The following is a 72,089-nucleotide window of genomic DNA, read 5'->3' as shown; positions in this document are numbered from 1 at the left end:
CCACACACACACACACACACACAGCCAGACAGTCAGTCGTCAGACAGGGACGGACAGGGAACAAGTGAGACATGGAGGACACTGTTGCTGAGGAGAGAACTTTGATATAGCTCCCTCAGGATCAGGCGCACAGAGAACAGGGTGCAGAGCCCTAGGCCCTAGGTGGGTACTGCACGTCCCGCCAGCAGAATCCGCCGGGCAGAGGATTGCAAGTCTTCTGGCCCACACCAAGTGCTAGGCGGCACAACAGCATATAGAGCCAGAAGTCATGACACAATAGCGGCACCAGTAACGGACTCGCGCTGCCTGCGATACAGGACAGGAATAGAGTCAAATCCAAAGACTGGGGTCCCAACGTAGCTTAAAGCCGCCGGGACGCACACAAGACAGAGCAGGGAGGAAGGACTCACAGAGAAACTCACCAATTCTGACCTCCGAACTATCTGGGATTGGCTGGAGCCCATGACAGCGGGGACAGGCAGCCCAAAGGCAGCGACATATCAGTGATTGCAACCCCTGTGTTGCTCCCTTTCTTCACCGCCTCCAACCCTGCACTCTTAATTGAGTCGACTACTACTTCCAACATCCTCCCTGGGGCCTGAGCTCTGCCTGTGGAGAGCTATACCATCTGAGCTGCATTATCATCCACCCCAGAGAAGACCTCCCGCAGTGGCGGCTGAGATTTGGCCGCACACCACAGGTGGCGGCACGAATAACTACAACCCCGATCATCATCCTTCCCCCCATTTATTGACACCGCCGGGGTCACAGAACTGGGTCGGGCCGCTGGGACAACCCGAATCGAGACCAGCCAGGTGATGAGTAACCCTTGAGACCCCGTGGGCGCATCATCCTCTATCCTAGCCCCTTTCTGTAATAATGTCCCCTATCTTGGGCCCTTGATTTAATAATGGGTCCATTTATTTAATAATCTCTCATATCCTGGGGTCCTTCATTTAATAATGTCCTCAAACTAGGCCTTTTGTTTAATAATGCGCATCGCCCTGATCTCTTTTGTAGAATAATGGGTCAATTTATTTAATAATCTCCCTCATCTTGGGCACATTCAAGTAATTATATCCCTCATCTTGGGTCCCTTTAATAATGTCCCCCATCCTTGGGCCTTTATTTATTAATGTTCTCCATCATGGGACTAGTTATTTAATAATGTCTCCACCTTGGTCCCCTTTATTTAATGATACAGTGGAACTTTGAATTAAGAGTAACTTGGTTTGAAAGCGTTTTGCAAAACAAACAAAGCTTTTTAAAAATGTGTAACTTGGTGTAAGAGGAATGATTTGCAATGAGAGCAAATACTCACCACGCACACTTCCAGTTCTGTCCTCTCACCATGCTCTGAACCGCTATGGAGGTAACTTTCTGTACATATGTACTGTATATGTAACGCCCCTGAATACATCAGGGTGCTAAAGGGAACTGCATCCTGTCCCCCAGGGTGCAGGGCCTACCCCCCAAGGTTCTAGGTTCCCAACAACGGTGTCACTAACATCTGCACTACAAATCCCAACCACACCTCACACCATGACCTGTACAAACACACCAGTGGGTTGGTCAAGTTGGAGCAAGGCCGCCCACCTAGGGGTTAGGCAAACTGGTGGGAGGGGAGACAGAGTCGATTGTTAGCCCTCAAAGAGTGAGAAGCTGGGGAGTTGTAGCTTCCAGGGTGGTGACGGGTTGGGTCGCAGACGGTGGTCCAGGACTACAGGAGTCGGGGACCGGTAGCAGGAACATTGGACGGGGGTGTGACAGACGTAGTCTAGGAGGACTGTCGGCACCAGAAAGCCCAATTACCTTACCGGCACAGAGCATGACGGGGTACAGGACCCTAGATCAGGAGTAGATTCAACGTCCTGGCAATTAACCTGCAGAGGAAGGAGACCTTCAGGGACCTTCTCAGGAGCTCAGAGATTGAAGGCGTCAGCACAACACGGGGGATAGGGTTCTCTAAAGTACACAACCCACTAAAATCCCAAGTGCCAGCCATCAAGAGCACAGCTACACTACACATAGTGAGCGGGGCCCCGAAAGTTTCAAGCCAAGGGGCCACAACGGTCAATCAATTTGTGCATGGAGGCAGGGCTCCGAACTTACCAAGAGACACCGGTGGGAGTGAGACCTCGACGGGCTTCCTCGCAGAGACTGTGGTACCTAGAGACTTTGGTTTACCATCTGTGTGAGTGTCTGTGTGGCGCCCCTGACCTGGTCAGGCACCACTGAGTACTGCACCCATGCTGGGGACAGTACAATACAGGTAATCCAGAAGGCTGACCGGGGTGTGGAACACAGGCGCATAGTGATCAGGTCTCACACATGTACCCATGAGAGGACCCCTGGGGATCCCAGGAGGGGGAAAAGCCTTGACCTTCACTGGAATAGTGGAGGGGGCCAAAAGCCTCCATCTCCTCTCAAGGGGTGTGGTAAGAGAATCTGGTTGCTAGGTGGCGTAGGCAAGAACAGGGGAGGAGGGGCAGTGAGTCAGTTAGAGCAGAACTCCATAGGGCTCAGTGAGGAGCAGACCTGTGGGGCTGTTGCTGTCTAACAGCGCCCGCGCAGTGGCTACTGACGGGGGAGAACGGTCAACTAGGAGTGCTACCCGAAACCCATCTCAGCTAGAGAGAAGAGCACGGAGTGGGAAGTAAGGAGACTGCTGGAGAGTACCAGGCCCAAACGGGCGGCAGATCCCGAAGCGGAGATAGATCCAGCTTTCTTTTGCTAAACCTGCCGGTGTGGGGCTCTTAAAGCCCACGCCACAACACCACAAAAAGCCGCAGCCACGTAGCCACAGTTAGGGCCCATAGCTCACAGGAGGCAAGAAGCTGGAGTGATCTGGTCCAGGCAACAAGCACACGGCAAACGAAGGGGAGTGAGGCTTCAGCAACTTCCCTGGGTGACCCCCATAGGGACTAAAAGTCGGGGTCACCCCAAACCAAAAAGGGCTAAGGAAGGCGAGTTAGTAGTCACCCTCACAAGTCAGCCTGAAGGACACCTGGTTCCCGCCTGGTTCATCCCAGCTACGCCCGGGTTACTCACCCTGCCACCTGAAGTGAGTAAAAACCCTGAAAGACATTCTGCCTGTGTGGAGTTATTCTGCGCCTTGTGGTACTACGCACCTACACCGGGCCCTGGGGCTTGCCTCACTCTCAGGAGGCTATTCCAACTAACTGCACATACCATCAGCCCCAGGCGACCCTCAACCTGCAGTGGCGGTCCCTACTGGCCGCAATACTGAGAGTGGCGTCACGACAAGAAGAAGATCTCCTACCTGTGACCAGATCCAGCTGAGTGGAGTCCCTGAAGGTAATGCACCGACACAACACCTGTGGGGCTTCACATCTGGCGTCACGAACAGGATAAGGACTAGACCTGTCCAGACAGGTGACCATGTGCCTGGGCGGTCCGCTTGGAAAATTGGAAGCGCCGCCATATTGCCACCATGAAAAGCGCGCTGAAAAACAACAGCAGCCCGCGCTGGGAGAAGTTACCGCCCACGAAGAGGTGTGGCTACCCAGAGATCCCCTGCAGAGTTCTGACCTTGCCAGCTATGAGAGTGGAAGCGTCCAGAGACGTCGGGACAGAAAGGGAGCCAGAAGCCTGCTGCTGGGAGAGGAGCTGCTGAAAGAGGCAGAGCAGAAACTGAACAGCTTGCTATCAGAGGCAACGGCGAGTCCACAGCTGGAGAGTCGTGCAGAAGAGGGCGCAGAAGAAATGGCGTCTGACCGCAGAAATCCAGAACCGGGCTCCGCTGCCTGGTGGTATCGGGAGCTGGCCCAGTTCTGCGACCGACTGGAGACCCGGGTTGTGGAGCAGATCCGGGAAGAACGAATGGAAATGCTGGAGATGACCGCGGCGGTTCGGGCCTATGAAAGGAGAGCCGCGCGCCGAGTGCCAGACAGGACGGCGATGACGCAGACCCCGATGCTGCCACCGGTGGGTGAGTCGAGTGATGCCCCGGCCAGCGCAAGTGCCCCGACCCCTGCTGCCACGCCCGCGGTCCCCGAAGAGGCGTCCGGTGCGGCGACGCTGAAGCAGGCCGCAGCCACGCCAGGTGCGGCCTTCCAAGCCCCAGCGGCCGCAGCGATGCCCTGCTCGGCCCACCAAGACCCGGTCCCTGCAGCAACGCCCAGTCCGGCCCGCAAAGAACCGGCTGCCACCGCGACCCTCATCCGCGTCGCAGGCGTAACGCTGACCCAGGCCGCCGCCCTGCTAGGCCCGGCCCGCCGAGACCCCACCGCCGCAGCAACGCTCGTCCGCGCCGCAAGTGAGGTGCTGAACCAGGCCGCAGCCACGCCAGGCGCGGCCCGCCAAGCCCAGACTGCTGCAGCGACGTCCAGCCCAGCCTGCACAGAGCCCCCTGCAACAGCGACACTGATCCAGGCCGCCGCCATGCCGGGTGCGGCCCGCCAAGACCAGGCCGCCGCCATCCAGGGCGCGGCCCGCCAAGACCAGGCCGCCGCCATCCAGGGCGCGGCCCGCCAAGACCAGGCCGCCGCCATGCCAGGCGCGGCCCGCCAAGAAGAGATTACCTCATCATTTACCCCGGCCTGCAAGGCCAGAGCAGACACCGCTCCCCAGTCCAAAGAGGTCCCTGCTAGGAAGACCCTGATAGGAGAGGACCCCGAATACTGGAAGCTGAAGGCTGACCTAGAGGCCCAGTTCCCACAAGAGATGGTGGATCGGTATCTGCTCCCTCCGCATACCCCCAAGGAGATTCAGGCAACCCCTGCAGCCGCGCCAGAGAGTCCACCGCCCAGACCAGCTGAGGACCACTCATCTCCAGCGCTACCACAACCAGAGTGCAGCGAAGAACTAAGGGGGAGAGGAGGCCAGGAAGCTGAGGAGCTGACTCCGGAGCCACCGGCAGTGGAGCAATACTCAGAGCCGGAGATGTTACCCTATTCCCGTTGGGATGAGGAGGACTTGACACCGTCTGCTGACGAAGACCAGCCCAGAAACCTCACCTGGGGCCCTGCAGGCATTGAGGTAACAGCCCAGCAGAACCCAGCCCGCAAGACCAGGCGTCGCAACAGAACAACGCTGTCCCCTGCACCACAGTCTCCAGAGCAGAGAGAAGTCACAGCCAGAGACCTACAGGAGAAAAGGTTCCTGAGAAGAGCCAAAGCCCAGGTCAGAGGACCCCTTTGCAGAGGAGTAGTGGAGGATTTCAATTTGAGAAGTGGATATGGATTCATTGTAGCACCTGGTGTGAAGGAAGGGATATTTGTCAACCGAAGAGATGTGAGCGCTCATCTGCCTAGAGGACACCCTGGCAGAAACCTAAAGATGGGAAATACAGTACAATTCACTATGCATGAAGGCGAAAGAGGATTGTATGCGCTTGATGTAGCACCATGTCCCAAAGAAGAAAGAAAAGACAGAGATAAAGAAACAGATGCAGCAAAGGAAACAGATGAAGATCAAGAAAGAAAAGACAAGGAACCTACAGATGAAACTACCTCAGACGACGACAAAGAGCAAGAAAGCAACAGGAGCCGCAGCCCAACAGGCCCAAGCCCTGGTGAAATGGAGGAGTAAAGTAAAGAAAGAAGTTACCAGTTGAAGTTTTGAAAAGTTTTGTTTTGCAACGTTTACGTTTAAGCATGTGCCCACAAAAACTATTGTGAGAAAACCATAAACCTTAAGGCTATGAACTGGCTATAGCCACAAACTCTCGCAGTGTAAATAGTTACACCAAAAGGGCACCACCACCACCAGAGTCAGCCTGTTTAGGGGCTTGGCTCGTCTGCAACCAGGAGGAGCCCGTCCGTATATAGGGCCTTGGCTCACCTGCGACCAGAGAGCATGCCTGTTTATGGGGCCTGGCTCTCCACCACAAAGAGGGTACCTGGTCAGCACCAACTGTGGAGGCCGCCTCTACATCCTGCCAGAAGAGGCTGAAGGCGCGGATCCACCAGGCCAGGTATACCCTGAAGACCACCAGACCATGAAAGCCGCCTCTACATCCTGCCAGAAGTGGCTGAAGTCGCGGCCAACGTGAAAGGGTTTTGGGTGGGTTAACGGACTTGTGGGTGGAGGGTGGTGATGTATGGTACCTGGTGCTTTTAAAAATGTTTTACATGTTTTAATGTTTTATGCATTTTAAAATGTTGTCTTGCAGCCCGAGGACGTGCTGGTGATAACTAAGGGGGAATGTGGCGCCCCTGACCTGGTCAGGCACCACTGAGTACTGCACCCATGCTGGGGACAGTACAATACAGGTAATCCAGAAGGCTGACCGGGGTGTGGAACACAGGCGCATAGTGATCAGGTCTCACACATGTACCCATGAGAGGACCCCTGGGGATCCCAGGAGGGGGAAAAGCCTTGACCTTCACTGGAATAGTGGAGGGGGCCAAAAGCCTCCATCTCCTCTCAAGGGGTGTGGTAAGAGAATCTGGTTGCTAGGTGGCGTAGGCAAGAACAGGGGAGGAGGGGCAGTGAGTCAGTTAGAGCAGAACTCCATAGGGCTCAGTGAGGAGCAGACCTGTGGGGCTGTTGCTGTCTAACAGCGCCCGCGCAGTGGCTACTGACGGGGGAGAACGGTCAACTAGGAGTGCTACCCGAAACCCATCTCAGCTAGAGAGAAGAGCACGGAGTGGGAAGTAAGGAGACTGCTGGAGAGTACCAGGCCCAAACGGGCGGCAGATCCCGAAGCGGAGATAGATCCAGCTTTCTTTTGCTAAACCTGCCGGTGTGGGGCTCTTAAAGCCCACGCCACAACACCACAAAAAGCCGCAGCCACGTAGCCACAGTTAGGGCCCATAGCTCACAGGAGGCAAGAAGCTGGAGTGATCTGGTCCAGGCAACAAGCACACGGCAAACGAAGGGGAGTGAGGCTTCAGCAACTTCCCTGGGTGACCCCCATAGGGACTAAAAGTCGGGGTCACCCCAAACCAAAAAGGGCTAAGGAAGGCGAGTTAGTAGTCACCCTCACAAGTCAGCCTGAAGGACACCTGGTTCCCGCCTGGTTCATCCCAGCTACGCCCGGGTTACTCACCCTGCCACCTGAAGTGAGTAAAAACCCTGAAAGACATTCTGCCTGTGTGGAGTTATTCTGCGCCTTGTGGTACTACGCACCTACACCGGGCCCTGGGGCTTGCCTCACTCTCAGGAGGCTATTCCAACTAACTGCACATACCATCAGCCCCAGGCGACCCTCAACCTGCAGTGGCGGTCCCTACTGGCCGCAATACTGAGAGTGGCGTCACGACAAGAAGAAGATCTCCTACCTGTGACCAGATCCAGCTGAGTGGAGTCCCTGAAGGTAATGCACCGACACAACACCTGTGGGGCTTCACATCTGCTTATTCCACCTAATCTAGCAACAAGACTACCGCAGTGAGTAACTTGACCCTGCACCCTGCTCTCCCAAGGCCAAGCCACCTGCTCACCAAACCCCCCACTTTCCGGGGCTTTCCCTACCTGCGAAGGGACTGACACCTTGCTGCCCCACACCATCTGCCTCGGTACTCCCTTCGGCAGCGGTGGTACTCCCCTTACCACAACCCGCAGGTGGCGTCACAAACATTTATCTCATGTAAAATACCCCCTTACATTTGAGTGGCCGCAAGCCCCCGGGTCCGGAGACCCTCGAGCCACACTAACCCCGGATCCAAGCAGTTCGACTGCTGCAGGGGCGGCACATATACAGTATACCATTGTACAGTACAAAGGAAAAAATCCACCATCCAAGTCAGTATGGAGTAAAACTTCGTCTTAAGTTTTGCAATAAAGACAAAGTTTTACTCCATATTGACATGAATGCTGGATTTTTTCCTTTATGCTGAATTGGCATTGCCTACCTCCTTGCACCGTCTACCTCATATTCTCCACGTGGTGAGCTGGAATCTCCCTTTTTACCATTGTATAGTATATACTATAAAGCATGTCTATCAATTTGCATTTATGGATACAGTACTGCACTTTCTGCTAACCAGTGCAGCACATTGCTTGTATTGTAAACTGCCTGTACAGTATTCCTACCCCACATTTGGCTTAGTTCTGCCCATATTTTGGGGTGAATAGATTTGGGGGGTGTTTTTGTGTATTCTACAAGAATAAAGATTGTCATATTTCTACATCATTTTTCCTCTCTATAGTACCTCCCACACACCAACAAGTCTATTGTAAACTAACGTGCAGTTTAATTTGTTGGATATGTTTTTTACTGCACAGTATTTTGTTTTAGTGTACTGTAATCATTTTATATGAATCCAGTACATTCTTTATTACTGTAATAAGTTTGTATAAATACAGTAAATATTTTTGGGTTGTGGAATGGATTGTCTGTGTTTCAATTATTTCCTATGGGAAAATTAATTTTGATATAAGAGTAACTTGGTTTAAGAGTAGAGATGAGCGAACCGGTCGCGGTTCGGCTCGAGGTCGGTTCGCCGAACGGAGGTCCCGTTCGAGTTTGGTTCGTTGAACGTTCGACGAACCGAACTCGAACCGCATAGGAAACAATGGCAGGCAATCACAAACACATAAAAACACCTAGAAAACACCCTCAAAGGTGTCCAAAAGGTGATAAACAACTCACAACACAACACAAACACATGGGAAAGTGACAAGGACATATACTCATGCGAAAACAAAACAGCTGGACAAGGAAAAAGAGGAGGTGACACAGATATATGAGTATATGCAAGGAAACATCGATGCCATTACTGTGCAACTTGAGCCCTGCTCATTTTAGGCTTCCAATCTGGATAAATTGCCTGAGCTTGCCACGTACGCCTTGGGGATCTTGTCGTGTCCTGCAGCCAGCCTTCTCTCGGAACCTGTCTTCAGTGCTGCTGGGGGTCTGCTGGCAGATAAGCACACGTGTCTGTCCACTGACAATGTGGACATGGCTCTCAGAGGACTTTTCTTCCCCTGGGTCATCCAGGGGACGGGAAAGGCACGCGTATTTTTGAGAGTGCTTCATGCAAAGCATCTGTTTCATTTTGAAAAGGGGGATCAAGTGATGCCAGTCAAGTGGGGTGTGTGTGGCCCAATTAGTGGAAACGAGGGAGACTGTGGTTGGAGTCCCCTCACTTTTGAAAAAAGAACCAAGATGAACAAGTCATGGCTCTCAGAGGACTTTTCTTAGCCTGGGTCATCCAGGGGACGGGAAAGACACGCGTATTTTTGAGAGTGCTTCATGCAAAGCATCTGTTTCATTTTGAAAAGGGGGATCAAGTGATGCCAGTCAAGTGGGGTGTGTGTGGCCCAATTAGTGGAAACGAGGGAGACTGTGGTTGGAGTCCCCTCGCTGTGTTTTACATGATTTTCGAAGGGCATGACATGCCTAAGAGGTTGAGTTTCATCATCTGCAACTTGTTGGCAACAGAAAGGCTGCCTTTACACCCTTTTGAGACCGAGGATTTTCAAGACCTTATGCCCATTGCAGTGCCCCAAGAGCCGATGGCCAGTCGTCACTCCTTCTCCAAGAAAGGCGTGCCCGCGCTACCACAGCAGGTCGCACACAACCTCACCGATTCCTTGAGAAACTCTGTGTGTGACAGGGTGCATTTCACCACAGATACTTGGACCAGTAAGCATGGACAGGAGAGTTACATGTTGCTGACTGGGCACTGGGTAACTATGGTGAGAGATGGAGAAGGGTTTGCTGTACAAGTCTTGCCGTCCCCACGACTTGTGTGTCAATCCTTCCTCTGTATGTACAAGTTCCTCCACTGCTTCTGCCTCCTTAACCTCGTGTGGGTCCTCCACCTCGGCCCAAACCCTGTGTGATCAGGCCACACTTCCTTGTAACTGCGCCCAAGGAATCCCACACACCTCCTTACTATGCTGGCAGCAGAGCTCAAGGCCATCAGGCGGTCAAATGTTTACTTTGAAATGTAGGGGAAATGTGAGACACCGCTGAGGAATTGTGGACGGTTAGCTCTGGAGAGTGAGACCGAGTTTCAGCAATGGTTGTCTCCACTCAACCAGCAGCCAGGGAAGGTCGGGTGCGACAATGATGCAAACCAGTCTGCGACCCTTCTTCAGGGCAATGTGGCACACGTGCCTTGTATGGCTCACGTGTTGAACCTGGTTGTCCAGCAATTTTTAAAACACTATCCCGGCCTACATGGCCTTCTGCAGAGGGCACGGTGTAACGCCTGCCTGGATCGGCACACTCAGATGGGCTGTAAAGGATAGGCTAGAGGCAAGCCACTCACCAAGCTGGACACCCAGAACCCTGAAACCCTTTAACCCCTATACAGTGATTTGGAATTACACAGGGCCCAAGTTGATCAATACCTGTGGAAGGCTGCAGTTCCAGAGAATAGTAGTCATGCAGGGTCAAAAACATTAATTGAGGAAGAGGAACAGAATGGGATGGCCAGGACTTAATCAGAAAACAAGCAGAGGTGAAATGCGGATCGGCCAACGAGGTACATAAACAGCAAGCAGGAAAAGTAGTCAGGTAACAAGCACACAAACTCATAAAACTGAACTGGGGGTAACAGTAACAAGAGGTTCATAGCTTTGTCTGGCAGTGGTCTGCAGACAGGAGGGGCCTAAAAAAGGGTGTGGTGTCTTCCCATTGGTTGTAGCTGAATGATGGTACTTAATCTGTGAGATACCCACCACCTACATTCAGCCTGTGGTTCTGTATCTGTCAAGGTAACGCAACCCAGTGGGTGACCATAACCTGCATCCACCTGCGCCGCAGGCATCGACTCCTTTCCCATCATCAGCACTATGCACGAAAGGAACACGTTGTCACCTGGCGACCGGAGTACAAATTGATTGCATGGACTACGTTGGTGACTTAACAGCCGTGTGCGGCAATGATGCAAACCTGTCTGCGGCCCTTCGTCAGGGCAATGTGACACACGTGCCTTGTATGGCTCACGTGTTGAATCTGATTCTCCAGCAATTTTTAAAATACCATCCCGGACTACATGGCCTTGTGCAGCGGGCACGCTGCTATGTGCTCACTTTCATCCTTCGCACCCAGCAGCTCAACAACTTTCATCGCTCCTGAAGTCTTAGGGTCTGGCGGTTAAACGCCGGAAATGCGATGTTCCGACACGCAGGAATTGGAATCTGCACATGTTGCAGCGTCTGTGGCAGCACCGCAGAGCCCTGCTGAAATACGGTATGACGTATACCCTGGGCTAACTTGATCCAGAGGTGGTGCAGATCACGCTGCTGGAGTGGTGTCAGATGAAGGACCTATGCACCCTTCTACACAGTTTACAAATATCGACGAAGATCTTTAGCACTGGCGATGCCATTCTCAGCGTGACAATTCTGGTCATCTACAAGATGGAGCACACTGTATGCATTATTCGGAGTCAGGTGTTGGTCCAAGAGAAAGAGGAGGAAGTACAGGATGAGTCATATGCGGAAGGGATAACAAGATCTACAAGGTCCAGACGGTGAGCGGCACCTAGGCGGAAGTCAAGGGACGGTGGGGGAGAGGGATTAACAAGGGTGCATAGTATCAGCAAAAATTGTTGAGGAAGGTGCAGGAGCCCATGAAGAAATGGAGGACGAACTGGCGATGGGCATGGAAGACCCAGCAGATGAGTGAGAGCTTGCTCACATTTCGGTTGTGCGAGGTTGGGGGGAGAGGGCAGAGGAAGGAGGCATGATTCTCACCTCTCTGCCACCAACACACCAAGGACTTGGTCCTCCTGAATGCACAAGACACATGAGCGCCTTCTTGCTGCACTACCTACAACATGACCCTCGGATTGTACGAATTCGAAGTAATGCTAACTACTGGGTTGCCACACTGTTAGATCCCCAGTACAAGACAAAATTTGGCGAAATAATTCCAGCCATAGAAAGGGACGCACGTATACAGGAGTATCTGCAGAAGGTGGTACGCAATCTTAGATCTGCTTTTCCAGTAAACACCAGTGCTGCACAGAGTGAATCTCAACGCTTCGTCATGGATAGGAGGAAATGGGCTTTTACTTGTCCACATCTGAGGGACCGAGGGCTGGCTGCTGGGCTGAGATGGCATTGAGTACGGTGTCCCTGCAGAGTTGCACTTTTGGTCATATACCAAATGAGTTGAAAAAGGACAAATGCTGGTGGAAAGGGGAACAGGTGTGTTGGAAAGGGGAAAAAAGTTTTTGTCCGTGGGTTTGGTGGTTAAGCAAAAGTAACATTTGATGAAGAAACACCATCTGTTATGGTGGGACTGGCAGATTTGGATAAGGTGGTATATACTATGTTACCGGTATATAACGAAAATTAATAAGAAAAGAAAGAGAAAGGTATATATCCCCATCAGCAGTCAATGTCCACCGTGCTCCCAGATGGAAAAGGAGAGGTTGGCAACTGGAAGGTTCGGTGGAGGATACAGAGCTGTGTGGCTATGAAACTAATAGTTGCCTGAACCGAGTTAGACGCCACTCGGATCTGGAGACTGGGAGCCCTGTTAGCGTCACAGGGTCCACACGCCCACCCAGCCCAGGAACTCCCTGTTAACATCACAGAGGCCATTCAGTACGCTGACCGTGTGCATTGGGGCCACACCTGTGGACAGCAGGCGCATCAGCAGCAGCAGGCCTGTTAATGCCACTGGGCTGCACAAGCAGGACTGGTAGGACAGGAGCTGGTCTTAACCGTTCTGCGTTACCAACTGTGGTGGCGGCCTGCATCGACGCCCTATCCCTGCCTACCTCTGGCCTAAAGCCGCAATGGGTTCAACACATGGACGTGTGCTCTTTCGGAGCATAATAGAAGACTGCGCACCTCCTTGTTGGCTCCAGCCCGTTTTATAACCTGGGTCCGCCCCAAACCAGGGTGGACCACAATGCACCTCCTGGAGACAAAAGCAGAGTGACACATCATGAGTGGCATAACTAGCGTCCTATTTGGAACCGCAACTTCAATAATGACCTCATGGCTGCCACGACACAAACACCTCACCAGTCATCGTCTGACCATTAATAATGAGGTGACAAGTCATAGGGGCAGACCTCTGCAAGCCATTTGGGAGTGGCCTGGACACATCGTCAGGACACCTGATGCCCTGTGGTCTATATGGGCCCCCCCACATCAGGGGCAGGGCCAAAGAGTTCATTACCGGACCTAGTTTCTGATGCAGTAAGTGCCTGAGCATGGTCAGTTGCATGAAATAGAGTCTCTGAAAAAAGACTATCAGCTTTAGCATGGTGTCTCGGCACAAAACAGGACTTCGACCCGGCACGGAATGCAAGTACCTGTGCAAAGAGGCTTTTCACACTAAGTGTGGGAGCATGCGCTGTATCCCGAAATGAAGACTTAGCGTCAGGAATGGCACAGTCAGGCTGAGCATACTCACTAGGCGAAACACTGTAGTTAGGCTGCAGCTGGGGTAAATCGGCACACGCATGCGCACTAGCTGCCTCTCCACACTTACACGTGGAGGAGAAATTGCTCTTCGGGTGTGGACTTGGAGATGTTGTCTATGAACAGAAGGAAAAGCTAAAGGAAGCCTGACTTTCTATCCCTCCGAATTATCAAATGCAGCAATGAATTCCCTGAGTTTGCTATAACATTAGCGTAGCAAAATGTGCATGAGGGTGTCCTGCACAGGTGCTAGAAATAGCTTGGCACCAGTGGGACAATAATGGAATAAAACATCCAGTTCTATGATGCCACTAAATGGCAGTATTTTTTGCCATCATTATAGCTTATTAAAAACAGAGCAGGAGGGTGTCCTGCACAGGTGCTGCACATAGATTTGCATCAGTGGGGCACTAATGGAGAACAACAGCCACTTCTTGTATGCCACTAAGTTTACTCAATTTTTGGTATTATAATGTCTTAGTAAGTAACAATGAGTTTGAGTGTGCAATGCAGGCAGACGTGCTGCAAATATCTTTGCACTTGTGGGACGATACAGAAGTCCAATAGCCACTTTTATGATGCCACTAAGTTCACTCAGTGTTTGCTAGTATAATGGCTTAGTAACAATGAGTTTGAGTGTGCAAAGGGCAGGAGGGTACAGTGGCAGGGTTGTGGGTCTCTGGGTTGAGGAAAGGAAGCCTGCTTTTCTATCCCTCCTAATGGGGAAATGCAGCGAGGAAATCCCTGACCTTAGCTACACAGACGCTGTCATCTTGTGTAGCTGTTAAACTCTGTTTTAAACTCTGTCATCTATGGCTCTGACCCTGCCGGTATGAGCCCTTAAAAGGACTGATAGAAACTGCTATCCCTAAGCTGTCCAGTGCTGTGTATGGAGCGTATACAGCAGTATCGGCGATAGGAGCTGCGCCAGTGATGTCTGACACCAAGGACGCAGAAGGCAGATAATGGCGTGCTGGAGGAAAATGTCCGGTTTTATAATGCAGGGACATGTGACATGGACATCCTATCACACATGCCGTTGCTTCTCTGGCTAAAAGTCCACTTAGCTGTGTGTGTGTCTGGCCCGCCCCACTACACGCGCGCGCTTAGAGAAGGAAGACAAGGACAAAAAAAAAAAAAAAATGGCGATCGCCATTATCCATACAGCAGTGATCTGAATGCGCTGTTCACTATACACTGAAATGTCATAATAGTGTGAGTCACAGAGTGACTTACACTATTACAGCGGAAAGCCAGCTAGGAATTAGCTGTTTTTTTTGCTGCTAGAACCGTTCTCGAACGTATCTAGAACTATCGAGCTTTAGCAAAAAGCTCGAGTTCTAGTTCGATCTAGAACAGCCCCCAAAATCACTCGAGCCGCGAACTGGAGAACCTCGAACCACGAACCGCGCTCAACTCTATTTAAGAGCTCACTCCCGGAACGAATTATGCTCATAATCCAAGGTTCCACTGTATTCCATTTCTTGGCTCTTAACCTGTAATAATGTTCCATATCCTGGTCCTCTTCCTGTAAAAATGTCCCCCATCTTGCCCCATTTAATAATGTCCCCATCCTGGGCTCCATAATTTAATAATGTCTCCTATCCCTAGCCCTTTATTTAGTAATTTCTCCCATTTCTGGGCCTTCTCATTTAATAATCTCCCCACCCTGAACTCCATTATTTAGAAATAGACCCCATCCTGGGCGCTTTTATTTAATAATGTCCCCATACTGTAATAATGTCCCCCATCTAGACTTTTTAATAAAATAATTTCCCCACACTGTGCCCCTATGTCCACTATCCTGGGCCCCTATGTTCCTCATTCCACTCTTCTACTACACAGAGAAAAAATAAATAAATAAAAAAAAAAAAAAAAAAAAAAAAAGATTCTTGTACCGGTCTGGTCTCCTACAGCTAGCAGCATTTTCTTGCTGCTCCATAGTCAGAGGGGTAGCGCATGGCAGTGACATTATACATTGCCCATAACAGGTGCGCTGACATCAGCTGCCGGCTTCTGATAGGCCATTTTAAAGCTGGTGGCTTTCTGTGCCACAATACATTTCAATTGTATGTTCTCCTCAGGCACTTACCAAGGACCTGGGGCCCATCGGAGGATACTCTGGTTTCCCGCCATCTCAGTTTGAGCTGGTACATGTGTGGACAATATAAAAGACTCGTACATGACTTGTTCCTTTCAAAGAGCTTACAAAGCTACAGGGGACATTCATAATGTAGAGGAAAGGTGATTCCAGCTGCTAAATACAGTTAGAGCAGTCAGACTGTGGAACACCCTACCCCAAGAGATAGTAATGGCAGATACTATACCAGTATTTAAAAAATGGCTGGATGCTGTTCTCACAAGAATTGGTATTGTGGGTCCTAAATAATCAATCAGTATAAAATGTATAAACTTTGTGGACCTGTGTTTTTTTTCCAACCTATAACACAATATAATAATAATAATAATAATAATAATAATAATAATAATAATAGATTGTCTCATCAGTTATAAGAATATAAAGATTTATTACTATTTACAATTAATAGCTTTATAAATATATTATATACAAACAGCTGTACAAGAAAATAAAAACATCAAGTTTTGAGTTATTTTTCAACAGAACCTTTTGGAAATAAATGTTAGAAAATGAGTGCAAATTTTTCTTAGTTGCCATGGAATTTTATACTTTTTAGGTTTTTTTTCCTAAGGTATGATCGGTGTTTGAATTACTTCAGAAATACTTTAGTTAAAAAAATGCTTTCAGTAGCGACTCTCCACAGAATCAGTCCATCAGTGAAGTCTATAACTCAAATTTCAAGCATCCAGTCACAGAAAAGTTCTTGGAAGCCTTAGGTTCTTCTGAATTTATTAACAATTAAAAGAAGAACTCTTTTATATGCCTCACAAAACTGTCGGTTCATTGCTGCGTATAGAATGGGATTGATGCAACTGTTTAACCAGGTGAGATTTGCTGCTATCATATGAACAACTTGGGGAGCAGCATTTTTGGCATCAAATATGTTGAGCAACAAGAAGGGGATATAGCTGACCACAAAGAAGAGAAAGACCACAAAACACATGCGAGTGACCTTTTTGAAATCGGATCCAGAGTCCTTTGGTTGGGGCACTGTGGAAGGGGCTGATCGAACGTAATCAGTAGAATTAGATGTCACTGTAGATTTAGAAGTCGTAACATGTTCTGAGATGACCTCACTGGAGGCCCCTGTGTCTACACCACTATCTTCCACCTCATGATATTTACTATTTACCCCAGAATTAGCATTGGAAACATTTGCTTTTGTATTTTTGACATTTGTAATTTTGTACTGGTCCAAAGCCTTGGAAGCAGATTTAACTTTGAGATGGATAAGCAAATAGAAAATTCCAACACAGCTTAGACCCACCACGAAATAAAAGCCCATCAGAATGGTGGTGTAAGGTCTCCCTCTTATACGATGAAAGCTACAAGTACAAACTTTAGGAACTAGCACGTAGACTGGCCAAAGTGGCGCAAAGCTGGCAAATCCTGCCACCCAGGTGGTCAGGAGAATGATTGTTGCACCAGTCTTGGAAAAAATACGATCAAAGAGTTTATTGTTGGTGATGAGAATATAACGGCTGATGGCGATGAGGCACAGATTCATAATTGATACAGAATTGGACACAAACAACAGCATTCCGAATATCTGGCAGAAGGAGGCTCCACTTCTCCAGTGTAGGTGAAGATAGGAGTCTACAGAGAAGGGCTGTAGGAACGTGCAGTACAAGATGTCCGCCACAGTTAGATTGATGATGAGCAGATTGAAACGGGTCTGCAGCTTTTTATCCAAAGCAAAGGCAATAACTGTTAACACGTTGCCCACTGTCCCCACCAAAGACACGATGATACCCCATGTCACAGCAAAGTATCGATAGTCCACAATAGATGGGTGATAGCAGGAGAAGGGATCCGTTTCATTCATCCCAGATTCTGAGTCATTCATGGTGATGTATGGTCTCTTCTACTGCAAATCTTCTTTCTAATGGATTTAAAAATATTAAAGTTACTTTAGTTCACACTATTACACCAAGCTGCATTATACCACATGCACAGAGTATTCGGTGAGTTTTTGACCTTAATATTTGTAAGTCAAAACCCAAAGTGGAAAAATCAGAGGAAAGAGTATAATTAAAAACCTGTGAACCACTACTGCATTTTTTACCCACTCTTATTTTTGGTTTACAAATCATGAAGGTAAAATAACCTCACCAAATACTCAACGTGTGCACATGGCTTTAGACAGATATTAATATGCTTCCAAATTTACCTTCAATTTAGAAAAGGGGGTGGGGTGGTCACATTTTTGGGGGGCGATAAGCAACAACCAGGGTCAGCATTAGGCGTAGGGGTGGAGATTACTAGTACAACCCCCTCTAATGCTGCCGCCTCCTTCTAGTTTCTTCAGCCACTCCTAGTTCTATCTGTTCTTGGGAAAACTGGAAAAGCTATTCCTGGGAAAGCTTGCCACTCAGGATTTTGCAGGAAAGATACAACTAACAGCAGTTAAAGATCATAATGTGGGAAGAGGGGATGAGGCGTGGTAGTATAGTTTATAGTGGCTCTGGTCACCACTCACCGATAGTTAGTGACCACAGCAGAGCAGTCATAACATTGCCAGCTGTAGTGCTCTGATCATTGTGATTACTGATGAGATTTGAACCAGATCTGGGCACCAGGGATGTGGTGGTCAATTCATCCAGTGACCTGTTCTTATACAAGGATGAAGTTACTGCCTTAGCATTGGTGCCCAGACCTGTGTTCACGGTTCACCGGTAATTACTGTGATCCAAGCACTGGAGCCAGCAATGGTCTTCCTTCATCATTGTATTAGAGGGAAATTATAGCGCTAGGCTGCATTAAGTTGGTGCTGGACTCTACCTATAGCTGCAAACTGGGCATGACAAGGGGTGTACACAGATCACAGCTGATGCAGTCACAGCATAGGAAATAGGCAACATATTATTATTATTATTTTTAAATAATAATAATAAAAATAATAATTCTGAATAGTTATCATGTTTTACATAAATTAAAAAGTAAAATAAAATACGAAACCTTTATTATAATCAATGAACAGGAAACATCACTGTCAGGAGTCAGACCTGCACCTGATATTCATGGCCTCTGTAGAAAGGCCATCAATACCAAATTACCTGAAAATCCCCCCTTAACTTTTCTGTTCACCTAAATACGTAAAAGGCAGGTAGGTGCAGAAAAGAGCACAAACTGAAATACATTCAGCATCTTAACAAAAAAATGTAAACTCCATTTAATTTTATCCCCTGTGGGACCATTTAATTTTATCCCCTGTGGGACACAATAATGTAGAGCAATTACATACTTTAAATGGAACATATATTTATAGTGATTTCCTTAAGGTGTGGAATGTATTGCTGTTTTTTCTTGCTGCTTTATATATGAAATTTCAGGTAACCTGTACAGCCAGTTTGAGCCTGGATTGGATGTCCCACAGCGTGTGGTTATACGGCTCTGTACAGTGGATAAAAATACAGGAAACCTTTGTCTTTAGGATTGTAGAAATAATTGCACAACTTAATGTATAGTCTATAATTAACTGTAATGAAGCCTTAGCTCCCGGTTTATGTCCAACAGATAAATAGATAGTAGAGTTGAGCAAAACAATTTGTTGGACCTTAGTCCAGCCCCGGCACGACATAATGTTTGTGACACCACACGGCCATTGGCCACCGGCTTGTGAATCTTTTTGCTCAATTTAGATAAATTCAGGAGGTACTGAGCTCTCCATCAATGAAAATCTTCAAGCGGAAACTGGATAAACACATAGCTGGGATGATTAGTGCAGGGGGTTGGACCCGATGACCCTTGAAGACCCTTCCACTCTACCATACTCTGGGATAAACAGGCAGATAGGCAGATAACACTTTTGTACTGCTCCTTTAGGGGGGTTTGTAGGTCGGTTATGCCTACCAATCCTTATTTGATGACCTATTGAAAGGAAAGACCATCAAAGTGCCTTCATGACCAAATACTTTTAGCATGCTGGGTTTAGTAGACCCCCCATCCCCGCAAAATTATTGAAAATGTCACTAATAGAGATGAGTGAATCAATTCTTCAGCCCTTGGTCCAGCTGCCATGTCAGTATGCTATGGCTTCTGGATGGGATCCCTGTGAACCACCTCCTGCTTGCCAGATTCCCCCCTATGCCTCTTCGTTTTTGTAGATTGATTGTTGCAGAGTGACACATGCATGACAGTTCTGGCAGAAGAAGAGCAGGGGAGGCTGATAAAAAAATAATTTACCCTCACCTACTGTATCCTCACCTATCCCTTGTAGACTGAGACCCCGCAGGCAGGGACCTCTGTCCTCCTGTACCAGTCGGTGCTTTGTATTGTTTATGATTATTGTACTTGTCCCTATTATGTATACCCCTTTCACATGTAAAGCGCCATGGAATTGATGGCGCTAATAATAATAATAATAATAATAATAATAAATTGGTGGAGGCTCATAGAGCTCCTATCTGGTGGCTTTGGACTACTGGGTGGTTGATGGACTAGGGTTCTGCAAATTGATTTGCTTGCCTCTGTTAAAAAATATTTGTAGTACCTTTAATAACTCCTTTGTGACACACAGCAAACAATGAACCACAGCACTTTTGGCCATTTAGAAAAAGTAGCAGCAAACTTGGAGCTTCTAAAAGAATCTCACAAAATTGCAGCCACACTTCTGGGCGGTGAAGGAAAAAGATTAGGAGTGGTAGCCTGCTTGGACTACGCGTTTCGGTGTACAAGCGCCTTCTACATGGTCTCCATGACCATGTAGAAGGCGCTTGTATGCCGAAACGCGTAGTCAAAGCAGGCTACCACTCCTAATCTTTTTCCTTCACCGCCCAGAAGTGTGGCTCCAATTTTATGAAATATTTTCAAAATAAAGATTTGCAAATGCAAAAAATTTTTTAATATATATCTGTATCCTCAAATTTGTCCGCTGGAGTTATAAAGTTTTTTCATTTGGATTTCCCGTGGCTGGCTCCTGCTCTGGTTTTCCGTGCGGACTATCTTCTGGATTGATACTGGAATCCACACACAGGAGTGTACGGGTAAGCTGGCTTTGAAAACTATTTAGTTTTTTGTAAAAGAATCTCAGAGTCATCAAATTTACTATTGATGTCAAACATTTGGTTGGCATAAATGCAGACAAGTCCGTCAGTAAAGACATCAAATAGTCTACAGTGGTGAAAAGTAGTTTAATAGATTTAATAGTTTAATGTGCAGTATCTTTGACACATGTAAGACTTTCTTTTCATTTCATCCAAAATCGGGATATTTTAAAAGGGAATCTGTCAGCAGGTTTTTGCTATGTAATCTGAAGACAGCATGATGCAAGGGTTAACACAGATAATTCAGGGATGTCTGTCTTGTCAAGCTCCAATCTGTTGTTTAATTACTACGTTTATTTAACCAGCAGGACATCTTATTACTTGGACTACAATGTCAAGCACAAGGCAGTCCGGCACGCCCCCTCCTCTGATTGTACATTGACAGTGAGGTGTCAATCTCTAAGGAGAGCCTGGTGTGGGTGGGACAGATCGCTGGACTCTGCTACATGGCTAAATCTAAAAATTCTAATTGTGTACTAATGGCTGCAGCCAGTAATCTAAATTATACATTATTGGATTCAAGATCTATCTGCCTACATCATGCTGCTCTCAGATGAGGTAGCAAAAACCTGCTAACAGAGACCCTTTAAGCTGCTTATTTTGCCCAAAAAGTGTCACACATGAGTAGTAAATCTAGCATATGTTGCGACTGGAAAAAAACATGCCTCCTTTTCCAAAAACCTTTAAAAAAATCAAATCTGACAATTTTTGGGTATAGTCAGGCAGTGCTGTTGCAGTGTGACCGTAATTGCAGAAAATATTTTATTGCATAAAATTCATTTGTACAGTTATGAGGATTTTTCTGAAATAACAGATGAACAAATCCTCTTCACCAAAGACCCCTCCATGACTAATTCCGTAAAGATCTTTGCCTTACTATGTATTTATGTATGCTACCTACGTTTTATATATGCCGTATAATATAAATGATCTATGTGCTAGCAGCTAGCATATAAAAAACACACAATCTCACATCCAAGACCCCCATGATCAGCTCTCTAAAACCTCATTACAAAGTTCATATTAGGCAAATAATCTTTTTTTGTTTACTCAGGACAGACACAGGCAGCAGTAGGACATAATGCTGTAATATTAAGAAGCAAGGAGCCCATTCACTAAGTCACTGAACACAATCTTTATGCTTCGCTAATAATCCACCAATAATGTATGAAAAACATTACTGACTTTTTGGGAACCCTATTAACTACTGGGCTCCTTGGTAGCTGTATATGATGCACAAATATTATATTGGCCCCTAGTAATTGACTTGTTCTATATCATATTCTCTTTAAAAATAATCTTCTAAAATAAAATTATAGGCAAACATTATTAATTTTTTTTTTTTTTTTTTTTTTAAAAAGTCCTGATTTTTAGGCATATTTGTAACCGTGAAGATTGCCCATCAATTTAAATACCATTAGCGCTCCAATCTGGGATGTTATTCCTATGTCCTTTTCTTCACTAGGGGAAAACATTCAGTCAACCTTATATTTTAACGATCTTGTAAAAGCAAAATAGTCTGTTGAATCGGTCCCTGGCCCCCAGGACACGTGCATTGCCAACCCTTAGCATCCTTGTAATATAATGACTTAGTAAAACAATTATATCACAAAGTCCTGTACTCTAATGATTTTTCTGGTAAACCTGAAATTACACACTAAAGGTTGCCTTGTAAGAAATACAATATATAGTATTTATCCTAACAATAATGTTCTGTAAGACCATCGTAATTGTAGCACGAGACTGGTGTAAGACGCTGCCGGCTGCGATATACTCACCAGAGGCACTCACACTTCCTGATGATCTGAGTTTGTATGCTCAGGCTGTCTTTATATAACGTCTTTCCTTAAAAGCCCCACCTTGCTCAATAATTTCCCATCAGTTCTGTAAGAACATTAGTTCTCGTTTTAACTTGAACTGTTTTTGCTGATTCTGTTGTTAACTCTTTCTTCTCTGGTCTATTTTGTGTTGTTATCTCATAGAAGTTTCTATATTACTTTAGCACAAGCATTATTACACTAAATTAAGACACTGTGATATCATCATCTATCACACTATGCGACATCTGGGAAGTCATATGTGAATTATTTTATTGTGATACCAATACAAACACATGATTTATCCAGACTAAATGACAGAATGCTGGGGTTATGGCAAGATCAGATGTTGGCTAAGCTCAATCTAGAGGAGTGAAGGGTATGTAACTCCCTAATTTCCAAGAAGTGATGCCTCTGATCATCATTGATTCCTGTAGACAATGAGTCCCTAAAATGACATTAGAATACTAAACAAGTCCTAAAAATGTTTAAACTGAGTTTCATTAAAACCAGTCAAATTCTTTCTGTTAAAGGGCATAGAGACATTATAAAGGGGAACCCCCCCTCAAGCAGACCCCTATTTATTAGTCAGAGAAGAGAGATGCTAATGGCCCTTAGGCTAGAGTCACACTTCTGTGTGACCCACGTGAGGATCGCATTGCCTGGACCAGCTGCGGCTCTCCTGACAGGAGCAGGTCAGCCGCATGTATTTCTATGTAGTTTACATGCTCCTGTCAGGAGAGCCACTGGCCAGTCCGAGCAGTATGAGATGATCTTCACGCAAATTACACGCAATTGTGACTCCAGCCTTACTATTACTGTCTGGGTCCACACTCCTAGTTTCTCATCACGGGATTGAACTAGCAGACTTATCAGGGTTTCATGGGACAGACCCATACTGCACAACTCATTGCTTTGCTGTCTTTATCTAAAATTTGAATATTTTGTGTAAGTCGCTACCAGAAGATCCCATTCATGCTATATGTACATTCGCCCTCAACCCCTGCAACTTCAAATATTGTCCTGAAGGCCCATAACAAGTTGTAAAATTCTAACTAAATCATTCACTTTGGTCTACTTTAGCCCTCTGCCAAATCACAATGGCGACTCCCCTAAGCTTAGGACCAGTCTGGACCTATGCATTATAGCAAGTAGCTAAACAGAGGAACATGCTACTAGATCTCAAACATGGAAGACTCTGTCAAATCAACCACATGGGTAAATTTTACTCTCATAAAAAGTGAGCAGAAATCGAAAAATGTGTAAATGGACGATTTCTAATTATAATTCTTTTTTTTTTTTTAAGACAATAGGTGTTTAAAAAGTAATCTCTATATTATAAAGCTCTTTAAAAGGTTTCGCAGATTAATCTAGCTTTTTAATGTCTTTGTGTCAGCAGTGGGGTCCTCCTGGCTGGGTCTCCTGCCATAGTATTTAATTTCATGCAAGTGTTGACGGATAGTTTGCGCTGACACTGATGCACTCTAAGTCTGCAGACGGCTTGAATTTCTTTGGAACTTGCTTGGGGCTGCTTATCCACCATCCGGACTATCCTGTGTTGCAACCTTTCATCAATTTTTCTCTACTGTCCACATCAATGGAGATTAGCTAAAGTGCGATGGGTTGTAAACATCAATGTGAATAAAGGAACATCAAGATCTCTGGATATGTTCATATGATCCATATGGATCTATGGACTTTTGATATTTTCAACAATTTTGGTTCTCAAGTCCTCAGACAGTTCTCTTCTTTTCTTTCTGTTCTTCATACTTAGTGTAGCATACAGAAACGAAAATGAAAAGATTGAGATAACATCTCCCCTTTTAGTCTAGTTTCCGGTGTGATTTTCATATTGCCCACACCTGTAAAGGCTGCTTTACACTCAGCGATATCGTTAGCGATGTCGCTCGTGAAAGCACCTGCTCCTGTCGGTTGTGCGTCACGGGCAAATCATTTCCCGTGGCGCACAACATCGCTAGGACCTGTCACACGGACTTACCTGATTAGCGACGTCACTGTGGCCGGCGAACCGCCTCCTTTATAAGGGGGCAGTTCGTGCGGCGTCACACGGCAGCCGTCCAATAGAAGCGAAGGGGCGGAGAGCAGCCGAAAGAAAGTCACGCCCACCTCGTTGCCGGAGGACACAGGTAAGCTGTTGTTCCTCGTTCCTGGGGTGTCACACGTAGCGATGTGTGCTGCCACAGGAACGACAAACAACCTGCGTCCTGCAACAGCAACGATACTTGTGATTAGAATGACGTGTCAACGATCAACGATTAGGTGAGTAATTTTGATCGTTAGCGATCGCTCATACATGTCACACGCAACGACGTCACTAACGAGGTCGGATGTGCGTCACGAATTCCGTGACCCGCAACGACATCTCATTAGCAATGTCGTTGCGTGTAAAGCCCCCTTTACTTGCCTCAGGTAAGTCTGAACATCAAAGTTGTTTACCCACAATTTTAGGAAGGGAAAAAAAGACCGGCTTCACCTGTGTAAGGGCATGGATCTGAAAATCCACAAGTAAATGGAAAAAAGAAAAAAAAATGCGATCCAGCACTATAAAACCTTACATTTATTGAAGATCCATAAACAACATCTGTAAACAGGACATAGACAATGCCACATTGGTTTACGCGGTTCTGGGTATTCACCCCTTAATCATAACCTGAACTGGTTTGATGTTTAAAGAATTTAAAGGGAACAGCAAGGGGTCACACCTACTCACAAAAATGTTAACCCTTTTCTAACCAAAAACAGTTCATACATATATCAAAACAGAATAAAAACATTAAAAAAGCATAAAAATACAAATATTACAATTCTAATAATGAAGGATAACATCTGTGCATTTATTCAAACCATTAGGGTATGACGTTTGCAACATTAATATCCCGTAGGCTTCACGATTGAATAAAGTCCTCCTCTTTTTGATGAAAATCATTTCCAGTGCAAGAGAAACTCAAAACTTGAAAGATCGCCTTTGTGGGTCTGTAAAAAATGTTTTGAGACATTTGAGGGATTTATTGCATCAACATTATATGAATCCCTCAAATGTTCACAAATCCCTTGTCTCAATTGTCTAGTTGTACAGCCAACATAGTTCATATCACATATTTTACAGTGGACACAGTGCACCACAAAATTACTACCACAGTTTATGAATTGTTTTATCACATGATAATTATTTTGACCTTTTTAGTTGAACTTTATGCATTTGTTTCGCATATAAACAAGAACCACATTTATTTGTTCCACATTTGTGAAAACAGCTGGTGTAAGCCATGTTTTTCTATCAGTATTTAAATCATGAGAAACTAAACTGGGAGAAAGAATAGGAGCTAAAAAAAAAACCAAACACCCATTCTCCATAATATTTTTTAAAAATTTACCGACGGCAGTGTGACGCTGTGGCCTATCAGCTCGTCACAGGACATTGTGCAATCTGCCCTTCTGCATGGTGACTATCTCCTCCTTGGTTACGGGTCCCTGGCCTTTGGTGTTGCTAAGAACGAGCCAATCAGAAACCCTAGAAAACACTCTGCACCACACTCACCAGACACACCAATGGGTAGCCTGAAGGGAATAGTGCCGCCCACTTGGGGGGTTGGTAAGGGAGGGTCAGGAGTGTCAGGAGCAAGTCAATTGAGTGGTGACTCTCGAGAGGAGAAGTCACAAGCTGTTGAAGGAGGTTAGGAGCTGGGCTCCTCAGTTACTAGGTGGCAGACGTTGGTCTGGACCTGGTAGGAGCTGGAACCCCGGTCGCAGGGGATCGTGTCAAGGGGCACGGAACTGCCAAGGAGAGCAGCCGGCGGCCTTGAGCCATCTCTGGTCAGGGGCCAGGGCACGGCAGGGTACGTGGACCCTAGGTCGGGAAGTAGCTTCAAGTGTCCTGGTAATTTACCCGACGAGGGCGAAGACTTCATGATTCGTCCTCCACCCGCTTCAAAATCATGGTACTAGCGCAACGAGGGGGATAGGACTTACCCAATACACAGTCCAGAAAATCCCAAGTGTGAACCCTGAGGGCAAGCTCACTCCGGTAGCCATACGGGTGAGCGGGATCCGACTAGTTTCACACTACAGGGGCCAACTAGTCAAGAAAGTGGCAAGGAAAAGGTCACAGGCTAACAAGCAACACCATCGGGCACAGATCCCAGCCTACTCCCTCCCTGCTACAGCAGTGCTAAGAATTCCAGTTTACAAGTTGTCAGTGTCAGTGTTATTGGACTGAGTGAGAACGCAGTGACCCTTTCCTTCCCAACAGTGCTCCCCTTTCACCACCACCAAGCCCCGGGGCACTCTCCCCCTACCCACGGAGGGGTTAAACATCTAGCTGCCAAACCATCGCCACCGGGCGCTATCCATAGCAGCGGTGGTACTACACCTTACCACGCACCGTGGGTGGTGTCACGAACTTTAATAACAAAATCCCTTGTAAATACCCCCCTTTCATTTCGAGTGTCCGCGCGGCCCCTCCCGGGTCTTAAGATCCCTTGAGCCACCGTGGATCCGGATCCGAGCAGCAGCCTGGCTGCTGGCGCTGGGGTGGTACAGCAGCATCGCCCTACTCCAGCACCACCCCTCCCTCCTCTGACCCTGCTCCACTACCGCTGCCGCCCCACCTCTGGTAAGACATCACCGGATTTTAAGACGGACACTATTTTTTTCCTTCCAAATTGGAGGTGCGTCTTGTAAAACAAAAAATACGGTAATACATAAAAAAAGAAATCACCAAAAGAATATAATCAGATTATATATATATATATATATATATATATATATATATATATATATATATATATATATATATATATATATATATATATATATATATATATATTAATATATATATATATATATATATATATATACACATATATACATATATACACACATACACACATACATACAAATATACATATATATATATAAAAAAAAGAAATTACCTATGCTGCAAAGTGATACATTTTTAAAAAATATTATGGAGAATGGGTGTCTTTTTTCAGCTAAAAAAATACCCTACACTAGCTCCTATTCTTTCTCCCAGTTTAGTTTCTCATGATTTAAATACTGATAGAAAAACATGGCTTACACCAGCTGTTTTCACAAATGTGGAACAAATAAATGTGGTTCTTGTTTATATGCGAAACAAATGCATAAAGTTCAACTAAAAAGGTCAAAATAATTATCATGTGATAAAACAATTCATATACTGTGGTAGTAATTTTGTGGTGCACTGTGTCCACTGTAAAATATGTGATATGAACTATGTTGGCTGTACAACTAGACAATTGAGACAAGGGATATGTGAACATTTGAGGGATTTATATAATGTTGATGCAATAAATCCCTCAAATGTCTCAAAACATTTTTTACAGACCCACAAAGGCGATCTTTCAAGTTTTGAGCTTTTTGCTCTGGAAGTAATTTTTTCATCAATACAAGGAGGAAATAGAAAGCGGACTTTATTCAATCGTGAAGCCTACTGGATATTAATGTTGGAGACATCATACCATAAAAGATTGAATAAACTGACAGATATTATCCTTCATAATTAGCATTGTAATATTTGTATTTTTATGGATTTTTTGTCATGTTTTTATTCTTCTTTGATATATGTATTAACTGTTTTTAGTTAGAAAACGATTACATTTTTTGTGAGTGAGTGTGACCCCTCGCTGTTCCCTTTAAATTTTTAGAATACACCAGTTTAGGTTATGATTAAGGGGTGAATATCCAGAAATGCGTAAACCAATGTGGCCTTCATCTAGGTTTTATTTTCAGATGTTTTCTATGGATCTTCAATAAAAGTGAGGTTTTAGAGTGCTGGATCCCATTTTTTTTTCTTTTTTTCAATTTTGGAAAGGGGCCTACAATTTTGTCCCGTCCAATCTTGCAGTTGTGTGGGAAATTTGTTCAATTTGCCTTTTTATTCTCTATATTTTTGTGTTGTTCCAATACACATAAATGATATACGGTAATCATTTGTATGACAAAACATGTGTAATTGCAATAAGTTTCAGGGACAAATACTTTGTTTTATGGAACAAGGTATAGGGTGCCAACACTTTTGGCCATGACTGTATAGTAGCAGCCATGCTGGGAATTGCAAATTTTATCCCATTTACTTGAAACAAGACAAAGCAGCAACACCTAATATGACCACCATGTATACTGGTGAAAGCATTATAAACAATTAGGCTGGGACCACACAGTGACTTTGGCCGCAACACAGGTCAAAAGGACACAGATTGACTGGGGTCAAACTGCGACTCCAAAAAGGTATCTACGACAAACAAGTCTAAAAAAAAACCCCCAAAACTATTGGCTTTGATTATTTGTGACTTGCTTGCTGTGGTTGTGGAACTCCCAATGCGGCTCCTGTCATTTGTATTACGCTGGGATGAAGCAGTGACACAAACGTTTTTGGTCACGGTACCAAATTTGCAGCCAAAGTTGGCGTATAGCCTTAGGCCGGCTTTGCACATTACGACATCGCATGCCGATGCTGCGATGTCGAGTGCGATAGTCCCCGCCCCCGTCGTACGTGCGATATCTTGTGATAGCTGCCGTAGTGAACATTATCGCTACGGCAGCTTCACATGCACTCACCTGTCCTGAGACGTCGCTCTGGCCGGCGAACCACTTCTTTCCTAAGGGGGCGGCCGTGCGGCGTCACAACGACGTCACACGGCAGGTGGCCAATAGCAACGGAGGGGCGGAGATGAGCAGGATGTAAACATCCCGCCCACCTCCTTCCTTCTCATAGCAGCCGGGACGCAGGTAAGGTGATGTTCCTCGCTCCTGCGGCTTTACACACAGCGATGTGTGCTGCCGCAGGAGCGAGGAACAACATCGTACCTGTCGCTGCACCGGCATTATGGAAATGTCGGAGACTGCACCGATGATACGATAACGACGCTTTTGCGCTCGTTCATCGTATCAAAAAGGTTTTACACACTACGATATCGCAAGTGACGCCGGATGTGCGTCACTTTCGATTTGACCCCACCGACATCGCACCTGCGATGTCATAGTGTGCAAAGCCGGCCTTAGCCTAAAGTGGACTTTTAGAAGCTTTTTGATACAGATGATCAAAAAGGGTGCACAGATTAAGCCCCCACCAATTTGTTATTGATAGCCTATCCTGAGGACTAGTCATCAATTTTGTAGAACTAGAAAACCCCTTTAAAAATGGCAGACCTTCCCTTTTTTGAAAGAAGATGAATGAAAGTGAATATCAGTGTGCAAATTGATCATACTGCCTGGATGCGCAGACATAAAGGACTAAGAGAGGAAAAAATGTTTCCATTTAGGCTTCTGAAAAAGCTAACGACAACCCGTATGGCAGCCATGATGACTGTCAAGACTTTTCACCCAACATTCCCAGATATAAATATGCTGAACAGAATATAGATGGGCAGGTGTTTTCCCACTAGTGGAAATATAGGTTGGTTTCGGTGAAACCAGAGTAACACATACATGTAGCATAGATGCAGCCAGTAACATGGCAGTCTTTACAGTTTGTGTTCTTTGTATTATCTAATTTTATTATACTTGCGCGAGTACAACATGGGGAAATATCTTCAGCATTTTAGCATAATGTATATTTCCTGGATTGAATGCCAAGACATGAAAGGTGATCATGGGTGAAGATAAGTTGGCGCTAATCCAGGGGACAATTTTTGCTTTGCAGTCTATCATTATAGGTAGATTTACTGCTTGTGGATTTTCCGTATTCACATTCCATTTAGATTTGTAATAACACTTTGCAGAATTATTTTTAATGCACCTGAGGTGACCGACTTTAAAGGAATGAGCTATAATTAAGGACAGCTTATAATTAAAGACGTTATCAGTAGATATAAATTTGCAATTATTTTCATTTTTTTACAATAGTTACAACTTCTCCCGGTGTTGTCACCCAACTTTTCTGCAGTCACGAAAAGATGGCTACAAGATTTGCTAAGATAAAGAAGTAATGAGTGCTTAACTGCATTACTGGGCATATTAGAGCTCTGTATATGCTATTTGTCACGGGGTATAACACGGTAACTAGGAGTAGGAGCCCTTAGACTGGCACTCAGACTGTGGACCCTAAGCTGTCCCTTATTCCAGAGGTACATCAGATGGTGACAAGGTCTGGACCGCCAGCATAGCCCTGAATCTTAAGTAGCCCTGGTATAACACTACCTCTCCCCCATCTCCTGGGAGGGCTTGGACATAAGTAAAGAATCCCACGACAGACAGGGGAAAACTAAGACTCAAACTCACTGCAACCACACACAGGGGAAAAGACAATACATGTGCAGGAGGAAATAAAGCAGAGGGAGGAAAATTAAAAAACAACAAGGTTATTTTCACCGCACATGAAATGGCATACAACAGTTCACCAAGCACTGGATCACCACACACAAAGACTGGTATCGCTGGAGCAAAGCTAAAGCTATAGTCGATATGAGGAACCAGGATCTACCATCTTTTAAAGGGTAAAGGCGGATGTGATAGGTCTTCAACAACCTGTGAGCCCAGCAGCAATTCACAAGCCACTAGAAGAAATTAACTCCGATCACCAGTGAGCCCAAAATCAGATGACACCTGGCTCTGAGAGTAACTCAACAGCACCAGGTGTCATCTCAGACTCTGCAGTGTGAACAGAGTCTGAAGACACGAAGTCACCTGATGAGATAAAAGCAGAACACCACATGACACTATTGTAAAGGATGCTCTGTCTGGGAGTTATAATGGCAGCCCTGTTAATTGTCAACTACCTTTCCCCAAAAAGTAGTTTTTAACAATTAAAAATTCTAAAAAGAGCATTTGTCAACAGAATTCAAAATACATATTGCAGATATCATTTTATAGATATCTTAGACCTGATGAGATTGGTGTACATACTCATATATTCATGTCAGAATAGCTGTAAAGTTTGTCTGCTTGGAGTAGAAATAGACTGGTTACTGGCTGGAAAACTTTCAATAAGGATTATACAGCCATTCTGACGTGGAATTTCAAACTAAGTACACTAGCTTCATCAGGTGTAAGCAAAGCATTTAATAATGTATACAGTTTCTATTGTTAAATCTGGTGATGGATGCTCTCTAAGGCCCCCTTCACACGTCCGTGAAACACGTGTGTGATTTTCACAGACGTGTCAAGGGTGCGTGTTCCCCTCCGTGTGCCGTGTTTATGGCACTACGTGTGTTCTCCGTGTGTTATATGTAATAACACACGGAGAACGGAAAGCCCCGCCTTACCTTTTTCTTCTGGAGCTGTCTGTTGTGCTGATTGACAGCACCCGATACACGTCACGCCCCGCTGACGCTGCTTCCGGCCCCCAGTGAAGAAGATGCGTTGTTCAAATTCACTGGGGGATGGATGCAGGTGACAGCCACGGCAGAGACTGCAGGTATGGTGGAGGTGAGTTTGTGTTCTTTTTATTTTTTACAATGCCACGTGTGTTTCTCCGGTGTGTGTCACGTGCACCCGCATCCACACTACATCCGTGTGGTACGTGTGCGGGACCGTGCTACCGGAGAAACACGGACATGCATCCATGTGGAGCACACGGCACACGTCTGCTCCACACGGAGGCATGGGCCACTGCCAGAACACGTGCGTGCACATATACCCATTGATTTTAATGGGTATACGTGTGCCCGTGTCTCCGGTACATACGGGCACGGACCTAGCACATACCGGAGACACGGACGTGTGAAGGGGGCCTAAGGCAATATTCCTGTTTTCAGCATTCCACATATGCAAATATTTTATTGAAATGGAAGTGGATTATAGCAGCTAGACTCTGCTTTGACAGATAGTTTAGAGTTAACATGTTAAAGATTGGAATGAGTGGTGACCAGGATGACAGGGAATTTTTAAAGACTGGTCAGGTGATGTTTTACAAGTTCAACATCTTATTTTCTCACAACTGATAGAGACAAACTTGCTTTTCTCTTTCTTATTTCTAGAAAGACATGAGCACACATGAATCAGGCAGCTATTCATGCTTAAGTGGGAAAAGCATTGTTATTTATGGGTATAGCAATATATCATGTGTTGTTAATATTGCTCTTTACCATTACTTATGGTACTGATTATACTTCTAATGAAACCCTATACCGTGTGCCCCAAAAAAAAAGCACTAGGGCTTATTTTCTGGCAAGTCTTATTTTCGGGGAAACACAGTTGGGGGTACATTCACCCCCCCAAAAAAAAGGAGACACTGCTACCCCCAGAGAATTATATTTACCAGACCCCGGATGTCTGCATAGCTCCAAGGTCCTCCTGTGATCTTCGGCGGGCGCTCCCAGCAGATATGCTTCACAGCGGTCCTCCCCTGCTTCTGGCCGACACTCTCACATATCAGGTCACACACTCATATATACACGCACACATACATACGTCAGGTCGCACACACAATCACATCAGATTGTGCACACACACACACACACACACACACACACACACACACACACACCACATCTAGCAATATCAATTGCTTACGGCCAGCAGGGAAAGATGGTACGCAGTGCAGTTGGATGCAAGGACCTGTGGTGGAATGCAGTGAGGACTCGGCAGTGGAACATATCGATGTGTTCTACTGCAGGCCCTCTATGCATTCTATCGCACTGCATCCTAGGTTACCCTGCTGACCAGAAGCTATCAGTACCGCTGGATGTGGTGAGTGTGTGCGATCTGATGTGTGATCTGATGTGTGTGGGTGCGCAATCTGATGTCTGTTGGTGTGCGATCTGATGTGTGTGGGTGTGAGTTCTGCTGCAGGTCCTCCCATTTGGCGTCTGGTGAGTATGATTGCTGGGTCTTCTGTTGTCTTTCTTCTCTTCTTTTCGGGTGTCTGCTTTCTATAAAGAAGTGTCTTGCAATATTGTTTTACTTTTTTAGCTGCACAGACACTTCATTATTAAAAAGCTACTAGAGCTTATTTTCCGGTTAGTGCTTAAAGTTCAGCCTTACACCGAAAATGCTGAAAAGTCCTACTGTGGCTAATTTTTGGGAGGAGGGCTTATTTTTAGAAAAACACGGTATTACTCATTTTTACACTGCGACTCAATAGTAACAAGAACAGTTCAGTTGTATCAATGTGAAGCCCCTCCAGTGTTGTGTCGGTGCATTACCTTCAGGGACTCCACGTGGATGGAACAGTCTGGTCACAGGTAGGAAACCTTCTTTTAGGATTGTCGTGACGCCACTCTCAGAATTGCGGTCAGTGGGGACCGCCACTGCAGATTAAGGGATGCCTGGGGCTGATGGTGGGTGCAGTCAGTTGTAATAGCCTCCTGAGAGTGAGGCAAGCCCCAGGGCCCTGTGTAAGTGTGTGGAACCACAAGGCGCAGAATAACTCAACACAAGCAGAATGTCTTTCAGGGGTTTTACTCACTGTTGATGGCAGGGTGAGTAACCCGGGCGTAGCTGGGATGAACCAGGCTGGAACCAGGCGTCCTTCAGGCTGACTTGTGAGGGTGGCTACTGACTCGCCTTCCTTAGCCCTCTGTTGTTTGTGGTAACCCCGACTTGCAGTCCCTATGGGGGTCACCCAGGGAAGTTGCTGCTCCCCTCGTTTCGGCCCGTTTGCTTGTAGCCTGGACCAGGTCACTCCGGCTGCTTGCCTCCTGTGAACTATGGGCCCTCGCTTTGCTACGTGGCTGCGGACTCTGTGGTGTTGTCTTGGGGGTGTAAAGTGCCCCCTCAAGCAGGTTTGGCAAGGGAAAGGTGAATCTATCCCTGCAATGGGACCTGTTACCCCTGCGGGCCTGGTACCTCCCTAGCAGTCCTCTTACTCTCCACTCCGTTGCTCTCTCTGTAGCCTTGTGTGGATTTTGGACGGCACCACTAGGTGACCGTTCTCCCCCGTCAGTAGTCACTGCGCGGACGCTGTTAGACTGCAACAGCTCCAGGGTCTGCTTCTGCTCTCCCTGAGCTGCACACTAAACCGGCTCACTCGTGGGACCTGCACTGCTGCTCCTGTCTGAGCTCCACTTCCATGCTCCTCACTCCTCCACACTCTGCTTCAGACTGTCCTCTCCTCCACTTTTCCCTTTGTGCCTGCCTACGCCACCTAGCAACCAGGCTCTCTACCACACCCCTTGAGTGGAGATGGAGGCCTCGCCCCCTCCTGGGATCCCCAGGGGTCCTCCCAAAGGTACATGTGTGAGACCTGATCACTATGCGCCTGTGTAGTCACACCTCGGTCAGCCTTCTGGATTACCTGTTTTGTACTGTCCCCAGCATGGGTGCAGTACTCAGTGGTGCCTGACCAGGTCAGGGGCGCCACATCAACACAAGTTCCTCTTTATCACTTTCTTTTCATTAACATTTAGGTTAAGGTTACAAAATAACGTTACAACACAACAGCCTTTACTTAACCTGCAGTAGCTGACGTAATGCAATTTGGCCACAATAATGTTAAACCTGGAGTTCAGGGACCGCCTTACAGTCTGGTAGCACTTTAGAAGGGGTTGAAAGAAACAACCAAATACTGCTTGGTCAATTTTTAATGCTCTTTACTACCCTTTAAAATTGTTAAAAGGGGTTAATTATTCAAAGTGGTTGTCTATAAATGAAAATGTATTCATATACTGTAAACTTTTCCTCATTTTTTCATGTTACACCCGTTGATCTAAACTTATTTTGTTGGAATTTTATAGGATATACCAAAAATAAGTAGCAGGTATTTAGAAAATCAAGTATCATTTCCTGTACACATCATACATTTTTTTAAAATATAAATCTGAAAATTGTTATGTGCATTTGTATTCAGTCCCTTGTAGTCTAATACCCCTAAATAAAATCCTGAGTGACTAATTCCCTCCAGATGTCACCTAATTAGTAAATTGAATCCACATGTGTGTGATTTTTCTTCTCAGCATAACTACAGCTGTTCTGTGAAGACCTCTAAGGTTTCTTTGAGATCACTGGTGATCAAAAAGAATCAGAAGCACCAAGTAACACACCGGACAGTTCAGGGATAAAGTTGTGGATTAGAGGAAAGCAGGGTTAGTTTTTAAAAAAAAAAAAAAAAATAGCTCGAGCTCTGAACATCTCACAGAGCAATGTTCAATCCATCATATAAAATGGAATGAGTATGGCACAACTGCAAATTTACCAAGACATGGCTGTCCACCTAATCTAAGATCCCAAGCCTAGAGACCAGTAATGAAAGAAAGAACAAAAAGGCGTACGGTCACTGTGGAGGAATTGCAGAGATCCACAGCTCAGGTGGGAGAATCTGTTTACAGGACAACTAAAAGTTGTATATTCCACAAATCTGGCCTGTATAGAAGAGTGGCAAAAAAACACCATTTTTGAAAGCAAGTCATAAGAAGCCCCATTTGCAGTTTACAAAAAGCCATGTAGTGTAAGAAGGTGCTCTAGTCAGATGAAATAAAAGTTGAACTTTTTTGGCTAAGTGCAAAACACTATGTGTGGCGGAAAACTATCACTGCACATCACCCTGAAAACACCATCCCCACAGTCACACATGGTGGTGACAACATCATGTTATGGAGATGCTTTTCATTAGCAGGGATAGGAAAGTTGGTCAAGGTTAATGGGAAGATGGATGGAGCTAATGACAGGGCAATCGTGAAGGAAAACCTGTTAGAGGCTGCAAACCTCTTGAGACTTGGGTGTAGGTTCACCTCCCAGTAAGAAAACAACCCTAAACATACTGCCAGAGCTACAATGGATGATTTAGATTAAAGAATATTCAGGAATGTGAATAACCATCACAGTCTAGACCAAAAATTCCATTGGGAATCTGTGGCAAGGATAGAAAATTGCTTATTAAAGATGCCTCCATCCAATCTCACTGAGCTAGAGCTATTTTGCAAAGAACAAGTGGCAAACATTTCAGCCTCTAGATGTACAAAGCTGGTAGAGACATCCCCAAAAGACTTTCACTAATAATTGCACCATAAGGTGGTCCTACGAAGGAATTTTTGGGATACATATTGTTAAAACAATTAGAAAATCAGGTATCATTTCCTTTACACTTCACAAATACTTGGTACTTTGTGTCGGATTATCACACAAAATCCCAATAAAATGCATTTAAGAGTGTGCGTGAAAAAATATGGAAAAGGTCACGGGGTATGAATACTTTTTCAAGGCACTGTGTGTACACAAAACACATCTATATTTTACTCAGAAAATTGCATTAGGCCATATGCACTAATTGAGTATTTGGTGAGTTTTTTACCTTAGTATTTGTACGTTACAACCAGAAAAGGCCTTTGAAAAGTTTTAGATCGTAGAGTTCAGCTCGTGAAAAGTGGGAGCAAAAACAGAAAAAGTGTTGCGTTTATATTTTTTGTTAAATGTAAATAAGGTATTGTGTCTCATAATTTTGTCAGAGAAGTGGCTTCATAGGTGTCCTTATGAGGAACTTTCACAACTTTCACTCTTCCTTACTGGTATTTCCACACTGTCATCACATTGCCAGCTCTTACAAATAGCAGTCTATAGGTTTATGCGTTGCTTATTTTTGCTTCCTGCTTTCCAGTAAATCGTCTGCTGAAAGCGCAAAATTTTAAATTTTTTGAAAGCTTTTAATTTTTACAATTTTAGGTCACAATTCATCATTTGCTTTTCCTAGTTGATTTTTCTCCTTTGTCTTGTGGCATTTCTTGCCATTTTTGCTCCAGATTCTTCAAAATGATAAATGCATGTTGAATTTTGTGCAAAATCAAAAGATATTCACTTTTTGTATTTTTTTTTTTTGCGCCTACTACAAAAAAGTTGTAATATGTTTCAAAATGTTGCACAATGAGTCTTCAAATAAAGCAAAAACAATATGGGAAATTATGTACTCTACTAGAATGCAATTGTGCAAAAATTTTGCAACATTTCAAAAAGTCATAATTGATGAATTATGCTAAAAAAAAAAAAAAAAAAAATCTGGATAAATAAAACCACAGCAACATTGTCAAGCAAGAAAAAAAAAAAAAAAAAAAAAGAAAGAGAAAAATAAGAAAAGTTAGCTTTAGGCCTGTTTCAGACGTCAGTGATTCTGGTACGTATGTGCTAGTTTTTATATGTACCAGAACCACTGACATACGCAGACCCATTATAATCAATGGGTCTGCGCACACATCAGTGATTTTTCACTGACCGTGTCTCCGTGCAGCGTACGCGTGTGTCCGTGATTGCCGCACGGAGACATGTCCGTTTCTTTCTGGCATCACTGATGTCCCACGGACCACTCTATGGTGTGGTGTGTGAAACTCGTATCAGAAAAAAATACATTGAAAATAAAAAGCACCTTCTCCAGCGACGCTGTATTCGGCAGTGGCTCTCTGCTTCTTCCTGGCCAGCTTATTATGGCATGCACATTCATGTATGCAGCCAGAGCCGACCCGGAAGTAGCTGCAGAGGTGAGAAACAGCGGTGGTAGCAGAGCCAGAGTTCAGCACCACGGACAGCAGGAACAGGGCAGGTGAGTTTATCGCCATGTGCAATCACGGAGTACAGATCATGTATCACGGATTGCACATGGACAACCCATGTGTGCCGTGAATCACAGGCCTAAGGCTGTGTGCCCAGTGTGATAAGTTTTTATCGCATTTTTGATGCTGAGAATTTTCACTGCATCAGAAACATGTTTCCAGTTCCAGCAAAGTATGTAATTTATAGAAATCTCCTGCCCACTGAGTTTTTTTTTTTTACTCAACATAAACTGACCTGTGCTGCTTGTTTCAAATCCCAAATATATCAATTTCTCTTGCAGTTACTGTAAGGGGTGGGCAGACCCCTTACAAGGAAGCACAGGTTTTCTCTGAAGTGGTAAATGCTGTCCCCATAGAAACTGTACAGGAGGGAGGAGGAGCCGGCAGCTTAGGGGGAAAGGAAGTGTGTGCTGAAGGCAGTTGCGTCCGGGACAGGAGAGAAGAAACAGCCAGGGGCAGAGTGTGGAGCTGAGTGGGCAGAAAGAAAGAAAGAAGGGAGCTGGAAGAACAGGGAAGCCGGAGAGAAAAGGAGCGGGCGGAACCTCATAGTGCGAAGCAGTACCGGTGTGGGTCCGGGCTGTGGGTAGCCATAAGTGGGAGCCAGGTGAAGTAGAGTAGCCGGGCACATCCCCACTGGAGGAGACGTCAGGGCAGGCTTTCCCCAGCTAAGAAAAGAACGTGAAGTCATCTGTAACTGCCGGTTTTTGGAAAGAGTTGTGAAATAAAGAATGTCTTTTATTTGCATCGAACCATGCCTGGAGAGTGTTTATACGTCGGACGACATCTGCACCACCACACTCTGCCCCACCAAGACATCTCCCTTCCCGATAGTGACGGCGGAGCCAGGGGTAAGCCTGACAGAAGGGGCCACGACTACAAGCCCAGAGGCGCCCCTGGCACCCCATTACAGTTACAATGAGTTTTATGTGCAGGTTTTTCACATAGACTTGCATTAGATGCATAAAATCCATAGATAAAGACCCCATGGAGGTGGAGGTGCAGTGCCCAGCCACAGCCACTATGCAGTAGATGGAGATGTGCAGCTCCAAAACACAGTACATCTGTCCGCCACCGAGAACAGCTGAATGGTGGAGGTCCCGGGTATCGCACCACCATCGATCAGATATGGGTAAGCTATTCTAAGGATAGGCCATGAATATAAAAGTCCCACACAACTAGAGATGAGCGAACCGGTCCCGGTTCGGCTCGAGGCCGGTTCGCCGAACGGGGGTCCCGTTCGAGTTCGGTTCGTCGAACGTTCGACGAACCGAACTCGAACGTATAGGCTATAATGGGAGGCAATCACAAACACATAAAAATGCATTATAAATGTACACAAACAGTTAATAAACATTGCCATAACACTTACCGGTCCTCGCGATCCCTTCTGCACTCTGTCTCCTGCCGCTATTCCATCCGATGATCGCTGAATCCTCCCGGTGACCTGTACTGCCAGCAGAGAAGCAGGACCTATCGTGACGTCAAAATAGCCATGTGACCAGTCACGTGGCTATTATCTCATTGGCTACAGACTGGTCACATGACTATGACACGTCATGTAGGACCTGCGAGTGCATCTCTCCGGTACACGGTGCACATATGTGTATCGCCGTGTACCGGCGACATGCTCTAGCACACGGTCGACTCCCCGTTCCGTTAGGGACCGGCTGACACAGCCGGTCATTAACGGAGATCACCGTTGCCATAGCAACGCAGTTAGCGGTGACGTCACCGCTAACCGCAGCTCCGGGAGCACCGTTGCTATGGTAACGCGTCTGTCAGCGTTACCGCTAGCAGCCAGCAGTGATCACTCACGGAGTGAAGGCTGCACGCTGCTTCCCGATTGTAGTGAGCATTGTAGTTAGGATGGAGGTTCCCCAGCCCCAAGTGATGCCCCTCACTACAATCGTCACTACTACTACACTAGAAAGAAAGAAGACAGAAGAGCAGGATCGTGGAGGGCTGACAGGGGTAATAAAGATGGAGTCTCTAATGTGTCTGTGTATTTATTTCTATTAAAGTATTTTTTCTCTGTGTGGTGTCTTTTTTTTAACCCTTTATTGGAGATTCTTAATGGCCGGGTCAAACGTGCCTGACATTAAGAATCTCTGGCTTAATACTGGCTGGTAAAACAAAGCCAGTATTAACTCATGATTACCCAACAAGCCACCCGGCTCCAGGGCTGTTGGAAGAGTTGGATACAGCGCCAGATGATGGCGCTTCTATGAGAGCGCCATTTTCTGGGACGGCTGCGGACTGAAATCCGCAGCAGAGGCGCCCACAAACCTCGGGCTAACCTGTGCTGCGGATTCCAATCCCCAGCTGCCTAGTTGTACCCGGCTGGACACAAAAATAGGGCGAAGCCCACGTCATTTGTTTTTTAATTATTTCATGAAATAAGTGAAATAATTAAAAAAAACGGGCTTCCCTATATTTTTGGTTCCCAGCCGGGTACAAATAGGCAACTGGGGGTTGGAGGCAGCCCGTGGCTGCCAGCTGTACCTGGCTAGCATACAAAAATATGGCGAAGCCCACGTCATTTTTTTGGTGGGCAAAAAACTTCTGCATACAGTCCTGGATGGAGTATGCTGAGCCTTGTAGTTCTGCAGCTGCTGTCTGCTCTTCTCCATACAGACAGACAGCAGCTGCAGAACTACAAGGCTCAGCATACTCCATCCAGGACTGTATGCAGAAGTTTTTTGCCCCCTGAAAAAATTATGTGGCTTCGCCATATTTTTGTATGCTAGCCAGGTACAGCAGGCAGGTACGGCTGCCCCCAACCCCCAGTTGCCTATTTGTACCCGGCTGGGAACCAAAAATAAAGGGAAGCCCTTTTTTTATTATTTCATGAATTTCATGAAATAATTAGAAAACAAATGACGTAGGCTTTGCCCCATTTTTGTGTCCAGCCAGGTACAACTAGGCAGCTGGGATTGGAATCCGCACCACCGGTTGGCCTGAGCTTTCTGGGCCCCACTGCTGCGAATTGCAGTCTGCAGCCACCTCAGAAAATGGCATTTTCATAGAAGCGCCATCTTCTGGCGCTGTATCCAACTCTTCCAGCACCTGCCTGCTATACCTGGCTAGCATACAAAAATATGGCGAAGCTCACGTCCTTTTTTTGTAGCTTTTTGGCAAAAAAAAAAAAAAAAATGCTTCCCTGGATTTTCCATTGCCAGTGAAGGTAACACCAAGCAGTGGGGGTTAGCAGCCAGTAGCTGCTTGGATTACCCTTAGCTAGCAATACAAAAAATGCAGTGGGAGCTAACATATATTTTTTTTAATTATTTATTTAAATAACTAAAAATAAAATGGGCTTCCCTGTATTTTGATTGCTGGACATCACAGTGCTGTAAAAATAAATCTTTAAAAAAATGACGTAGCGCTCCGCGGTATTTTTGATTCTCAGCGCAGATAAAGCAGACAGCTATGGGTTGCCACCCCCATCTGCCTGCCGTTACCTTGGTTGGCAATCAAAATACAGGGAAGCCCATTAATTTTTTCTATTTAAAAAATAGTTAAAAAAAAAAAAATTACGTTGGGTCCCCCCATTTTTGATAGCCAGCTAGGGTAAAGCAGACGGCTGTAGCCTGAAAACCACAGCTGGCAGCTTTACCGTGGTTGGGGATCCAATGTGGAGGTCCCCTCAGGCTCTTTTTTATAATTATTTTATAAATATTAATAATTACACAATAAAAGTAGGGGACCCCCCAAATTGGATCACCAGCCAAGGTAAAGCGGACAGCTGTGGTCTGGTATTCTCAGGGTGGGAAGGTCCATAGTTATTGGGCCTTCACAGCCTAAAAATAGCAGGCCGCAGGCACCCCAGACGTGGCGCATCCACTAGATGCGCCAATCCTGGCGCTTCACCCCAGCTCATCCCGTGCCCTGGTGCAGTGGCAAACGGGGTAATAAATCGGGTTGATACTAGCTGTAAAGTCACCTGAGATCAAGCCCAGCAGTTTGTGATGTCATGGCGTCTATTAGATACCCAACATCATAAACTGTCAGTACTAACAAAAACAAAAAATCGACAAAAGAAATTTATTTGAAAAAAACAGTCCCCAAAACATTTCCTCTTTCACCAATTTATTGTAAGAAAAAAAATAAAGGGGTCCCACGACGACTCTGGACCGTCTAGAATATGGGGGGGAGACACTCAGGGAACGTATCCCCCATTTTCTAGGAGTGCGGACCCTTCATGTGAGGAGTGTGGGTGCAATGAATCTGCACTCACTCTCCCCGGATCCACAGCAGCAGAGTCCATGTCGTAATGGTTGCTACCAAAGCTGCAATGCCCTGCTCATGAGGTAAGGGCATGCCTAATCAGGAGAACTACTGTAGAGGAAGCTCTGCTCACTGGTATATAGGTGCTCAGAGGTAATAATAGATAAAATTAGTGAGTAACCTCGGCACTCTATATCTCCCAGACTAAGTCAGTAAGTCACAACGGATAGTAATGCAAAATCACTCTTTATTGGTCCGTATTAAGAAAATTTTTTTTTCATAAGCATATATGTTTTTGTCCAAAACAAGTTACAAATGACGTTTCGGCCTGAGCCTTCGTCAGATTGGACTTATCTGCATGTAATCATGAAAAATGACAATAATCAGTATCACATAAGAGTGAGAGAACAATAACATAAACTCGAACAATGTAGAGGTACAATTGGGATGCAGCAAAAAAATTGCAACACAGCAAGAAATGAAACACATGATACAAATGTCATAATACAGTACAAGGACAATATAGTAATGACAAATATGGGGTCAGAGTAGACTTAGACAGCTCTGGTACGAAAGAGATGTCAATCATAAAGTAACATGTGCAGTAGGTGTAGAGCTACACTATGCATGGCAGAGCTAATGGGTAGACCGACCATAGAAAAAGTAGAGAAAAAGTGGAGAAAAAGTGGAGAATAAGTGGAACATAAGAGGAGAAAAAGTGGAGAAAAAGTGGAGAAAAAGTGGAGAAAAAGTGGAGAAAAAGTGGAGAAAAAGTGGAGAAAAAGTGGAGAAAAAGTGGAGAAAAAGTGGAGAAAAAGTGGAGAAAAAGTGGAGAAAAAGTGGAGAAAAAGTGGAGAAAAAGTGGAGAAAAAGTGGAGAAAAAGTGGAGAAAAAGTGGAGCATAAGAGGAGAAAAAGTGGAGAAAAAGTGGAGAAAAAGTGGAGCATAAGAGGAGAAAAAGTGGAGAAAAAAGTGGAGAAAAAGTGGAGAAAAAGTGGAGAAAAAGTGGAGAAAAAGTGGAGAAAAAGTGGAGAAAAAGTGGAGAAAAAGTGGAGAAAAAGTGGAGAAAAAGTGGAGCATAAGAGGAGAAAAAGTGGAGAAAAAGTGGAGAAAAAGTGGAGCATAAGAGGAGAAAAAGTGGAGAAAAAAGTGGAGAAAAAGTGGAGAAAAAGTGGAGAAAAAGTGGAGATTAAGAGGAGAAAAAGTGGAGCATAAGAGGAGAAAAAGTGGAGAAAAAGTGGAGAAAAAGTGGAGAAAAAGTGGAGAAAAAGTGGAGAAAAAGTGGAGAAAAAGTGGAGAAAAAGTGGAGCATAAGAGGAGAAAAAGTGGAGAAAAAGTGGAGAAAAAGTGGAGCATAAGAGGAGAAAAAGTGGAGAAAAAAGTGGAGAAAAAGTGGAGAAAAAGTGGAGAAAAAGTGGAGATTAAGAGGAGAAAAAGTGGAGAAAAAGTGGAGAAAAAGTGGAGAAAAAGTGGAGCGTAAGAGGAGAAAAAGTGGAGAAAAAAGTGGAGAAAAAGTGGAGAAAAAGTGGAGAAAAAGTGGAGAAAAAGTGGAGAAAAAGTGGAGAAAAAGTGGAGAAAAAGTGGAGCATAAGAGGAGAAAAAGTGGAGAAAAAAGTGGAGAAAACGTGGAGAAAAAGTGGAGATTAAGAGGAGAAAAAGTGGAGAAAAAGTGGAGAAAAAGTGGAGCGTAAGAGGAGAAAAAGTGGAGAAAAAAGTGGAGAAAAAAGTGGAGAAAAAAGTGGAGAAAAAAGTGGAGAAAAAAGTGGAGAAAAAGTGGAGAAAAAGTGGAGAAAAAGTGGAGAAAAAGTGGAGAAAAAGTGGAGAAAAAGTGGAGAAAAAGTGGAGAAAAAGTGGAGAAAAAGTGGAGAAAAAGTGGAGCATAAGAGGAGAAAAAGTGGAGAAAAAAGTGGAGAAAACGTGGAGAAAAAGTGGAGAAAAAGTGGAGAAAAAGTGGAGAAAAAGTGGAGAAAAAGTGGAGAAAAAGTGGAGAAAAAGTGGAGAAAAAGTGGAGAAAAAGTGGAGAAAAAGTGGAGAAAAAGTGGAGAAAAAGTGGAGAATAAGAGGAGAAAAAGTGGAGAAAAAGTGGAGAAAAAGTGGAGCATAAGAGGAGAAAAAGTGGAGAAAAAAGTGGAGAAAAAGTGGAGAAAAAGTGGAGAAAAAGTGGAGATTAAGAGGAGAAAAAGTGGAGAAAAAGTGGAGAAAAAGTGGAGCGTAAGAGGAGAAAAAGTGGAGAAAAAAGTGGAGAAAAAAGTGGAGAAAACGTGGAGAAAACGTGGAGAAAACGTGGAGAAAACGTGGAGAAAAAGTGGAGAAAAAGTGGAGAAAAAGTGGAGAAAAAGTGGAGAAAAAGTGGAGAAAAAGTGGAGAAAAAGTGGAGAAAAAGTGGAGAAAAAGTGGAGCATAAGAGGAGAAAAAGTGGAGAAAAAAGTGGAGAAAAAGTGGAGCGTAAGAGGAGAAAAAGTGGAGAAAAAAGTGGAGAAAAAAGTGGAGAAAAAAGTGGAGAAAACGTGGAGAAAACGTGGAGAAAACGTGGAGAAAAAGTGGAGAAAAAGTGGAGAAAAAGTGGAGAAAAAGTGGAGAAAAAGTGGAGAAAAAGTGGAGCATAAGAGGAGAAAAAGTGGAGAAAAAAGTGGAGAAAAAGTGGAGAAAAAGTGGAGCATAAGAGGAGAAAAAGTGGAGATTAAGAGGAGAAAAAGTGGAGAAAAAGTGGAGAAAAAGTGGAGAAAAAGTGGAGAAAAAGTGGAGAAAAAGTGGAGAAAAAGTGGAGAAAAAGTGGAGAAAAAGTGGAGAAAAAGTGGAGAAAAAGTGGAGAAAAAGTGGAGAAAAAGTGGAGCATAAGAGGAGAAAAAGTGGAGAAAAAGTGGAGAAAAAGTGGAGATTAAGAGGAGAAAAAGTGGAGCATAAGAGGAGAAAAAGTGGAGAAAAAAGTGGAGAAAAAGTGGAGAAAGTGGAGAAAAAAATGGAGAAAAAGTGGAACACCCTTTGGTACCTTTCATGTGGCACTAAGGGGTGCTTAGCTTTGTATTTAGCCAAAAAAAATGAAAAAAAAAATGACATAGGGTTCCCCCTAGTTTTGTAGCCAGCTAGGGTAAAGCAGACGGCTGCAGCCTGCAGACCACAGCTGGCAACCTCACCTTGGCTGGTAATCCAAAACTGAGGGCACCCCACGCTGTTATTTTAAATTAAATAAATAATTAAAAAAAAAAAACACGTAGGGGTCCCCCAAAATTGGATCACCAGCCAAGGTAAAGCAGACAGCTGGGGCCTGATATTCTCAGACTAGGGAGGTCCATGGTTATTGGAATCTCCCCAGCCTAAAAATAGCAGGCCGCAGCCGCCCCAGAAGTGGCGCATCCATTAGATGCGCCAATCCTGGTGCTTCGCCCCAGCTCATCCCGCGCCCTGGTGCGGTGGCAAACGGGGTAATATTTGGGGTTAATACCAGATGTGTAATGTCACCTGGCATCAAGCCCTGGGGTTGGTGAGGTCAGGCGTCTATCAGATACCCGACATCACCAACCCAGTCAGTAATAAAAAAAAAAATAGACGACAAACACATTTTTATTTGAAAAAACACTCCCCAAAACATTCCCTCTTTAACCAATTTATTAGATTGAAAAACAAATCCAGGTCTGGTGTAATCCAAGGGGTTGCCATGACGATGCACACTGTCCCAGTCAATGAAGAGCAGGATGTTCCCCATTGGCTGGGAGAGCAGTGCAGTGACCTGAGCTAACATCAATGGGTCAGCCCAGGTCACTGCAGGGGATGACAAGTGCTGCTGTCAGTGAGGTACATTACCTGCGCTGATCTCCAGCACTGCCGACAGCCCCTGTCACTGAGGTCAATGACCGGCGCCTTCACATCAAGTATCGCGAGAGGTCCGTGACGTCACCGCCAGTGTCAGTCTCGGGTCGGAAGCGATAGGTGATGTGACAAGCGGCGGCCATGGAGGACAGTGACAGCGCTGAGGTCGGGATGGCGGGACTTCATCACCGCAGGTAAGCCGAGCGAGCGAGCGAGCGGGCGGGGGATGGATGTGTGTGTGTGTGTGTGTTTGTGTTTGTGTATGTGTATGTATGTGTACATGCCGCGGGCAGGAGGGGGTGGAGCGAGCTGAGCGGGAAAGTGTGGGCTTCCTGCACGTAACTAAGATAAACATCGGGTTACTAACCAAAGCGCTTTGCTTGGATACCCGATGTTTATCTTGGTTACCAGCTTGTGGCAGGCTGCCAGCGATGGCTCCTGCTCACTGTAGCTGTAAAAAGCCCTGCTTTTTGCTGCTAGAACCGTTCTCGAACGTATCTAGAACTATCGAGCTTTTAGCAAAAAGCTCGAGTTCTAGTTCGATCTCGAACAGCCCAGAAATCACTCGAGCCTAGAACTGGAGAACCACGAACCACGAACCGCGCTCAACTCTACACACAACCCTTTTCAATAGAAGCTTAAATTAAATAATTAATAAGGCGCTATTATAAAAGTCATCATTAGAACCATTTTTACAACAGAAAACAGACACGAACACAAAGATGAATCGGGGCCTTCGTATTTTACTATTTTTTATAGTGTGAAACATTCTCAGTCTAACAATATTCAAGCTTTCTATATAATATACTGATAGAGAACCAACTTTTAACCCCTTGACGACATAAGTATATTTACATATTCTGTCATCTGTCTTTGATGTGGACTCACACGCTGAGCCCGCATCTATCTCTGCACATGACATCTAATTTGATCCGCCATCATGTACCTCTATCAGCCACATGTGACTCTGATTTCCGTCAGTGGCTGTTAACCAGTAAAATTCTGCTGCGAATCTTTGACGACGCAAACTGTGTCATTCCCCATGCTCACTGGCGCTCCCGTGTGGTCAACATGGTGCACCGATGGTTTATAACATAGCTGGGAATGAGCAGATGATCCCTGTGCTAGTCATTACGATCCTCTACTTTTCTGATTATGAAAAAGTCCTTAGGTTAAAGAGAACCTGTCAGCTGATACATGTTGCCCAATCTATACAGGTACGTCCATGGTGGCTTCTCCCTGCCCACTGACAGGGACTGACAGGTCTTTGTCTACTATATAAGCGCACGTAAGCAGAGACCTGTCAGTCACTTTCAGCAGGCGGGGAGAAGTCGCCTGTACGACAAGTTCACAGTGCGGCTCGGTCCCTGCTGTTAAAAGTATGTTTCTCTCTGAAATATCGCAGCATTTCAGAATCAAACATACCTGGCTGTCATAATACAGCCAATCCCTTACACATACTACCCACTGATTGGGCAGCACGTATCAGCTGACAGGTTCCCATTAAACTTAAAGGGACTTTTTCTTAATCAGAAAAGTAGATAAAAGAGGCTTAATTACATTATGTGATTCATAGATTTTCAAAGTGTGTGTAATTAGGCTGTGGAAGATGAGATGGAACTAGATGAGACAGTAAATTGTGATTACCGCATGTAAAGCATGGAGAAACTCCCAACACCAGGATACACTCAGTATGGGCGGACGCAATAATTGTTTTCTTTGTGGTTTTATCGCACTTTTTTCCTTTGATTTTCATAATGAGAGCAACATTTCTGTATACAAAGATGGCACAATTTTGCAAAATTATAAAAAATATTTGCAAAATATACAAACAATTTGGTGACTTTTTGACAACGTCAAAGGATAAACCTCATTGTGACTGTGACATATAAGTAAACCCTTATTACTTGCTATAAAAAGTTATATTACAGGTTTGTCTGGCAGCATATGGCACCCATACAAATAGATTGCCTTTCTACAGTTTTTTTCTGTAGGAACCATATGAAATGGGTCAGCAAAAATAATATCGTGACAAAATCAATCACTATATATTGTGGTGTAATCCATCACTGTGCGGCCAGGTTCAGTGCTTCGAACACAAATGGATGACAAAACTGCGGCTGTCCTGACCTGCGCTTATCATCTCAGTCACATATGAGGCTGGAAGTTTGGGTGGGAGACCTTGAACAGTAGGTACATCTGAACAATGCCTATTGTATTTATGTGCAGGGGAATATATAGCACCATTACAATGTCCTACGGCTTTTTGACTCTTTGTCATTGTCTGTACTGTGGACCGATGTAGGAGATGCCTTCTATAGAATACACTATTGTGAGCCATAAAATGGACCAGAATGGTTCATGCTGCGTTTTTTTATTTTTTTCACACAGACCCATGGAAAAAGCCCATGTGTGCTAGCAATTTGACTCCAATTGGTTCATAAGCTATCTTTGTATGATCTGCTGCTCACAGAGACCAAAAACTTACCGTACTTGTCTGAACAAACCCTTTGGTCATGTCCCCACGTGACATTTTTTTTGCGGTTTTTTTCATGCATTTTTCCTTGCTTCTTTTAATCAATAAAAGCAAGGAAAAATCATCCCAGCAAAGTCTATGAGAATCCCGATGAGCTGTGCACACGCTGCTTCTTTTTTTCTTGCAGATTTATTGCTGAAAAAGAAGCAGCATGTTAATTGTTTGTGTTTATTTCTGCGTTTCTATATTCCCCTGCAATGCTTTATCACTACAGTGGATTATAGTATATTACTTTGCCTCACACACTGTGTGTGCATACAGGATAGTGCGTGAAGCTCTCTGCAGCTCAGTAACCCGGGGTCATCATGGTGACAACCCAAGGTTACCATGGCAGCAATCAGATCCCTGTGATAGCGTTACAGGGACCTAATCACGATGGAGAGGTAAGTGATCCTTTTTCCCTGCCTCCTGAAAACTGCTATTGCCCTCATCGCAGCATTTAGGTGGTTAAAATGCCGTAAGAGGTGCAAGCCCCGCTCCTGGCAGTGTGAACCGTGTCCCAGCTGTAATATCAGCCGGAGACCCAGCGGCGATCATGGGGGTATACGGCCTGAACCCCCATGATTGCCAAAAAAAAAAAAAGCATAAATAGCAGCAGGAAAAAGCACATATGAAAAAAAGTGCAAATGCAATATAAAAAAAATGCGTGTTTTTTCTGCTACAGTTTTCCTGCCAAAACATGCTTTTTATATGCAGAAAAGAAGCACATAAAAAAGCAACGTGGGCACATAACCTAAGGGTATGTGCACAAGATCTTTTTAAGGTGGGTACATTCTAAGACTACTGAAAAAAAAAAGTGCTAAATAAATGCTAAAAATACAAAAATAAAAATAGCATATGGACATTAATGTAAAAATGACTTGTTGTGCAAATTTTTAGCCTTTGTACCTTCTTTTAACGGCTTTAAGTTTTCAAAACAAACAAATGATTAAAAGAAGCGACCTGACAGTTCTAGGAAGCCGCTCACTAGTTTATACAGGATAAAACAGGTTGCTAAAAACATCCATAAGGATGACAAAAATAGACGCTTTAGTAAAAAAAAAAAAAAAAAAAAACAAGCTGCATTTCCAGAAGCATCTTCTTGAACAACTCAGCGCATGGGCAAATATCAAAAAGACATAGTGTGCACATAACCCTATACATATAGGAACAAAGACTAAAAGACTATGACCCTCTAACTAAAAAAAAAAAAAAAATAATAATAATATCACTCCTGGGTGGATATCAGAACATTTGCGCAAAAATGTTGCAATCAATGAATCAGTGGAAAATATACACAAACCTCCCGCATGTAAAGTGTATAAGTCACAGACACAAACATTTGGCCATTCATGGATTAAACTCTGCTTGTAGACATCCTGAAAGCGGTCAGGCTACATTCCCAGGTGAGCATTTGCTGAGTTTTATATGTTGCAGCTTTATTTTTTTTTTATTTATTTTTTTTTATCAATGAGTATGTTTTTTTCAAATGTGTTTTTATCCTTTTTTTATGCTGCTGGGTTTTTTTTTTAGTTTTTCTTGTGGGGGGCGGGAGGGTTGGGTATGTCATTTTTTTTTTTTCAATAAAGCTGCTTTGTTTTTCATTCATCCTGATATCTGGTTTTAACAAAACATTATTGATGCAGGTACTGTATGCATGGATTACTTGCATTTTTAGTGCGTGTAGTGAAAATGTACGTGGTTTTTTTATTTGGATATTTTTACTTCTAATGCAAGTCTCTGGGGGAAAATCAGCACATAAAACTCAGTGTACCCGCAAGAGAATGACGTGTTGTGAACTTGAAACGCGCACAGCAGGTCAGTTTGCGCAGAGTTAAAAAGGAGCTCAGTGAACAGCAGATTTCTCTAATTCCCATTCACTGTGCTGAAACTGTAAGGCCGTGTGCACACACTGTGTTTATGTATTTGAGTGCAGATTTGTCCCAAAACCTGTAGGACTTTCTGATGGCAGCAAAGTGAATGAGAATTCTGAAGTTTCCTGCAGATTTGGTGCAAATTTAAATCTGAAGGATGTAAATTTTTTCAGCATTTTTGCTGCAGATTCCACAAATAGTAATGTACGAGAAAAATCTGTACGCATATGAAAAACATGGCAAAAATGGATTTAAAAAAAAACGCACTTTTTTTTGCCTGCTATGTTGAGATGGTGCAGAAATTTCTGCACCAAATACGGTACTTAATGTGCTCGTACCCTAAGATGCTGCATTTTTGACAGTGAAAATATGCAGCGTCAATAACGCAGCAAAAACACATTAACTTACCACAATTTATTTGACCTAATCCTGCGCTCAATGGAAAGATTGACATTAGTGATGAGTGGGCACTACCATGCTCGGGTGCTCAGTACCCGTAACTAATGATGAGCGAGCACTACCATGCTCTGGTACTCGTCGTAACTAGTGAGGAGTAGCACTACCATGCTTGGGTGCTCGGTACTTGTAACTAGTGATGAGATGGCACTACTAGGCTCGGTACTTATCGTAACTAGTGATGAGTAGCACTACCATGCTTGGGTGCTCGGTACTTGTAACTAGTGATGAGATGGCACTACTAGGCTCGGTACTTATCGTAACTAGTGATGAGTAGCACTACCATGCTTGGGTGCTGGATATTTGTAACTAGTGATGAGTGGGCACTACCATGCTCAGGTGCTCAATGTTCGTATCTAGTAATGAGCGAGCACTACCATGCTCAGGTGCTCGATACTCGTAACTTGTGATGAGCGGTCAGTACCATGCTCAGTTAATCAGTACTTGTAATTAGTGATGAGCGGTCACTACCATGCTTGGGTGGTTAGTAGTCGTAACTAATGATGAGTGAGCACTACCATGCTCGGGTGCTCAGTGCTTGTAACCAGAAGTTGGATGCTCGGATGGGCACTACTCAGACACACGAGTAAAATGTTAATCAAAGTGAGACTCAGGCATTTTTCCGGCAAATCTTCTCGATGTCCCCCATTGACTTCCATTATACTTGGACACTTGAATTGCGCCCATCCAAGCATCCAACTTCTGGTTACAAGTACCGAGCACAAGAGCATGGCAGTGCTCACTCATCACTAGTTATCAGTACTGAGCACTCGAGCATGGTAGTGCTCACTCATCACTAATTGAAACAATTGTATCCAGACTAGATAATCATCTGTGAGCCATGGAGCCTGAACTCCATACTGAGATATTTAGGAAACATTGCAACTTGATTCCTAGACTGTTGCAGATTAAGGGCTGTTATTTTTGATCCATGCACCATCCTTTAATTTTACAAGAAATTGCCATCCCATTACAATGTGCCTTCTCAGGTATCCTCTTTTCAGCAGACATTGTCCACAAAAAACAAAACGGAGACAGATACTACATGGATCCGTGTTTTGCGGATCAAACTCACCAATGCAAGCCATCCGTGTGCTGTCCGTATGTTACAATTAAATGGGTGGAAGAAGCTAAGAACATTTTTTTCTTCATACAATAACAATAGATGGAACAAGGAACGTAAAAACTGACATACGAATCAAAAATGGATCAAGCACATTGAAAACCCCCAAAAATGTTTCATGTACGAGGAAAAAAAAAAAAAAAAAAAAAAAAGAAGTATCAAACCAGCCTAGCCAGAGAGAAGGAAACAAAAACAAGTTTTCATTCAATGACAGCAAGCAAAGATCACGGAAACAGTGAGGAATTAACCGCAAGATTTACAAACGCAGCGGATAAAGCGGGCAGCGCACAATGATCGGTCCTCTATGTGGGACAATAATTATTTGGGCACACGCCCTGTTGATGCATGTGGCACTGGGAAAAAAAAAAGTGATAGAGATTGTTATGGAAAGGAGAAATGGTAGGAACGTGCTGTTTGGCACCAGAGGCACGTGCAGGGAGCTGGGCTTAGTATTAGGCCCATGTATGGAATTAGTTTGGCATCATATGATGTCCATGCAGCTTTGTACAAAAGTTTACAAAAAATTATATAGATGAAAAAGAAAATCATTCAGTAGGGAGCCTGACCATATATATATAATATATATATATATATATATATATATTATACACCAAACACTCCGCCAGGTGAATAATATGGCGTTAAATTTGAACAGTTCAGTAAAGCAGAATCAAGCTGCCCTCACCATCCATAAAAATTCTTATTTATTAAACCATTTTAAAACAAAAAGAGAGGATGCAGGACGTCGGCTGTTTCGTGTGTCGGAATGCACCAACGGGTGCCAATATATAACAAAGCTAACCCCCCCAATATATTTTCACTATATAAAATGCACAATATAAATTTAAATGCATGTTCAGATTGTGAATAACTTTCCTACCTACCACCAGTTGCTTTGGTATCATCAGCTGTGGATCATTACCAGATAACTGCTTCTTCCATGGTGAGCTATGAGGAACATATCCACCTTATAGGGTATGTTCACACCCAGGTTTTTGTAGATTTTGAATCAGATTCACTTCAGACTCAGCGTGAACGTACGCTTACTGCTCAGTGGTGACTTTTTGCACAGACTCAGTGTGAATGTACGCTTACTGCTCAGTGGTGACTTTTTGCACAGACTCAGTGTGAATGTACGCTTACTGCTCAGTGGTGACTTTTTGCACAGACTCAGTGTGAATGTACGCTTACTGCTCAGTGGTGACTTTTTGCACAGACTCAGTGTGAATGTACGCTTACTGCTCAGTGGTGACTTTTTGCACAGACTCAGTGTGAATGTACGCTTACTGCTCAGTGGTGACTTTTTGCACAGACTCAGTGTGAATGTACGCTTACTGCTCAGTGGTGACTTGTTGCACAGACTCAGTGTGAATGTACGCTTACTGCTCAGTGGTGACTTTTTGCACAGACTCAGTGTGCATGTACGCTTACTGCTCAGTGGTGACTTTTTGCACAGACTCAGTGTGAACGTATGCTTACTGCTCAGTGGTGACTTTTTGCACAGACTCAGTGTGAACGTACGCTTACTCCTCAGTGGTGAGATTTTGCAAGCGCTGTGTTGCCATGTGATTTCATACAATGTTGTAGCCATGATGTAGGGATATTCAATATGTCTTATGTGATTAATGCAAGCACAATATTATAGATTTGTGATATTACATATGTAAAGTAGATGCTATAGAAATACATTATATCCATCTCACAATGCCTCTTACCAGGCATAAACGGTTTGATTATTGGGATCTATAGATCACAGAGGGGTCCCAGTCTATGTTTTAGGGATTTTTTTGATCCCCTTGTATTTTGGGTCTTCTTTCACTAATATATAGAATAATTGAACATATTATGGGTTTTCCTTCCCTGCAGGTCCCACACTCCCAGTCCTCATCCCTCCAGGACTCACCTTACAGCGGCAGGATCACAGCACAGTCCCAGGCTCCGTCCTACTGATCTGCCTTCCCTCAGGACAGTGGGAGGAAATACTTCCCATACCTCAGTGTAATGGGCAGGTACACAATCTGGAATAGAGACAAGCTATGTTGCAACATCATTAACCCATTGAGCTTCAGGAAGTGATTGTACGGATGGATCACCTTATACAGCAGGGTGTGTAGTGCTGTCTTATCTGACTCACAACTTGGGAAATTCAAGGAGCTTATTTTGAAGGGTTCAGTCTTATTTAGACAGGAAGGTGAAGAGCTGCACTTATGACGTATTGCATAACTTGTCTGACTGTAAAGTAGTTTCTGGCTACGGGGCAGATAAAGGTTATGGACGAGGTTGTGCAGGGAATGTTATTGGAGAAATTCCTGATTATCGGTCTTTTCTCCTGATTCAGGTCTGTGTCACTTTTTTCTTCACGGCCACCTTTACAATTATATTTTGCATACTTTTGAAATGGAACTAAAAAATCTGGGGGTAAAGGTCACCGTATACATTAGATATCTGTAGGCTGAATGGTCTCTCTCCAGGCTCCTCCATATACAGGAACATTTGGCTCGGCCAAGAGCTCCTATGTGTTCTCTATAAGCAGGGTTGCTGTCAAGAACTTCAGGGCCCCATACTGGCAAAATTTTCAAGCCCCCTTGAGACTGCACCTTGACCATAACTCCGCCTCTACGCCTCATCCCGTTGAACCTTCCACAGTCCCACCACCCACTTTTGGAAAAACTCTTCACCACGTCCTCACCAATCACACATTAACAGTTCCCATCGAACACCATATCATAGCTAGCCATCAGCTCTTGTTTTGGCCAAATGAGTTTTTTAAGCCTGCCACCATGACAAGGACCTAAAAAGAACCCTCTAAAAAAATACTTTATTAAGACTCCATTGAAAACAGTATAAAAACTGTCAAGGTGAGGTGTTGTGTACCGTGAGCACGAGAATATCCTTGCTGTGGTACCAAGACAGGTAGGGACGTGAGAGCAGTAAGGGCCTGTAGTAAGGGGCTATTAATAGCCAAGATACCTACACAAATAAGCTAGGCTCTCCCTATGTTGTTCCCTGCGTAACAATGGAGGACACCCTAACTTTTGCTGTGCCCCTGTTCCCTTATCTGCCCCTGCCTATCACAACATCAGGATATCCACCAGCAAACGCCAACCAAATGTGCTAAGCAGTCAAATAAGTATACATATATAAAAATGAAGGTATGGTCAATGTCTCAGACCTGTGATGGTCGAAATAGAAAAAAGCCCAAAACCCTACCCATCCACAATAATATATACAAGGTGTCATTTTGACATTTTGAGACTTCTACGGTAGTATATGTCGCTTGCAGGGGGGGTGTGCTACTCGACCGCGGCTCGGGTCCGGCTGCTGCTGTAAGTTGTCGCGGGCGGGGGGTGCGCTACTCGACCACGCCTGCGGCTCGGGTCCGGCTGCTGCTGCTGCTCGGTGGCTCAAGCGGTGGGCCAGATCTCGGGGACTCGAGCGGCGCTCCTCGCCCGTGAGTGAAAGGGGTTGGTCTGGTTTGGGGATTGAGTTCGTGATGCCACCCACGAGTCGTGGTGAGGTTGGGGCACCACCGCTGCTGGTGACGGGGATCCCGGGAGCGTTGTTAGGGAACAGCTGAGATGTTTTCCCCCTCCGTGGGTAGGGGTTGGTGGTCCCGGGGCCCGGTGAGAGGTGAAGGGAGGGATGCAGGGCAGGTGAGGTGCAGGGTCGCGGGGGCAGCGCGGTGCCAGATGGCATGGTGGTACTCACTCAGCCAGGAATGAACACAGAGTCTCCGGTAAAACAAACGGCTTGATGGACAGGTCCCGCAGACGGCTTCCTTGGTTACTTCCGGACGGTTGGTGATGGCTGCCTTTCCCTGCACCTTCTGTGTATTTTCGGTCCCGATGGCTTCCCACCGGTGACCCGCTCCCCAGCGTATAGGTGCCGGAGGAGCCCTTTTGCAGGCAGGCTCTGGCCCTGGGAGCTCTAGCTCTGGCGGTAGCTTTATCTCCCTGTACGGTTTGAACGGTTGCCTTCACTCGGGTCTTTGATGGTTGGAAACCCCGGAGGTTCCCTTCGCTAACGGATTTGACCAGTTTTACGGCGACTCCCAGCCTGGTCGGGGTCCGCAGGCCCTGCCGGTTTGGTGCTGGCTTCTCTTCGCTCCCCGGTTCGGTACCGGTGGGCCACCGCCCAACCCCGGCCCTACGGTTCCGCGTCGATAGGCCTCTCCTGCAGACGGCCACTACCGTCTCCCAACCTTGCTGTATGTGCCCGGGCCATGTACCCGGACACTGTCAGTCTGCTCCTCAACTACCACTTTCCTCACTCCAAACTGAACTCCCAACTGAACTGAACCCTTTTCCAGCTTCCAGGACTGTGAACTCCTCGATGGGCGGGGCCAACCGCCTGGCTCCGTCCCACCTGGTGTGGACATCAGCCCCTAGAGGGAGGCAACAAAGATTTGTGTATGCGGCTGATGTGCCTAACCGGGGTGTGAGGTGTGTTGTTGCAGCACCTGTGACGACCTGGCTTGCCCAGGGTGCCACATTCCCCCCTGGTTAAATGCAGACCGTCCGCGGGCTGCCCGTCCATCACCGGTTTTATTTTCACAACTGAAAAAGATAAATAACATGGTAACGGCAAACATTTCAACATAAGCATTTTTCATAAAACTTCCCTTACGGGAGGCACTTTCTTTAACGTTACTAACGGTAGTCAATTTTTATTAACAACGGCTTCCGCTCTTCCCCCCCCGCCCAAACAACCTGGCCCTGATGCTGCCCCTAAGCAAATGGGCAGCACCCCTTGCCCCAGTCCATCACCAGGCTGCCCGAGCGGGTACGGTCTCTTTCAGGGGACCCACGTCCATGGGGAACCCCTGACTCCCCGGAGGATCGCCACCGGTTACGGTAGTGGCGGGCCTGGGCCATCCCTTTCCTCCAGGCCTATCCTCCAAATCAGCCTCTCAGGAGGCGGTCACAGAAAAATGGCAACAATTATTTACATGCCACTAGTTTGTGGTTGCCCTGCAAGTTCTCGGGCGTGTCCGTAAGCAGTTTTACGCAAACGGTGCAAAGGGTCCCTCCACGGACAAACTTGCCGGCAACGGCCGGTTCAATCACGATTGCTAATCAGGTTAACTTAGGTTGTTTCATTCATTTTTCATTTACTCACACAACAACGGTACTGGTGGTCCCAACGGGGACTTCGGTGCAACGGGGGACCGCTGACTCACTTCAGGTCCACCCCACTGGCCGGGGGAGCGGGTTGGGCTGGTGCTTGGGCCTCCTGACTGCCCCTCAGTTTAGCGTCCAGGGCAAACCAGCCCCTCTCCCCACAGTGTCGTGTGTACTGGACCAAATCTCCTGGCATCAGGTTACGGCCCAGGTGGTCCTCCGGTAAGTGGGCATTAACGTCCCGATGGGCTACAAAGACCTCGGCCTCCAGGCCCGGCTCGTAGATGAATCCGTACCCCCGACGGACATCAAATTTTCGTACTTGCCCCTCATGGATTGGGCCCCGTACACGGAAGGCGGCTCTGTGGAGACTCTTTCTCCTGGATGGTGCGGGCTATCACTTCAGCTCTCCGCCTCTCCCTCTCCGCAATCTCTCGGCCCAGCGGGGTCGGTTCCCTGTCCCAGTAAGGGGCTACTGCTTGCCCCTGCGCGCGGGTCGGGCCCCGTGAGACTTCCACCATGCTGCCCATGACTGGCGATCTATGTGGAAGATCCCGCGGTGTCAGGGCCTGGGGCGCTGCCTCGCAGCAACGACCCGGCGAAGCCTCAGCCGAGGCGTGGGGGATGGGTATAGGGTTCCTCTCCCGCTGGACCTCCGCCTCCTCCTGCATGGAACGGCCTGTCGGTGCCGGTACGGGACTAGGCACGGTCTTCGGTAGCTTCAAGGGAAGCGGTTCGGGACGTCTGCGGGCTTCGGCTGCAGGTTGGTCCACTTGGGCAGACGGGCAGGGTACCGCTACCGGTTGGGCAGGTAGCGGGCCTAGTGGCGGGGTGGTAGCGACTAACGCGGGTAGCGGGGGAGGCAGCAGGGTGAGCGGGTGCAAGCCGGGCCCCTCAGCCGCAGCGGCTGATCCCTTGGGAATACAGGGGCGTGGGTCTCTTACCCACTCCTCCAAATCCTCTTCCACCTCGCGTCTCCGTATAGCCGCCACCACGTCCGCCATGTTGGCCTCCCTCTCCTCCAGGAGGAGCTGCACACGGACCGGCGGACGGCTGCTTAGCTGGGCGGTCCGGACTTCCACCCACGCTGCGGTGCCAGGCGCGGGCGCGGGGACTACGGTGTTGTCGGTCGGACTCAGCATCTTAGCAGCGGCCTCTTCCAGGAACCAAAGATGGCCGCAGAGTCCTGGCGTCCTTGCTTTTATAGCCGCGGTTCACATGCGGCCGGCCGCCATCCTTCCCCCCTTGGTTTTCTCTTAGCACCTCCTCTTCAGGGGCGGAGCTTTGGCCTTCGCGCCTCCACTGCTCGGGAAGACGCTCGAGTGGGAAAATCTGCGCGCCCAAAATGGCGAATTCTGAAATTTTTTGGCCGGACACTTCCGGCAGGGCTACAAGGCGCACCTCTACCAACTGGTAGAACGGTAAGATCCTGTTCGTGACGCCAAGTTGTCGCGGGCGGGGGGGTGCGCTACTCGACCGCGCCTGCGGCTCGGGTCCGGCTGCTGCTGCTGCTGCTCGGTGGCTCGAGCGGTGGGCCGGATCCCGGGGACTCGAGCGGCGCTCCTCGCCCGTGAGTGAAAGGGGTTGGTCTGGTTTGGGGATTGACTTCGTGACGCCACCCACGGGTCGTGGTGAGGTTGGGGCACCACCGCTGCTGGTGACAGGGATCCCGGGAGCGTTGTTAGGGAGCAGCTGGGATGTTTTCCCCCTCCGTGGGTAGGGGTTGGTGGTCCCGCGGCCCAGTGAGGGGTGAAGGGAGGGATGCAGGGCAGCTGAGGTGCAGGGTCGCGGGGGCAGCACGGTGCCGGACGGCACGGTGGTACTCACTCAGCCAGGAATGAACACAGAGTCTCCGGTAAAACAAACGGCTGGATGGACGGGTCCCGCAGCCGGCTGCCTTGGTTACTCCCGGACGGTTGGTGATGGCTGCCTTTCCCTGCACCTTCTGTGTGTTTTCGGTCCCGATGGCTTCCCACCGGTGACCCGCTCCCCAGCATATAGATGCCGGAGGAGCCCTTTTGCCCGCAGGCTCTGGCCCTGGGAGCTCTAGCTCTGGCGGTAGCTTTATCTCCCTGTACGGTTTGGATGGTTGCCTTCACTCAGGTCTTTGATGCTTGGAAACCCCGGAGGTTCCCTTCGCTAACGGATTTGAACAGTTTTACGGCGACTCCCAGCCTGGTCGGGGTCCGCAGGCCCTGCCAGTTTGGTGCTGGCTTCTCTTCGCTCCCCGGTTCGGTACCGGTGGGCCACCGCCCAACCTCGGCCCTACGGTTCCGCGTCGATAGGCCTCTCCTGCAGACGGCCACCACCGTCTGCCAACCTTGCTGTATGTGCCCGGCCACGTACCCGGACACGGTCAGTCTGCTCCTCAACTACCACTTTCCTCACTCCAAACTGAACTCCAAACTGAACTCCCAACTGAACTGAACCCTTTTCCTGCCTCCAGGACTGTGAACTCCTCGATGGGCGGGGCCAACCGCCTGGCTCCGCCCCACCTGGTGTGGACATCAGCCCCTGGAGGGAGGCAACAAGGATTTGTGTGTGCGGCTGATGTGCCTAACCGGGGTGTGGGGTGTGTTGTTGCAGCACCTGTGACGACCTGCCTTGCCCAGGGTGCCACATATACAGATCATATCATGAAATTATCCACAATAGGATGCCATAAATGCATAAAAAGAGCAAATAGGCAAACCTAATACGTTGGCCAAATGAGGTACTTAGCTCTAGGAGTCCTCTTGCCTATCCGACGCGTTTCCTACTCCACCTGGCTTGTGGCGGGGGTTCATCAGGGGATTTAATGATATGGACTACAAGTGAGTCGTGACAAAAATTGGCCACCTGTGAAGGCTCTTAGACATAGATGATATGTCTGCGGAAACCTTCATAAATACACAGGTGCTGTATTTTCTGACAGCTGTGTGCCCTGGAGCAAGTAATAGCTCCACGTGTTGTGCAGGCTGTCTCGTGCTCACGGTGCCCAACAACACACCTTGACAATTTTTGGACTGTTTTTATTGAGTCTTAATAAAGTATTTTTTAGAGGGTTCTTTTTTGTTATTTCACACTATTACCTCTATAAAAAAAAATTCTATTTCTGATTGTGTTCTGCTTTCTGTACATTTATGTAAGCTAATCTCTTGCCTTTTTGGATATATAAACATTGGATATATGAATATACATATATATATATATATCACAGAGAGTGTCCTATACATGTTCTCATATATAGTGGCATGCAGATGTTTATTGTGTAGGAAGGAGGCAGACTGGACAGGCAAGTGGGTGGGCACATGCACCTCATCACTTTCGGAACCTCAACTCCTGCATATAATATACCATAAGGGCCTAGTGCACACTACCAGCTTAGGAACAGAGGGTGGGCCTACAGCGTCTGACTTTACTGTTGTCATGTGTGACTGGCCCTTATGCTGTGGTCATACAATGTAAGTAGTTGCAGCTGTAACTTGGGCCAGTGGTGTAACGAGCGTCTGATAGGCCCTGGTGCAAAATTTGGACCTGAACCCCCTGCATGTTGTTTAGATGTATGGGCCCTTGGAGCATTCTAAATCCTATAAAGACATTCAAGTTTCCTCTCCTCCCCCTTTATTATGTAGCAATCCTGTACTAATGTCTCCCTATCCTGGGACACTTCCTGGTATATATGCTTTCCATCCTAGTATATTTGTCCCCTATCCTGATGCATATGTCCACCATCCTGGTATATATGTCTCAAATTCTAGTATATATGTTCTCCACCCTGGACCCATCCTAGTCTATATGTTCCCATCCTGGTATATGTCTCCATCCCGGGCCCCATTTTGGTATAAATGTCGCCCATCCTGGGCCCATGCTGGTACATATGTTCGCCATGCTGGTATATATGTCCCTTATCCTGGTATATATGTCCTCATCTTGGGCCTATCTTGGTATATATGGCCTAATTCCTAGTATATATGTTCCCCATCCTAGTATATGTCCTCATCCTGGTATATACAGTTAGGTCCAGAAATATTTGGACAGTGACACAATTTTCGCGAGTTGGGCTCTGCATGCCACCACATTGGATTTGAAATGAAAACTCTACAACAGAATTCAAGTGCAGATTGTAACGTTTAATTTGAAGGTTTGAACAAAAATATCTGATAGAAATTGTAGGAATTGTACACATTTCTTTACAAACACTCCACATTTTAGGAGGTCAAAAGTAATTGGACAAATAAACCAAACCCAAACAAAATATTTTTATTTTCAATATTTTGTTGCGAATCCTTTGGAGGCAATCACTGCCTTAAGTCTGGAACCCATGGACATCACCAAACGCTGGGTTTCCTCCTTCTTAATGCTTTGCCAGGCCTTTACAGCCGCAGCCTTCAGGTCTTGCTTGTTTGTGGGTCTTTCCGTCTTAAGTCTGGATTTGAGCAAGTGAAATGCATGCTCAATTGGGTTAAGATCTGGTGATTGACTTGGCCATTGCAGAATGTTCCACTTTTTTGCACTCATGAACTCCTGGGTAGCTTTGGCTGTATGCTTGGGGTCATTGTCCATCTGTACTATGAAGCGCCGTCCGATCAACTTTGCGGCATTTGGCTGAATCTGGGCTGAAAGTATATCCCGGTACACTTCAGAATTCATCCGGCTAATCTTGTCTGCTGTTATGTCATCAATAAACACAAGTGACCCAGTGCCATTGAAAGCCATGCATGCCCATGCCATCACGTTGCCTCCACCATGTTTTACAGAGGATGTGGTGTGCCTTGGATCATGTGCCGTTCCCTTTCTTCTCCAAACTTTTTTCTTCCCATCATTCTGGTACAGGTTGATCTTTGTCTCATCTGTCCATAGAATACTTTTCCAGAACTGAGCTGGCTTCATGAGGTGTTTTTCAGCAAATTTAACTCTGGCCTGTCTATTTTTGGAATTGATGAATGGTTTGCATCTAGATGTGAACCCTTTGTATTTACTTTCATGGAGTCTTCTCTTTACTGTTGGCTTAGAGACAGATACACCTACTTCACTGAGAGTGTTCTGGACTTCAGTTGATGTTGTGAACGGGTTCTTCTTCACCAAAGAAAGTATGCGTCATCCGTGGACGCCCAGGCCTTTTTGAGTTCCCAAGCTCACCAGTCAATTCCTTTTTTCTCAGAATGTACCCGACTGTTGATTTTGCTACTCCAAGCATGTCTGCTATCTCTCTGATGAATTTTTTCTTTTTTTTCAGCCTCAGGATGTTCTGCTTCACCTCAATTGAGAGTTCCTTAGACCGCATGTTGTCTGGTCACAGCAACAGCTTCCAAATGCAAAACCACACACCTGTAATCAACCCCAGACCTTTTAACTACTTCATTGATTACAGGTTAACGAGGGAGACGCCTTCAGAGTTAATTGCAGCCCTTAGAGTCCCTTGTCCAATTACTATTGGTCCCTTGAAAAATAGGAGGCTATGCATTACAGAGCTATGATTCCTAAACCCTTTCTCCGATTTGGATGTGAAAACTCTCATATTGCAGCTGGGAGTGTGCACTTTCAGCCCATATTATATATATAATTGTATTTCTGAACATGTTTTTGTAAACAGCTAAAATAACAAAACTTGTGTCACTGTCCAAATATTTCTGGCCCTGACTGTATTTCCTCATCCTGGGCCCCATCCTGGTATCTATGTCCCCATCCTGTGCCCATCCTTTTATATGTCCTTATCCTGGGACCCCTTCCTGTTATATATTTTCCCCATTGTGTCTCTAGCACATAATAAAAACATTCTACTTACCTTCCCCCTGCTCCTACGTTACGCAGTGTCCTCCTCTGTAGCCAGCACGCAGTGGCTGGAAGCTTACATAAGAATGCGCGTCATGGTGAACTGACATCAGTCATGCACCGCCTCCAGTCACGGTACCGCCGATGTCTGCTGCCAGCCACTGTTTGGCCAGCAGTGTTTATTGAAGTGCAAGGACCTGTGAGCTTTCTGTGCAGCAATGCATTTCAGCTGGATGTGCGCCCTCGGGTGCACATCCAGCTGAAGTAGGTGCTAGGGTCTGCGGGCTCCCTGCACTCCCGGCCTCATACACCAGTACTGGCAGTAATGTCCTGATGGCAGCCCTGTTTATGAGAGTTGTGACGCCCTGGCGCCGGCAGGTGGTCACAGAAAAAAAAAAAACACGCACCCCACACAACACCATCCCACATCAGGTTCCATCTGCCACAAAATCCTATGTCTCAGGGGTCCGACAACCAGCATGTGGAGAGGCCCGTTCCCGGGACCACCGACTGGATTGAAGCGCAAATGGAGACGATGTGTCGGAGAATCCAGGCCCAGGCGCACTTCATCATGATGCGGTGGACCACCGAAATGAAGGGCCTGGCTGCAGCTGTCCAGGCGTGCAAGTTGGATATGGCCTCGGAGGAGCGGGTAAGCGGTGACCCACGCCCCTATGTTCCCCAGGAACCGGCCGTACCGGCTGAAGGGCCTGGCCTGCCCCCGTTCGCCATGCTGCCTCCCTCGCCGCCCGTTTCCGCGGCCAACACCTCGATCGGCCCGCTGCCCCTGATAACGGCAGTGGAACCCATCTTGTCTAAAGAGGAGGACCCAGCAATGGGGACCTCGGACCTTGCCTGTGCCACCGGCCCGACACCCGTCTCGGCCCCGAGCCAGGCTGCAACCTTGACGACATCCCATCCGGCCCCGAGCCAGGTCGCAGCCCTGATGACGTCATTCTCGGCCCCGGTAGTCCGCCCGGCCGCAACAGAGATGACAATGGCCCCGGCAGCCCGTCCGGCCGCAACGGAGATGACGATGGCTCCGGCAGCCCGCCCAGCCACAACAAAGGCGGGACCCGACGGAAAGTCTGTCTGGTCCGCGGTGCCAGCCGCTCCCAGTAACCCCGTCCTGGCAGTGAGTCAGCCGGCGTGCACCTGCAGAGAGGAGGAGCAGGCCACTGAGCAATGGGGCCCACGGCAGAGAGAGAGTCTGGTCGTCGCCGGCGCCAAGGGCACCCTAAGAGGCCTGGCTCCTGAGCAAAAAGGGAGGCATGAGAACTGTGCACCAGGCTGGGAGCGGCAGTGACGGTAATTCCGCAGAGAGGTTGCTACTCGAGAGAAGAAGAGGGTGGATGTAGCTGTCAGAGCCTACTGGAAGAAAGAGCACCCTAACCGAGGTGTGGGATCAGAAGTCATAAATATATGCTGTTACCGGTGTGGGGAGTGGGGCCGGTATACCTGGGATGGTGTCCTGTATACCCTGGTAGTGGGGAAGATAGTGCCGGCCTCCGCCCCATACCTGATTGTGTTATAGAGTAAAAAGAAGTAAGGTAGTTGTTCCCGGCTACCCGTTTATGTGTTAAAGTTGCCCCGTTAACAGTTTAACAATGGACCAAGACCTCAGGACTGGTGAAGTCACCCCAAAAACTTTCTTGGGTTCTGTAAATACTCCTTTCCACTTTCTTGTTACTCCTCGTCCACTACACTGCCTCTGGAGAGGTAGATTGGAGGAAGTGCCTGCGGTGGAGTAGGCTGAGGCCCAGTCACTAATGAAACCAGTGGCTACCCTCCAGGCCAAGGGTCCCCAGTCTATGGGCCCTTGAGATGGACTGCCAGGTAAGAAAATTTTTATCCGGACCATGCAGGCATTACCCGGACAGCCTAGGACTGGGGGAAAAGGGATGCTCACCGTGATTAGTGGTGGCACCAAGGAACCAGGTTGTTTGGGTGGCGGGTAAAGGAGGGGAAAGTAATGTTTACCCTGTTTTTGCAACGTTTAAGCAATGTGCCTCCCATAAAGGGAAGAAATGTTCTTATCCGGTTTTACCTTTTTCCCGTTTATTCTAGAAAAATAAACGTCAGTGGCCGGACAGCCTGTAGACGGGCTGTATTAAACCAAGGGGGAATGTGATGCCCTGGCGCCACCAGGTAGTCACAGAAAAACACGCACCCCACACAACACCATCCCACATCAGGTTCCATCTGCCACAAAATCCTAGTCAAGGTGAACTGACATCAGTCATGTACCACCCCCAGTCACGGTACCGCCGATGTCTGCTGCCAGCCACTGTTTGGCCAGCAGTGTTTATTGAAGTGCAGGGATCTGTCAGGTTTCTGTGCAGCAATGCATTTCAGCTGGATGTGCGCCCTCGGGTGCATATCCAGCTGAAATAGATGCTAGGGTCTGCGGGCTCCCTGCACTCCCGGGCTCATACACCACTACTGGAAGTAATGTCCTGATGGCAGCCCTGTTTATGAGAGTTGTGACGCCATGGCACCGCCAGGTGGTCACAGAAAAACACGCACCCCACACAACACCATCCCACATCAGGTTCCATCTGCCACAAAATCCTAGCCACCCCCCTCAGGGTAGGAAGGACACACCAGTGGGTGGACCAGGCGGATTGGAAGCGCCCACCTAGGGGTGTTGAGGATCCGGGGGAGGGAACCAGTCAGTTGAAGTTCATGTTTGAGTCATGTTGAAGTCGGAGTTGAAGTGGAGGGAAGTCTAGCCTAGTAAAGGGTAGCCAGGGTAGTGGCCCTGGTCTACTGGCTAGGTGGCAAGCAGTGGACCATGTCCAAAGGCGACGGTAGTCCGGTCGCGGGAAATCCAAAGTGGACCGGGACAGGGTTGGAGCCCGCCGGTACCGACAGCGGAGATCCGGTCCGGAAACCGTGCACAGGCGGGGTACCTGGACCCTAGTTAGAAGACGGTTGCAACCCCCTTCTCTAATTAACTAGGCCAGGAGCAAGGTTCCAGACATTGTTCCAGTGTGTGAGCCCAGATAGAGCAAAACAGAAGCCCACCGCGGGGGATAGGGTATCCGCAACAACCCACTGAGATTCCAAGGGTCAGTTTTCGTGGGCACAACTCCCAACCAAAACAAAACCGGGAGTGGACTTCCCCGTTCCATACGAGGTCGTCCAAAAATAGGAAAGAAGTACAAAGTGCCGGAGGAAGGGACATTGGTACACCAGCCAGGTGTGGGAACCGTATACACCCTGAAGCGGCAGCCGGCCACTGACACCTTGGTTTACCAGCAGACTCGTGTGCATTGACTCAATCGTGAGTACACCAACACCCTCTGGTCCGGCCCGGTACATCACCACCAACAGCCATCACCTCCTGTGTTCTGGACACTGAGCCCCGGGGCATCTACCCTTACACACGGAGGGGTTAACATCCTGCTGCCACTCCATTGCCCCCGGGTGCTTCCCAAAGGCAGCGGTGGTACTCCACATTACCACACACTGTGGGTGGCGTCACAAACAATCCACAACAATCCCCTGTACATATCGCACTCCCTTTTAATTTGAGTGTCCGCACGACCCCCGGGTCCAGAGACCCTCGAGCCACTGCGGATCCATATCCGAGCAGCCCGGCTGCTGACGTGGGGGCGGCACAGAGTCACTGTCAGAATCTGTCAGCAGCGTTTATTCAGAACAAAAGAAATAAAATCCAATGTTCTGGATCCCTCTCTTCTCCAACATCGTATGTCGGTGGAGATTGTGAGGCCTCTATAAGCATCAAACTGCCTGCAAAAGGTTTTGATGCAATTACGGTAAAAATTGCATGCGGTTTTGTATAAACGAGCTTTGACAACTTTTTTCAAGTTCCTTACCATTTTATGATTAGTTCTTATAGTATAATATACTGTAGTCCTATATTATAACTATAAACAGCAATATAAGCATGGCTTAAATTATGGTTGCACATCACAGTTTCAGTAACATTAAACCGCTTCCTTTACACAAGCTCAGGTTTGTGCCCACATTGTGGCTGCAAGCCCCAGCCATATAGCAGCCCAATTGACCTGAATTCCTGTAACAGTATTAATAGTTTCCAGTAGGAGGGTATTATTTGTGTAAAACCCACCACAAAGTGTGCTTTCTGTGATTGGTTAGGGGCATTACCAAGGGGAGTGGGGACTTCGTTGGGGGCATGTCTTAAGCATCCCCAGAAATGTCGGCTATGCCCTTGTGCCATCAATACTGCTCGGACCCATCAAGACATGGTCTGCACAAGACCTTTTGAAGGCATCCTGTTGCTTCTTGCACCAAGATAACAGTGAGATGTTGTGTAATACCTCAGCAATGACTGAGCAGACGCATTTTGGTAGCCCCTCACAAAAGTTCATATCCCTGTAATGGTGTTAATGGTTGAATACTAGTGAACTCCTTTTAGATTCTGCTAAACAAAGTCTAAAGGCTACTTTACACACTGCGATATCGGTCCCGATATCGCTAGTGTGCGTACCCGCCCCCATCTGTTGCGCGACATGGGCATATCGCTGCCCGTGCCGCACAACATCGCCCAGAGCCGTCACACATACTTACCTGTCCGGCGACGTCGCTGTGACCGGCGAACCGCCTCCTTTCTAAGGGGGCGGTTCGTGCGGCGTCACAGCGACGTCACTGAACCGCCGCCCAATCGCAGCGGAGGGGCGGAGATGAGCGGGACGTAACATCCCGCCCACCTCCTTCCTTCCGCATAGCGGCCGGGAGGCAGGTAGGGAGACGTTCCTCGCTCCTGCGGCGTCACACGCAGCGATGTGTGATGCCGCAGGAACGAGGAACAACCTCGTTACTGCTGAAGTAACGATTTTTGGGAATTAGGACCCGTGTAGCCGATTAGCGATAAATCACGCTTTTGCGACGATTTTACATCCCTGAACGCTGTTACACAAAGCTATATCGCTAACGATTGCGGAAGTGCGTCACCAAAACCGTGACCCCAACGACAAAATTCAGGCGATATCGCAGTGTGTAAAGCCCGCTTTACTGTAGAAGTCCATTTGGAGATTCTTGGGATTCCCTGATTTACTAAACTTAATCTCAGGGGAGCTTATAAATTCATATGCCTCAGAGATGGCAAGAAAACAGCTTTCAATACTCTACAAGGGCATTATCTTGTCTTTTATACCCGTATTGGGATGTCAAAAAGTAACAGATTTTGTGGCTCAACTTTTTGTGATTTTACGCTGCTCTCACACATTTTGGTATGTGAATAGTTGGGTTATTCAGGTTATGCCAGATTTATAAATTACAATTTTTTTAAAATAAAAACACAGTTCTCACTCCAGTGGGTGGGTGGTGGGAAAAAAAAATTGGTCAAAACAACTATGAGCGTCTATGAGACACCCTCCATGATTAATCTGTAAATTACAGTAAATAAACACACACACCCGAAAAATCCTTTATTAGAAATAAAAAACACAAACACATTCCCTCATTACCAATTTATTAACCCCGACAAAGCCCTCCATGTCCGGCGTAATCCAGCATGCTCCAGCGTCGCATCCAGCTCTGCTGCATGCAGGTGACCGGAGAAGCAGCAGACACCGCCGCTCCTGTCACCTCCATGCAGCTTATGAACACAGCCGCGCGATCAGCTGAGCTGTCACCGAGGTTACCCGCGGCCACCGCTGAATCCAGCGGTGGCCGCGAGTAACCTCAGTGACAGCTCAGCTGATCGCGCTACTGCGTGGAGCCGGCAGGAGCGTAGAGCCGGCAGGAGCGTGGAGCCGGCAGGAGCGTGGAGCCGGCAGGAGCGTGGAGGACGAGATTTTCAGCGGCGGCGGCGGTGGCAGTGAGAGGGGTCCATCATCTCCCCTGTGCGTGCACGCTGGGGACAGTGGTACTTCGGGGAACACGTGGAGGACGGGACTATCGGCGGCAGCGAGAGGGGGATGGACGTTGGCAGCTGAAAACATTGATTTTTCCCTCTCGCTGCCGCCGCTGCTGATAGTCCCGTCCTCCACATCATCTCCCCTGTGCGTGCACACTGGGGACAGTGGTACTTCGGGGAACACGTGGAGGACGGGACTATCAGCGGCGGCAGCAGCGAGAGGGAAAAATCAATGTTTTCAGCTGCCAACGTCCATCCCCCTCTCGCTGCCGCTGCTGATAGTCCCGTCCTCCACATCATCTCCCCTGGGGACAGCGGTACTTCGGGGAACACATGGAGGACGGGACGGGACCACTTGCCTGACCTCACTTCCTGACAAATCACCTGCGTTTTTGCTAGCAAAAACGCAGGTAAAAGGCAGGTAAAATGCACCACTTGTGATTAGCATGCATTTTTCCTGCGTTTTTGATGCCCTCATTGATTTCAATGGGTGACAAATGTTGACAAAAACGCAGGAAGAATGAACATGCTGCATTTTTTTTGTCACAAACTTTTGACAAAAAAAACGCTGACAAATAAACTGCAATGTGCGCATGACAAATCTGACTTCTCATAGACTTTGCTGGGAAGTCAGATGTCAGAAAGTTCTGCTGACAAAACTGCAGCCAAAAAAGCAGCAAAAAAGTAGGAAAAAAAGCAGCGTGTGCATGTAGCCTTAGAAAGAAATGTTATAAAGATTTTGATACCTCTCTGCTATTTGACCACTGGTGGCTGCTTTACATTTTTTGAATTTGCACTGCATTTTCACTTTCTACCACTGGAGGCTGCTGTCTTTGAACTTGACCTTAAAGGGGTTGTCCAGTCATCAGTTAGGATTTACCAGCCAATTTTGACTGGACATGTTCAGCCTCGCTTAATTCACTCGTACTGTGTTACGGGGGGACTGACAGATCAGGATAAGGTGGTATATATCCCAATCGCCAGTCGGGGCCCACCATGCTCCAGATGACAAAGGAGCTGCTGGTAACCCGAAGGTTAGGCGGAGAATACAGAGCTGGGTGGCTCTGAGATAACCCAGGAGACCTGGGAACCGGTCACGTGTCTAGGGACACGTCAGACTGGACGACAATCCAGTTAGCGTTTGTTTGCCTAATGCGCTTAATGGTGACCAGGTAGCATTGACCGGAAGACCGCTGCAAAAGCACCCTGTCGGCCACATGTGTACGACACGTCAGACCAAGCGATCACCCGATTAGCGTTTCTGGCCACCAGGGCTCTCAACTGGCCACGTGTGTATGTGACGCCCTGGACTAGTCAGGTCATCCCAGGTAGTCCCATGCACACACACACCCCTCCCTAAAAAGGTGACAGCAGCCAAACTTCAAAACCTTGTCACCACCCTCCAGGTTTGATGTCTACACCAGGGGGGCAAAGCCAGGCGGTTGCCTCCGCCCACCGAGGAGTTCACAGGCCTGGAGGCGGGAAAAAGCAGTAGTTCAGAGGAGTTCTAGAGAGTAGTTTGACAGTGGAGGAGAGAAGTCAAGTTCAAGGGCAGACCTGTGACCAGGCCTGCCAATAGTCTACTCAGGTGTCTGGGTTGGAGACCAGTCACCTCTGGCAAGGAGGCAGACAGTGGTAGGGACCAGGGTCGGGCTGTGGCCCGCCGGTACCAAACCGGGGAACCGATTGGAAACCGGAGCACCAGGAGGGGTACTCAGACCCAGTACGAAGCCCAGAAACCACAGGGCTGAGTCAAATCAACTGATTGAGGACTGGACTTTAGGACCTTTCCCACACAAGACCCGACTGAAGACAACAGCCCAACCATTAGTGTCAAGCCACCTCCAAGGCATAGAGACCCAAGGGGCCAGCGTCTGGGGGCAAAGAGGGCTCTCCCGATACCCAACAAGCCGGGGAGCAGACTACAGTTGCTTAGGCATAGGAGTCAAAACATTCACATAAAGAGGTGCAGGAGAAAGGCGGAAACCATCAACCAAAAAGGGAGAAGCTGCAGCCGGCTGCGGGCACCGTTCATCACCCCGTTTGGTTTACCACAGACTCCAGTGTGTTGTATCAGTGAGTACACCAGTGCCTTCGGGCCGCACACCGCGCCGCACCAGCACCCAGCGCGCACCCATCCTCCCGCCTCAGCGCCTCCCTCGGGCCCCTGGGACCATCACTCACCTACCCACGGAGGGGTCAACACCAAGCTGCGCAACACCATCCCCAGGAGGCCTAGTCAACGGCAGCGGTGGTGTCCATCCATTCACCACAACCCGTGGGTGGCGTCACGAACTTATATCCCCTACAAACCACCGCGGCCCCGGCTGTGGAACTCCCCACCGAAGTCCCTGCATGTAGCGCCAACCACCTTGCAGAGCGATGTGACCCCCGGGTCCGTGAGGAGCTCGAGCCACCCACCGTACGAGCACGGATCCGAGCGGCTCAGCAGCCGGCCGAGCCCGTGGGTGGTACACATAGACTCTCCTGGCGTCTGCGAACAGGATAGAACCGTCCACTTACCTGTGGAAGTGCGCCTTGAAGTTATTGTTAGCGGCATCCCGCTGAAAAATTGCAGAATCCATCATCTTGTCCCCTTCCTGTGGCGCGAAGTTTCCCGCCCAAGCCGTCTTCGAGCAGAAAGGGCGCGAAAAAGTGAAGCCCCGCCCCCTGAGAGCAAAGCAGTGCAAAAAGCAAGGCGAGTGCCCCAAAAAGACCAAGGGGGGGGGGTGGGTGAAGATCCAGCCTCATGTGACTGAGGAGATAAAAGGCAGGGACTCCAGGACTCTGCCACCCGTCTGGTTCCTGGACAAACAAGTTGCAACATGTCCACCCCGTCTGAGAAGCCCGAATTCCCGGAGCCCGAGCCCGGAACAGCGGCATGGGTGGAAGCCCAGACGACTCTTATGTGTTGCCGCCTACAAGTGCAGGTGAGGTACCTGATGGAGCAGTGGGCAACCGAGATGGGGGAGATCGCTTCGGCTGTGCAGGCACGCGAGATGGAGGCGAATTTGGAGGAGCGGGTGGGCGACCCACGCTCCTGTGTCCTGGAGGGACCGGTCGCTGCGGCTGAGGGACCCGGTCTGCCCCCGCTTCCCCTGTCGCCTCCTCCACGGCCCGTTCCAGCTGCGGCTGCCCCCCTGCTTGGTCTGCCGCCCCCGACACCAGCGGTGGAACCCGTCCTAACTGCCCGTGAGGACCCACCTGTAAATGCGGCCCGCGGACGGCCGTATGCTCGGCCCGCACCGACCCCGTTACCCTGGAAAATGCCCGTCCCAGACATGATCCCTCCAGTCCTGGAGAAAGCGACGCCCAGAGAGACCCCGGCCCCAGCAGTCCGCCTGGCCAAGAGGGAGGCCATCACAAACCGGAGACCTGCCCAGCTGGTAAAGCTGGCCGTTTCCCGATCCCAGGCCTCGGCTGAGGCAGCGCAGGGTTGTTGCTGTGAGACACACTCCAGTGTTATGATCCGGAACCATGGAAGATCACCACAAATCATTGGCAAAAAGGTGACAAGAGCATTGGCAACTAATCTGGCCGCCATCCCCTTACTAACCAACACAACTAGAAGTAGCCGAAGGGTGA

At 46.9% G+C, this 72,089-nt stretch overlaps 1 protein-coding gene across 1 annotated transcript; it reads right to left on the bottom strand.

Moving 5' to 3' along the window:
* Positions 1–15,860: 15,860 nt before the first annotated feature.
* Positions 15,861–53,742, bottom strand: GPR84 (G protein-coupled receptor 84). The gene is made up of 2 exons (XM_075334516.1): positions 53,686–53,742; positions 15,861–17,327 (listed from the first exon to the last, which is right to left on the bottom strand). The coding sequence occupies exon 2, from the start codon at positions 17,289–17,291 to the stop codon at positions 16,158–16,160; it is 1,134 nt and encodes a 377-aa protein (XP_075190631.1). The 5' UTR covers positions 17,292–17,327; positions 53,686–53,742; the 3' UTR covers positions 15,861–16,157.
* Positions 53,743–72,089: the final 18,347 nt, after the last annotated feature.

Source organism: Anomaloglossus baeobatrachus, chromosome 2 (assembly GCF_048569485.1).
Source record: "Anomaloglossus baeobatrachus isolate aAnoBae1 chromosome 2, aAnoBae1.hap1, whole genome shotgun sequence".
NCBI classification, from domain to species: Eukaryota; Metazoa; Chordata; class Amphibia; order Anura; family Aromobatidae; genus Anomaloglossus; species Anomaloglossus baeobatrachus.
The sequence above is the reverse complement of the archived record's forward strand: the minus strand, read 5'-3'. Positions and strand labels throughout refer to the sequence as shown.

Coding starts and splice junctions, on each gene's coding strand:
- GPR84 (XM_075334516.1), bottom strand. CDS start 17,291: ATGAATGACTCAGAATCTGGGATGAATGAAACGGATCCCTTCTCCTGC.